The 58574-nt window shown below is 44.5% G+C and overlaps 1 protein-coding gene across 2 annotated transcripts; it reads left to right on the forward strand.

The window, feature by feature from the left end:
• Nucleotides 1-18161: 18161 nt before the first annotated feature.
• On the forward strand, nt 18162-53435 carry LOC124137314 (neurogenic locus notch homolog protein 1-like). 2 transcript variants are annotated; one of them, XM_048402511.1, is made up of 23 exons: nt 18168-18416; nt 27583-27651; nt 31375-31462; nt 31931-32089; nt 34183-34356; nt 35096-35145; nt 36567-36648; nt 36864-37040; nt 37796-37830; nt 38093-38183; nt 38486-38535; nt 40297-40378; nt 40595-40771; nt 41226-41257; nt 44688-44781; nt 45145-45350; nt 45680-45764; nt 46216-46379; nt 46803-46884; nt 48464-48627; nt 48759-48840; nt 50082-50225; nt 52734-53435. In XM_048402511.1, the coding sequence occupies exons 1-23, from the start codon at nt 18387-18389 to the stop codon at nt 52934-52936; spliced, it is 2520 nt and encodes an 839-aa protein (XP_048258468.1). In that variant the 5' UTR covers nt 18168-18386; the 3' UTR covers nt 52937-53435. The 2 variants fall into 2 exon arrangements, with proteins under 2 accessions (XP_048258469.1, XP_048258468.1); XM_048402512.1 differs by lacking the exon at nt 50082-50225 and having other exon boundaries at nt 18162-18416.
• Nucleotides 53436-58574: the final 5139 nt, after the last annotated feature.

Below are 58574 nucleotides of genomic sequence, written 5' to 3' on the forward strand. Positions count from 1 at the left end.
ACGAACCGGATTTCGATTTCGGTGCGCGATATTGAATGGACTTTGCATAGACTGGTTGGTCCAGCCAAAATGTAACTCTATAAAACCTGCCTAGTTCGGCAAGGGTGGCCCATGGGAACTGGACTTTTATAGTCAGTTAACTCACTTGCCTCGGGAAGATGTGTACAGCGTGGCTACATACATCTATGTCTTCTACAGCGTTTACATCTGTGTCTTGTACAGCGTGGCTACATACATCTATGTCTTCTACAGCGTTTACATCTGTGTCTTGTACAGCGTGGCTACATACATCTATGTCTTCTACAGCGTGGCTACATACATCTATGTCTTCTACAGCGTTTACATCTATGTCTTCTACAGCGTTTACATCTATGTCTTCTACAGCGTTTACATCTATGTCTTCTACAGCGTTTACATCTGTGTCTTCTACAGCGTTTACATCTGTGTCTTCTACAGTGTTTACATCTGTGTCTTGTACAGCGTGGCTACATACATCTATGTCTTCTACAGCGTTTACATCTGTGTCTTGTACAGCGTGGCTACATACATCTATGTCTTCTACAGCGTGGCTACATACATCTATGTCTTCTACAGCGTTTACATCTATGTCTTCTACAGCGTTTACATCTATGTCTTCTACAGCGTTTACATCTATGTCTTCTACAGCGTTTACATCTGTGTCTTCTACAGCGTTTACATCTGTGTCTTCTACAGCGTTTACATCTGTGTCTTATACAGCATGCCTTCCTCGATAACGAGAAAGGCTGCGATCGTGTTTGGCTTGAAGGCCTCTTCTACAAATATTACATAAATTTGGTATCAATGGTAAATTATGGAGAATTCTACGTCTATCGTACAATTCTATGTACACATGTGTTAGCTTTGCCGGCTACAAATCTGAAGTTTTCCCTGTTAAACAGGGTGTAGGTGGGGGTCGTGTCATATCAGCGTGGCTCTTTACTCTTTATATCAACGATTTCTTTCATGAACTAAGCAATTCCGGTTGTGGACTATGTCGCCAATGGGGACGATGCCCAGGAATACTGTTAGCAGACGACACGACCTTGATCAGCTGTAACACAACAGGTCTTCAAATGCTCCTAAACGTTGCAGAAAATTATGTTAACAAGTGGCAGTTAAAATACAATGTGTTCAAAAGTGCTGTCCTAACTTTTGGATGTAGTAAAATAACAGTATCGCCTGAACATCTTTACATTGGTAAGATAAAATTACCTGTTCAAAAGGCAATTTTCTGTACAGAAGTACTGCTAAAACTTCGGTTGAAAGAACGAGGTTAGTATGTGAAAAACTGAGAAAATTGATAAATGTAAACCATGATTCTGGTTTTTACTTTGGTGGACTTAATGCTATAGCCGCCGTGCGCATCTGGCAACGAGTGATATTATCCTGTGGCTTATATGGATGTAATGTTAAAGAGTAGGGAAAACTTTCCTCAAAGGGATATAAAATGCTAGAAATCACTCAACGCTGTTTCTTTAAGAAAATCCAGGTTTTAATAAGCGTATGCCCAAAGAAATAGAGAGAGACACAATTGGTGTTATATCAGTACAAGGATACATTGATCAACAAAAGCTTTTGCTCCTTGGTAAGCCATGTAATTCAAACCCGACTTGGACAGTTTAGATATACAACAACACTAGTTAATAAGAATAAGTGGGACACCAAATATATTTTATCTGACTAGGTTAATGATTATATAATGTGTTCAAATTTCATCAAGAAACAATAATGTCAAAACTGGTGAAAGAAAAGATTCACCTACACGAAAAACAATTACTAAACAATGCGCTTCTGGGCAGATTATCTCTGTCAAGATATCTAACAATACGATCTGGATGAGAACATAGGTTATGGAAACTACGGACCAGCATATTTTACTTTCTCAGCTAGACTAGTTCGCTTAGGTTCAATGCCAAGATAATCAAAGGAATGTATTTGTGGAATAGTTGCGAATGATATTATGAAACACGTTTTCATGTTATGTCAAAATAATTTAGAAGAAAGAAATATTATATTTGATAAAATCATTGATATGCTTGATGTTAAGATATTTGTGAGAATCTGGACAGACGATGATATCTTACTGTCATTTCTGCTTGGCGGTTTACCTGGACAAGTTGAAGTTGAATTAGACTACAATGCATGGGCAGAGAGCATGGTCAATATTGGTGGTGCAGTTAAAAAGTGGGATGAAGTCATCCGAAGCCGCTTATACTAAACGATATATGTATTGTAAACAAGTGTACATTTGTAAATAGCACATGCTAATTGTCCATCTAATAACACAAATAATCAATATGATACATATGTATATGAACTACTTCTGCCATATGTAATATACATATGTATGTGTGTGTGCACATTTATACTATAGATGTTGTCCTTTCACTGTATACCTTGTACTCTTCATGAAATGGAGGAAATAAAGATCTATCTATCTATCTCTATCATCTGTGTCTTATACAGCGTGTACATCTAGATCTGTGCCGTGTGAAGAACATTATGATTACAGCCACATACAATGTTTACATTTTACATACTACTTTGTTTGAAGCAAAAACATAATATTGAAATAAAATATTAGACAGTATGTTTTGTTGTTTCAAATAGCTCTACTTATTACTTATATTGATGCGGTGACGAGGCGACATCTCGACACGACACCACCAACTTCCCACGTCTGTGTATTTGTTGCCATGGAGACGCCCGCCTGTCCTCACCTGTTGCCCTGTGTGTGAAGAGTGCTAGTGACGTATCGTTGCAGCATTGTGATTGGTCCATGTTGCTGTGACGCATTCATCCAATGGCTAGCAGAGCTTACTCATGCGTGACCACTTGACATCCTGAGGTGACTGATGGGGCAATTACACTGTGCAACCCCTGACCTTCAACGTGTTATCAGTGCGCGATCAGGCTCTCATTGTACGTCTTGCGTTGTTCAAACAGAAACCTGAAGTAGTGGGCGGCAGTTTCACCTCATCCGCTATTTAACAATGAAGTGTCTGAATGAACTGCAACTGTATATATTTATATATAAATACTTAAAAATAATGACCTTTACACATCTTCAAGGCTGCCCTGTATATAAACAAAAGTACTGAAGCTTCCGGAACGGGTCTGTCGGTGTATTGGCTGAAACAGCCAGGAAAGTATTGATACAACCAACGTGGAAACTGGAATTTATCTTTATAATTCACGGCTGACGAAACTACCTAACATATTATGTAAACGTTTGCTCTCCAGAAGATATCCTTCATTTCTTTATAACACCCACGCGTGTAAGCTTCCATGATCCAATCAGCCCCACTGGAAAGGCAGGAATATCAGTGGTTGACGTTTCTGTGATGGACGGCCACCGGGGTTGTTAGAAGTCACGTTGACCGTGTTATTACAGCTGTGATGGACGGTCACCGGGCTTGTTAGAAGTCACGTTGACCGTGTTATTACAGCTGTGATGGACGGTCACCGGGGTTGTTAGAAGTCACGTTGACCGTGTTATTACAGCTGTGATGGACGGTCACCGGGATTGTTAGAAGTCACGTTGACCGTGTTATTACAGCTGTGATGGACGGTCACCGGGCTTGTTAGAAGTCACGTTGACCGTGTTATTACAGCTGTGATGGACGGTCACCGGGATTGTTAGGAGTCACGTTGACCGTGTTATTACAGCTGTGATGGACGGTCACCGGGCTTGTTAGAAGTCACGTTGACCGTGTTATTACAGCTGTGATGGAAGGTTATGCAACATTCAGTTTATATCGACATGCTAGACATATTAACACACCCTGTCTGCACACATCGCAACCATGCAATAACAGTAAACAGACGGGCAAAGTACAGACCCATGTTTGATGGTGGCTAAAAATGAAACAAACAAGAAATTGTTATTAGAAGGTGATGCATTTGATACGGGTACGGGTTGTGCTTTGGACCTGAAGTTTGCAGTGTGTCGGCGACAGTTTCCCAACGTTTGTAATTCTGGGACTTAAACCTATTCTCAAGTGTGGAATCGTTTGTAATTCTGGGACTTAAACCTATTCTCAAGTGTAGAATCGTTTGTAATTCTGGGACTTAAACCTATTCTCAAGTGTAGAATTGTTTGTAATTCTGGGACTTAAACCTATTCTCAAGTGTAGAATCGTTTGTAATTCTGGGACTTAAACCTATTCTCAAGTGTAGAATGTTTGTAATTCTGGGACTTAAACCTATTCTCAAGAGTAGAATGTTTGGAATTCTGGGACTTAAACCTATTCTCAAGTGTAGAATCGTTTGTAATTCTGGGACTTAAACCTATTCTCAAGTGTAGAATTGTTTGTAATTCTGGGACTTAAACCTATTCTCAAGTGTAGAATTGTTTGTGCCCGGCAGTTTGCGTTACTTGTCGGTACATTTAACCCGGGCTGTTTCCATGCGGCGGTGCTGGTGTTAAGCTGTATATATTACCACACATCCCCACATACCGGGTCTAGAATCTCCCCCAGACGTTGACCCCGTGACATTGTTCCCCTTCCTTCTCTGTGTTGGTCGAAACGGTCAACCGCCGACACAAAAACATACCTTATGGCTTTGACATCCGACTTCACAAGAACGACGCGCTGGCACTTACTAAAGTTGGTCAGTATACAACGTTTGGTGGCATGGAATGTATTGATCTGACAAAACGATGGATGTTTACCCTATATCCTACATTGGACAAAGAAACGGCCATTGACCTAACTTCACTCTCGACTGGTGTTTCTATGTGCTCTGGAATCGTTGTGGACAAACGCTGATGTAGCAATATACCTGGGAATACATACGCCATGGCAACTCTTGCACAATGGAATATGCCAATCAGTAGCTCGACGTTGATAATAATTGCAAAGTGGTTTTACTGGGGCAGATTTATGGCGTGTACGTGTAAAGCCAGGGGAATAAAGTCAGGTCATTTGGTAATTTTACAAACAGTGAATGCTTGATACACAGCAGGCATTTAGAACACTGGAGTTAAAACAGATAACTGAAAATAGGAAAAGGGGTTAAAACACAAGAGTCACTATAGTTCAGTAACTGTTCGACATGATTTACAGGCTGACGAGAGGTCCGACATGACACATGCCTAACGCTTCTAGAAAACACAAACGGGATAACGTCTCAAAGCCAACTCCCATTGACAGGTAGCTGTGAGACGCCGCTCTGTCAACTCACATTCACAAGTAGCTGTGAGACGCCGCTCTATCAACTCACATTCACAAGTAGCTGTGAAACGACGCTCTGTCAACTCACATTCACAAGTAGCTGGAATCTATGAGACGCCGCTCTGTCAACTCACATTCACAAGTAGCTGTGAGACGCTGCACTGTCAACTCACATTCACAAGTAGCTGTGAGACGCTGCACTGTCAACTAACATTCGCAAGTAGCTGGAAGCTGTGAGACGCCGCTCTGTCAATTCACATTCACAAGTAGCTGTGGGATGCCGCTCTGTCAACTCCCATTCACAAGTAGCTGTGAGACGCCGCTCTGTCAACTCACATTCACAAGTAGCTGTGAGACGCCGCTCTGTCAACTCACATTCACAAGTAGCTGTGGGATGCCGCTCTGTCAAATCACATTCACAAGTAGCTGTGAGGCGCCTCCCTGTCAACTCACATTCACAAGTAGCTGTGAGACGCCTCCCTGTCAACTCACATTCACAAGTAGCTGGAAGCTGTGAGATGCCGCTCTGTCAATTCCCATTCACAAGTAGCTGTGGGATGCCGCTCTGTCAACTCACATTCACAAGTAGCTGTGAGATGCAGCACTGTCAACTCACATTCACAAGTAGCTGTGAGACGCCGCTCTGTCAACTCACATTCACAAGTAGCTGTGAGATGCCTCCCTGTCAACTAACATTCACAAGTAGCTGTGGGATGCCGCTCTGTCAACTCCCATTCACAAGTAGCTGTGAGACGCAGCACTGTCTACTCACATTCACAAGTAGCTGTGAGGCGCCGCTCTGTCAACTCACATTCACAAGTAGACGTGAGGCGCCGCTCTGTCAACTCACATTCACAAGTAGCTGTGAAACGACGCTCTGTCAACTCACATTCACAAGTAGCTGTGAGGCGCCGCTCTGTCAACTCAGATTCACAAGTAGCTGTGAGACGCCTCCCTGTCAACTCACATTCACAAGTAGCTGGAAGCTGTGAGATGCCGCTCTGTCAATTCCCATTCACAAGTAGCTGTGAGACGCAGCACTGTCAACTCACATTCACAAGTAGCTGGAAGCTGTGAGATGCCGCTCTGTCAACTCACATTCACAAGTAGCTTTGAGACGCCTCCCTGTCAACTCACATTCACAAGTAGCTGTGAGGCGCCGCTCTGTCAACTCACATTCACAAGTAGCTGTGAAGAGCCGCTCTGTCAACTCACATTCACAAGTAGCTGTGAGACGCCGCTCTGTCAATTCACATTCACAAGTAGCTGTGAGACGCCGCTCTGTCAACTCACATTCACAAGTAGCTGTGGGATGCCGCTCTGTCAACTCACATTCACAAGTAGCTTTGAGACGCCTCCCTGTCAACTCACATTTACAAGTAGCTGTGAGATGCCTCCCTGTCAACTAACATTCACAAGTAGCTGTGGGATGCCGCTCTGTCAATTCCCATTCACAAGTAGCTGTGAGACGCAGCACTGTCAACTCACATTCACAAGTAGCTGGAAGCTGTGAGATGCCGCTCTGTCAACTCACATTCACAAGTAGCTTTGAGACGCCTCCCTGTCAACTCACATTCACAAGTAGCTGTGAGGCGCCGCTCTGTCAACTCACATTCACAAGTAGCTGTGAAGAGCCGCTCTGTCAACTCACATTCACAAGTAGCTGTGAGACGCCGCTCTGTCAATTCACATTCACAAGTAGCTGTGAGACGCCGCTCTGTCAACTCACATTCACAAGTAGCTGTGGGATGCCGCTCTGTCAACTCACATTCACAAGTAGCTTTGAGACGCCTCCCTGTCAACCCACATTTACAAGTAGCTGTGAGATGCCTCCCTGTCAACTAACATTCACAAGTAGCTGTGGGATGCCGCTCTGTCAATTCACATTCACAAGTAGCTGTGAGATGCCTCCCTGTCAACTAACATTCACAAGTAGCTGTGGGATGCCGCTCTGTCAACTCCCATTCACAAGTAGCTGTAAGACGCCTCCCTGTCAACTCACATTCACAAGTAGCTGTGAGACGCCTCCCTGTCAACTCACATTCACAAGTAGCTGGAAGCTGTGAGATGCCGCTCTGTCAACTCACATTCACAAGTAGCTGTGGGATGCCGCTCTGTCAACTCACATTCACAAGTAGCTGTGAGACGCCTCCCTGTCAACTCACATTCACAAGTAGCTGGAAGCTGTGAGGCGCCGCTCTGTCAACTCACATTCACAAGTAGCTGTGGGATGCCGCTCTGTCAACTCACATTCACAAGTAGCTGTGAGACGCCGCTCTGTCAACTAACATTCACAAGTAGCTGTGAGACGCCTCCCTGTCAACTCACATTCACAAGTAGCTGGAAGCTGTGAGACGCCGCTCTGTCAACTCCCATTCACAAGTAGCTGTGGGATGCCTCCCTGTCAACTCACATTCACAAGTAGCTGTGAGACGCCTCCCTGTCAACTCACATTCACAAGTAGCTGTGAGACGCAGCACTGTCAACTCACATTCACAAGTAGCTGGAAGCTGTGGGATGCCGCTCTGTCAATTCACATTCACAAGTAGCTGTGAAACGCCTCCCTGTCTACTCACATTCACAAGTAGCTGTGAAACGCCTCCCTGTCAACTCACATTCACAAGTAGCTGTGAGACGCAGCACTGTCAACTCACATTCACAAGTAGCTGGAAGCTGTGAGACGCCTCCCTGTCAACTCACATTCACAAGTAGCTGGAAGCTGTGAGACGCCGCTCTGTCAACTCACATTCACAAGTAGCTGTGAGGCGCCGCTCTGTCAATTCCCATTCACAAGTAGCTGGAAGCTGTGAGATGCCGCTCTGTCAATTCCCATTCACAAGTAGCTGTGGGATGCCGCTCTGTCAACTCACATTCACAAGTAGCTGTGAGATGCAGCACTGTCAACTCACATTCACAAGTAGCTGTGAGACGCCGCTCTGTCAACTCACATTCACAAGTAGCTGTGAGATGCCTCCCTGTCAACTAACATTCACAAGTAGCTGTGGGATGCCGCTCTGTCAACTCCCATTCACAAGTAGCTGTGAGACGCAGCACTGTCTACTCACATTCACAAGTAGCTGTGAGGCGCCGCTCTGTCAACTCACATTCACAAGTAGACGTGAGGCGCCGCTCTGTCAACTCACATTCACAAGTAGCTGTGAAACGACGCTCTGTCAACTCACATTCACAAGTAGCTGTGAGGCGCCGCTCTGTCAACTCAGATTCACAAGTAGCTGTGAGACGCCTCCCTGTCAACTCACATTCACAAGTAGCTGGAAGCTGTGAGATGCCGCTCTGTCAATTCCCATTCACAAGTAGCTGTGAGACGCAGCACTGTCAACTCACATTCACAAGTAGCTGGAAGCTGTGAGATGCCGCTCTGTCAACTCACATTCACAAGTAGCTTTGAGACGCCTCCCTGTCAACTCACATTCACAAGTAGCTGTGAGGCGCCGCTCTGTCAACTCACATTCACAAGTAGCTGTGAAGAGCCGCTCTGTCAACTCACATTCACAAGTAGCTGTGAGACGCCGCTCTGTCAATTCACATTCACAAGTAGCTGTGAGACGCCGCTCTGTCAACTCACATTCACAAGTAGCTGTGGGATGCCGCTCTGTCAACTCACATTCACAAGTAGCTTTGAGACGCCTCCCTGTCAACTCACATTTACAAGTAGCTGTGAGATGCCTCCCTGTCAACTAACATTCACAAGTAGCTGTGGGATGCCGCTCTGTCAATTCCCATTCACAAGTAGCTGTGAGACGCAGCACTGTCAACTCACATTCACAAGTAGCTGGAAGCTGTGAGATGCCGCTCTGTCAACTCACATTCACAAGTAGCTTTGAGACGCCTCCCTGTCAACTCACATTCACAAGTAGCTGTGAGGCGCCGCTCTGTCAACTCACATTCACAAGTAGCTGTGAAGAGCCGCTCTGTCAACTCACATTCACAAGTAGCTGTGAGACGCCGCTCTGTCAATTCACATTCACAAGTAGCTGTGAGACGCCGCTCTGTCAACTCACATTCACAAGTAGCTGTGGGATGCCGCTCTGTCAACTCACATTCACAAGTAGCTTTGAGACGCCTCCCTGTCAACCCACATTTACAAGTAGCTGTGAGATGCCTCCCTGTCAACTAACATTCACAAGTAGCTGTGGGATGCCGCTCTGTCAATTCACATTCACAAGTAGCTGTGAGATGCCTCCCTGTCAACTAACATTCACAAGTAGCTGTGGGATGCCGCTCTGTCAACTCCCATTCACAAGTAGCTGTAAGACGCCTCCCTGTCAACTCACATTCACAAGTAGCTGGAAGCTGTGAGACGCCGCTCTGTCAACTCACATTCACAAGTAGCTGTGAGGCGCCGCTCTGTCAATTCCCATTCACAAGTAGCTGGAAGCTGTGAGATGCCGCTCTGTCAATTCCCATTCACAAGTAGCTGTGGGATGCCGCTCTGTCAACTCACATTCACAAGTAGCTGTGAGATGCAGCACTGTCAACTCACATTCACAAGTAGCTGTGAGACGCCGCTCTGTCAACTCACATTCACAAGTAGCTGTGAGATGCCTCCCTGTCAACTAACATTCACAAGTAGCTGTGGGATGCCGCTCTGTCAACTCCCATTCACAAGTAGCTGTGAGACGCAGCACTGTCTACTCACATTCACAAGTAGCTGTGAGGCGCCGCTCTGTCAACTCACATTCACAAGTAGACGTGAGGCGCCGCTCTGTCAACTCACATTCACAAGTAGCTGTGAAACGACGCTCTGTCAACTCACATTCACAAGTAGCTGTGAGGCGCCGCTCTGTCAACTCAGATTCACAAGTAGCTGTGAGACGCCTCCCTGTCAACTCACATTCACAAGTAGCTGGAAGCTGTGAGATGCCGCTCTGTCAATTCCCATTCACAAGTAGCTGTGAGACGCAGCACTGTCAACTCACATTCACAAGTAGCTGGAAGCTGTGAGATGCCGCTCTGTCAACTCACATTCACAAGTAGCTTTGAGACGCCTCCCTGTCAACTCACATTCACAAGTAGCTGTGAGGCGCCGCTCTGTCAACTCACATTCACAAGTAGCTGTGAAGAGCCGCTCTGTCAACTCACATTCACAAGTAGCTGTGGGATGCCGCTCTGTCAACTCACATTCACAAGTAGCTGTGAGACGCCTCCCTGTCAACTCACATTCACAAGTAGCTGGAAGCTGTGAGGCGCCGCTCTGTCAACTCACATTCACAAGTAGCTGTGGGATGCCGCTCTGTCAACTCACATTCACAAGTAGCTGTGAGACGCCGCTCTGTCAACTAACATTCACAAGTAGCTGTGAGACGCCTCCCTGTCAACTCACATTCACAAGTAGCTGGAAGCTGTGAGACGCCGCTCTGTCAACTCCCATTCACAAGTAGCTGTGGGATGCCTCCCTGTCAACTCACATTCACAAGTAGCTGTGAGACGCCTCCCTGTCAACTCACATTCACAAGTAGCTGTGAGACGCAGCACTGTCAACTCACATTCACAAGTAGCTGGAAGCTGTGGGATGCCGCTCTGTCAATTCACATTCACAAGTAGCTGTGAAACGCCTCCCTGTCTACTCACATTCACAAGTAGCTGTGAAACGCCTCCCTGTCAACTCACATTCACAAGTAGCTGTGAGACGCAGCACTGTCAACTCACATTCACAAGTAGCTGGAAGCTGTGAGACGCCTCCCTGTCAACTCACATTCACAAGTAGCTGGAAGCTGTGAGACGCCGTTCTGTCAACTCCCATTCACAAGTAGCTGTGAGGCGCCGCTCTGTCAATTCCCATTCACAAGTAGCTGGAAGCTGTGAGACGCCGCTCTGTCAATTCCCATTCACAAGTAGCTGTGAGACGCCGCTCTGTCAATTCCCATTCACAAGTAGCTGTGAGGCGCCGCTCTGTCAACTCACATTCGCTGAAAGCTGGAAGCTGTGAGACGCCGCTCTGCCAACTCTGTATATATTGTAAGAACTAAAAGCTCTTTTGAATTACAAACTCTCATTTATTTTGTGCGTGCGAGTGTGCGTGCGTGCGTGCGTGCGTACGTGTGTAAATAACTTCGATAATCCAGACGCTTTCTTTGTAGGTAACCTCGTTAAGCTGTAAGATTGAGAACTTTTGTAGGTGCAGTAAAAGTAGCCATGTCTTTCAGCACATATGCTGTGTCATGATGATGAATAATCAAGGAAGAGGTTGTCTTTATCATTAAGATTTATAGGTGGTAATGCAATCAACGAATTGTTTTTTGTAGGCCTGGTAACCAGGCAAGAAGAATGTGAATTCCCTGAGAGACACTTTAGTTTAGGGAACACACCGCGTTGAGTAATAATCCCATGTGCATTCAACATGTCAACTGTGGGCTTACAATCGACTCTGCTTTTGGAGATTTCGTCTGAATGTTGAAAGGATTGTATCGCTTTTATTTGATGTTTTAAAATATTGAAAAGTATCAGTATTATTCATTACATTTGCACGTACTTTACAAACTGTTCATATGAGACATCTGACAGATGAGTACCCTCATTTTGGGCTGATGGCGGGAATGAAAGTTCCATTAAGAACCTCAGAGACAAAAATGTAATAAAATGCCACCAAAGGAAATACACGTAGATGTGAAAAACACTTTTGGATGACTGTCCTTTATTTTCGACCGTTAAGAAATGTGCTGCTTGCTCAATGTACAAGACCAACGGAAGATAGCCCCATGTCTGGGCGTCCTGAAGTTACTTAAGACTTAAATGGTTTTGACTGACAGACAATTCAGAATCTCGCTGACACTGTTGGCATCAATCCATCTTAACTGACACACTCCACATAGACAAGTTTACTCCCAGTAATAAATCAGTCGATTTGACGTCTAGAGACTGGCTGTGTTACATCCACTATTCCTGAGACTGTTTTTGTCAATACGTCCCAAGATGGGACTAGGCATGAAGAAAGTGAACGTGGAAGTAAAGATACGGGCTGTCAGCTGATTCATCCTATTGTTATCATTGCAAGAAGTAATGGGCAATGTGGAACCGCGAGTCTCGGACACTGATGAGTCACAGACACTGACGGGTGATGCTGGCCTGCGTCAAGGACGCCACGTGTTGTTCCTCATCTACACGAGGGCGTGGCATGACGCACCGTCATTCTTCAGCATGCTTTTAAAATGTACAGGCGGGTTGGGAGAAAACAACACTGTATGCTGTGTGGTTTATCGTAAAAATATGAATATAAAACTTAAACGCCAGAGAATAAGCGGTTTCAAATATCTGCCAAAACAGATTCCAGTTGGCGTTAAAGGTAACCTACTAAGTAGTGTAGTAGGGAAGGATCGCTCAATATCTGTGATGACACCAGGTGTTCATGAAAAGGGAAAGCATGTACTGCCCCACCGGTAGCGTCCGCCACTCCCACCAAGTCTTTGTTGTCTGCCGCCTTACTGCGGTACTCCTGCCCCACCGGTAGCGTCCCGCGCTCCCACCAAGTCTTTGTTGTCTGCCGCCTCACTGCGGTACTCCTGCCCCACCGGTAGCGTCCGCCACTCCCACCAAGTCTTTGTTGTCTGCCGCCTCACTGCGGTACTCCTGCCCCACCGGTAGCGTCCGCCGCTCCCACCAAGTCTTTGTTGTCTGCCGCCTCACTGCGGTACTCCTGCCCCACCGGTAGCGTCCGCCACTCCCACCAAGTCTTTGTTGTCTGCCGCCTCACTGCGGTACTCCTGCCCCACCGGTAGCGTCCGCCACTCCCACCAAGTCTTTGTTGTCTGCCGCCTCACTGCGGTACTCCTGCCCCACCGGTAGCGTCCGCCACTCCCACCAAGTCTTTGTTGTCTGCCGCCTCACTGCGGTACTCCTGCCCCACCGGTAGCGTCCGCCACTCCCACCAAGTCTTTGTTGTCTGCCGCCTCACTGCGGTACTCCTGCCCCACCGGTAGCGTCCGCCACTCCCACCAAGTCTTTGTTGTCTGCCGCCTCACTGCGGTACTCCTGCCCCACCGGTAGCGTCCGCCACTCCCACCAAGTCTATGTTGTCTGCCGCCTCACTGCGGTACTCCTGCCCCACCGGTAGCGTCCGCCGCTCCCACCAAGTCTTTGTTGTCTGCCGCCTCACTGCGGTACTCCTGCCCCACCGGTAGCGTCCGCCGCTCCCACCAAGTCTTTGTTGTCTGCCGCCTCACTGCGGTACTCCTGTCCCACCGGTAGCGTCCGCCGCTCCCACCAAGTCTGTGTTGTCTGCCGCCTCACTGCGGTACTCCTGCCACGCTACATCGGCCTGTAAACAATCGATTCGTGACCAGACAATCTTGTGATGGACCAAACAATCCAATGTCACGATAGCGCGTTTGCTTATATTTTGAATGAAGTGTAGATGTTGTGCGTACACGTACAGAGAAACACGTAAGAAACACGTAAAGATGTGTTGGGGGGGTTCCGGACATTTCCCCACATGGTCAACCGCCGAGAGGACAATTACCCACACTACCCTCCAGGACTATTACCCACACTACCCTCCAGGACAATTACCCACACTACCCTCCAGGACAATTACCCACACTACCCTCCAGGACTATTACCCACATTACCCTCTAGGACAATTACCCACACTACCCTCCAGGACAATTACCCACATTACCCTCTAGGACAATTACCCACACTACCCTCCATGACAATTACCCACACTACCCTCTAGGACAATTACCCACACTACCCTCCAGGACTATTACTCACATTACCCTCTAGGACAATTACCCACACTACCCTCCAGGACAATTACCCACATTACCCTCCAGGACTATTACCCACATTACCCTCTAGGACAATTACTCACACTACCCTCAAGGACTATTACCCACATTACCCTCTAGGACAATTACTCACACTACCCTCAAGGACAATTACCCAAATTACCCTCTAGGACAATTACTCACACTACCCTCCAGGACTATTACCCACATTACCCTCTAGGACAATTACTCACACTACCCTCAAGGACAATTACCCACTCTACCCTCCAGGACTATTACCCACATTACCCTACAGGACAATTACCCACACTACCCTACAGGACTATTACCCACATTACCCTACAGGACTATTACCCACACTACCCTACAGGACAATTACCCACACTACCCTACAGGACAATTACCCACACTACCCTACAGGACTATTGCCCACATTACCCTACAGGACTATTACCCACATTACCCTACAGGACTATTACCCACATTACCCTACAGGACAATTACCCACATTACCCTACAGGACAATTACCCACATTACCCTACAGGACTATTACCCACATTACCCTACAGGACTATTACCCACATTACCCTACAGGACTATTACCCACATTACCCTACAGGACAATTACCCACATTACCCTACAGGACAATTACCCACATTACCCTACAGGACTATTACCCACACTACCCTACAGGACAATTACCCACTCGAAGGAAGACATTTCCCCACACCCAACTTTTTTTGTAAGAATTAATAAAAGGAAGGTTGTTTTGTTTTTGTGAATGTTGGGTGGGCGTGTAGGGTGGGCATGTAGGGTGGGCGTGTAGCGTGGGCGTGTACGGTGGGCGTGTATGGTGAGTGGGTGGAGCATTTTACATTTCTTTAGTGGTTGACTTCTCTTGTTCAGCATCGTAAACCTGGTCACACGAGAGTTGTTTGAAAAGACCTTGTTCACAAGAAGCTGGAAATAGCAATGTGTTTGTAAACCTTCTCAGGCAAGGGGTAATAGATTCCAAGTTTGGTACACTTTTACAGCCAGCAAAAAACCCTTGTATTTTACTCTTCATACAAGACACTTTTGTCAGAGATCGATAGCTCGATATATAGAAAATACGTCTTAATTCCAAAGGGGATATAAAGATAAAACTTCCAATACCTTGATAAATACCAAGTGTAACATTTGGGATAACACTTTCATTATATATTCAATACATATTCTCGTACATTTTTGGGGTTGAGACCCGTTCGGGATTCGAACCCACACTGTGAGTGAGGCACCTAATCACCAGCACGCCAAGTCAGCGATCTAACCCACACAGCCACCGAGACCTCCACAAAATGAAAATCCGACAACTTGTAGTCTAGAACTACTTTCTAAATGGCATTCTGTATTCATAGCTTTCGGCCATGGGAGCCGTGGCAATTTACACTTGTCAGAAGGGTACACAGAGTACGAGAATATGTACTTTACTGAGAAAGTGTTATCCCAAATAAAACATTTGTTTCATTTGACCACTTTCTTAATGGCATTCTGTGTTCACTGATAAATACCATGTACATTTTTTCACTTTTTCTATTTCGTTGACTTATTATATGTTACCTTTATACATTTACTCAGCCTTCACCTGACGAGGAAGCAAGAAGTCGCTCTGAAACGTCGTGACAAAGAATAAAAGAAGCTGCTATCCACAAGATGTGTCATGTATTTAAAGGACTAATTAGCACGACGATATCTCTATGGTTGAGCGCGGGGTGTTTTGTGAGTGTTAATAGCAACAGGGAGACAAATGTGACACTTACGCCGATTACACAGTTGAATTAAAAAAGGGGCTTTCGGAAATGCTAGAAAACTGCTTTTTGCCTGTTAAAAAAGGATATATATTTTCACAGACTATTGTTATTGAAATATCGAGTAACTACCGATCGCCCTACCTGTGATTTGAAGTATTTCAGTCACAAGGAGTCCTATCGACAAGTTTACAGGAGACAATTTCGAACGAAAACAGGAAGATTACATTTATTTTAAGTCAGATGATGGTAGTCTGAAACTGACTATAGAAATATGCGCACGTGTCTCCGTTATAAGGATAATTATGTAGTCTTCATAAAACGTCTAATCCACACACAAAAATCATTTTGAGAAAATTCTAGATGTGCATCTTCTTAAATGACAAAATGACCCTGCGTCTGTTTTAACATTGCTCCCATGATGCATGTTACATTACACTTGCATAGCAATAACCATGGTACACGATATAGAGTCTGTACTGGGGAATGTATACAAGTTCTTTACAATTTAGAGAGGTAGAGGGAAAACATTTATTTATTTAGATAGGGTGAATTACCCAAGGTATATGGTTTTCAATTCATACCATCAAGTCTACGGTATGATAGGAAAACAAAACTGGTATAGGGAGGTCTCAAAAACAGAACTGGGACGTTAAAAAGATATTAGACAGCTTTGATACAGGGCGATTAGGCGTATAGTGTACAAGCTTTATGAGAAGAAGGTAACCCTGATTTGTAGTAGAATTTGGGAGGAATTAAAGATATAATTAATGTTAACTGCACTAACTATTGCCCATTGCCTCCAAAAGGTGGGATTTCGATACATTGTGTGTGGCGATGACCGAGCACTTATCAGGGGAAAATATTCAATCCTGTCTATGAGGTCACATTAACTCCGAACCTTTCATAACTATCACAGTCAGGGCGTCCAGATAATTTACCTTGATCATTCCACTGACTACACGTGGCTATCGCCAAAAAGCACCCATACACCATCAGGTAAAGGTAATCGTGTCATTGTTTTGCACGCTGCAATGGGGCTTATTGATGGATGTGTGCTCGTTTTCGAGGCGAAAAAGAAAACTGGTGATTTTCATAAGGACATTATAGGAGGTGATGTGTTCATAGACTGGTTCGAACTTTAGCTATTGCCCATTTTAAACAACGTCAGTGTCATTGTAATAGATACCGCCAGTAAATATAACGTCCGGGAATCAGATACTGTCGCCCAAACCATGAGTAGTCTGAAGGCGACCATACAGGAATATATGACATTGTCGACTTCAGACCATATATGAAACGAAAGTTCAACTCATGGAGAAAAGTCTACTGAATAAGAACCCTGTAAAGTACAAGACATATGTGCTGGCGACACAACACGGTCACGTTGTCTTACGTACGCCAGTCAGACATTGTGAGCTCAACCCTGTTGTACCTATCTTGGCTAAGTGTAAAGGGTTCATTCAAAATTCAAAAGTACAGATTCATATACGTCATCAGCGGGGATAAATGCTACCTCAAGAATTAATTTGTAGAACAACAAATACTTCTGGATTCCAAAACCACAACCTTCCAATATTTCATAGCACTTAACTAGTCCATCATGTTTCCAAGCAAATATAATGTAGTACATATCCTTAATTTCTTCCCTATCAACGCACATGTCCAATAAGTACAATAACAGCAATATTTTGAGACCATCCCCAACTCGATGACATTTGCACCTGTGAGAATGCATGGGACGGTGTGAGGTAATCACCTCGGGACAGGTGTTGGGCAATTACCTCGGGTTATAAGCATTTTCATACATGCATGACAACACACGAATATTTTCTAAGTCATTTTACCTGTAAAAGTACATTTGAAGGGTAATCACAGTGTCAGTTAGGATAGGCCAGATTAGGGCAATTTGCGTTATTTTGATATATGCTCTTTTTATAGTCCTGAGACTCGTATTTATTAAATGAAGCCAGAAAAGCAATTTTCTAGGATTTCCGAATGTACTGTAGGTGTTTCATTCTGCAGTGTTCCATGATAGTTTCCACATATCCCAGTAGAAGCACTCTGACCTCACAGTGTAGATTTCTAATGAAAACAATATCCTTCCACTAAAGGGAGCTACGTAGCACTATTTGGAGTTATGAGTTACACTATTGAACAAGGGCATGACATGTCTTTTTGTCTTCATCAAACTTGTATATTTGCCACTGAGACACCCCCCCCCCCCCGCGCGCCATAAACACACACACCCCATCTCCTCCAATAGACAGATACATCCTTTCACCACATTGTGAGTGCAATGGGCTTGAACTGTATCGTGAGTCATATTATCAATGGTGTTAGATCCCAATTTGCACGAATATGGCAACGTAGACCAGGGTTCGCCGTCAACACCATGTTGCTCCGGCTAGTCGACTAGCAGGACAACAACTCTATTCAAGAGGATCCGGACCCAAAGTTGAGAAATGCCCCTTGACCTACGGCAACATGAACGTCAGAGCTCGTCATTGGTCGTGACAGGGAGCTGTAGGGCCGGCCTATAAATACACGTCATGAGTACAGCAGTCAAAGTAAACAGAGGTACTTGGTGTACTGAACGGACTCCCTGTAGCGAAGTGTCCGTAGAAAACAGTGAATAGATCCGCCTTCAACATGGGCTTTATAACAGTCGTCACTTTCACGGTGAGTACATACACTGTCTTGTTTAATATCACAGTGAGATATGTAATGAGTCGGCTTAGAGTATACTATATATCCACGAGACTCTTGCTGTATCATCTGGGACTATTGTATCGGTCAATCTTAACTTGCAACCAGCATGACTGTATGTCTGTGTGGTGTATAACGCTGTTATTGTATGTGTATCGTCCTGTCAACTGCTGCAAGGAGTGGGTAGATGACGCATTACACCACAGTTTCCTGTTCAGTGATGTATCATGATATGACATTTATACTTAGTTTTAATATAATAATTAGATCCACAGCAAGTGCTTTTATGAGTTATCATGGTGTAACATTTATACAAAATTACATATAATTATAGAACAGCAAGTAATTCATATTTATCAAAGTAAAATGCATATACAAAATATCAGTTGTTTCAGTTATAGTTTTCTAGATAGATGCTAGCCTGAGGTAACGAGAACACATCTGCCAGACAAACCATTCAATAAGACAAAAGTTATGTCTACATAGCTTAATAGTTTTAAAGCTTTTAGATAAATACTAGCCTAGGGTAACAAGATCCCACCTCCCAGACATAATATTCAAAACGACAAAAGATATGTCTACACAGTTTTATAGATTGCACCCAGTAAATATGTCAACAAGATTAGTGCCAGTCCAACAGAAACAACAGGACTAAGTATTCCCCTCTGTCTAGACATTCATCAACCACAGGGCACACAAACAATCATATTCCTTTTTATTGTTCTAAATTTTAGTTAAATAGATAGAGAAGCAAGATGTTAAGCAAAAGAGGTCTGCTTGGGATCTTGTTACCCTAGGCTAGTATTTATCTAAAAGCTTTAAAACTATTAAATAGGTGTATTACCTGCATCTATTATCTGACGACCGTTATCTACATTCATACTTGTTAACAAAGGCGACAGTCAGCTGTTATAAGTAAGGTTAATTTATAAAGAGAAAGCCGGATTATGTTAAACACTCCCTTTGGAATTAGACACCTTTGTGTTTGTGACACTCCCGTGTACTGATGTGTAGGCTTGTCCCCGACTTCCGTGACAGTGTCGCCCCAAGCCGGCCGCGGGACACAGGACTCATCGGCGGATCACATTGTCCGTCTGGTGTCGCCTCCACGTGTGTCCGACGCCATGGGCTGCGACAACAACAATATTTGCATTTATAACAAAGTTATATTTGGGATAACTCTTTCTTAGTGAAGTACAGATTCTAGTACTTTTTGGGGTTGAGTCCCGTCCGGGATTCGAACCCACACTTGCCACAGTGAGGCACCTAATCTGACTTTGTGTGCTGGCGATTGGCATTGTGTATTAATATTTGCATTGAGTCACATCCCAGCCTACTGGTTGCCACAGCCATAGCAACAACGTACGTCTTTTTCCATAATGACGCTTACCAACATCACTGGTAGCCACAACAACAACGTCCCTCCATTGCCACATTTACGCGAACCACACCACTCGTAGCCACAGTAACAACGCCCTTCCTTTGCCTCATTTACGCGAACCACACCACTCGTAGCCACAGCAACAACGTCCCTCCATTGCCACATTTACGCGAACCACACCACTCGTAGCCACAGCAACAACGCCCTTCCTTTGCCACATTTACGCGAACCACACCACTCGTTGCCACAGTAACAACGCCCTTCCTTTGCCACATTTACGCGAACCACACCACTCGTAGCCACAGTAACAACGCCCTTCCTTTGCCACATTTACGCGAACCACACCACTCGTTGCCACAGTAACAACGCCCTTCCTTTGCCACATTTACGCGAACCACACCACTCGTTGCCACAGTAACAACGCCCTTCCTTTGCCACGTTTACGCGAACCACACAACTCGTTGCCACAGTAACAACGCCCTTGCTTTGCCACATTTACGCGAACCACACCACTCGTAGCCACAGTAACAACGCCCTTCCTTTGCCTCATTTAAGCGAACCACACCACTCGTTGCCACAGTAACAACGCCCTTCCTTTGCCACATTTACGCGAACCACACCACTCGTAGCCACAGTAACAACGCCCTTCCTTTGCCACATTTACGCGAACCACACAAATCGTAGCCACAGTAACAACGTCGCTCCATTGCCACATTTTGTACCTACCCCAGTCGTAGCCATAGCAACAACATCTGTCAGTTTGCCACATTTACGCGTACCCACCAGACTCGTAGCAACTGTAGGGGGCACGGGTGGCCCAGTCGTCTGAGGCGCTGCGGTTCGCTGTGCAGAGTTGCGTCCCTTGGGCACGCCAGAAACCTATGATTGTGGGTTCGAATCCCGGTTCGCCCCGATTATGTTTCTAGGTTTGTCAGCACCATACCCGTGCTCGTGGGTTTCACCGAAGTGGTAAATGTCTGAGACCTGCATCACTTCGTGCTTTCCTCCCACATTAAGCTGACACGCCGCGATATAACTGGATAATGTTAAAAGCGGCGTCAAGCCCAACTCACTCACTCACTCACTCGTAGCAACAGTAACAACGTTCTTCCTTTGCCACATTTACGCGAAACAGTAACAATGTCCTTATTGTGTCACATCCATGGCCGTGGTCAGACAGTAGCAAATTGACACTTCTCCCACGGCGTCACGTGACCTCGTTACGTTTCTTGGTGGGACTGCCTAAAAGTCGGGCCAAGAAAAGTCGAACCGGGCCGGGCCAGCGGATAACACTAAAAATGGATTGCAGAATAATAAAACGAAACGTCCATATCTAGGCAGATCTCAAATGTCCACAAAAGTATAGTTTTGCTCATTCAATTGAGTTTGAATCAAAATGCATCTTCAACAAGGTAATAAACTGATAATTATGACTACATACCGCGAGTCCTCGTAGAAAAGTCAGTGTCTTGACTGTGTGTTGGGCATCCCTAATCAACTTTTACTAATTCATGTTAATCCAACACAGGATGTTTTCTGGAAGTGGGTATTCGCGAATGACTAGGGATGTACAGATGTAAACACACTTGAAGATACATCTTTGTGTTTAAGGTTGATTTTGACAGCCCGGGCCAAGTCGGACCCAACACAAGCCAAATACTTCTGATTATGTTGAGAATGTAGAGGGAAAAGGGCTTCACTTTGAGCACCTTGTTTATTTTAATACGATGTACTGTGACGGGAACATAAACATAATAATGATAATGATGATAGTTGCTTATGGTGATGATGATGACCATATGTTAACGTGTTTTGGTATGACGAGGACGGGGACCATGGTGTGATTAACAAGGAGGCATTTCATGATTGAAATTAATTGTGCACTATTGCACATATTTATATATCTGAAGATCCTCTTGTGAAGCATGTCAAGACTGAAAACAGTGGATTTTCCTAAACGACCCATTGATGTAGTACTGAATATCAATGTTAATGTTTATTTTGTGGATGGTGCTGGACGGTTTTTGTCTCCGAGACCATCAATGGTACGACCCAGAATATGCAGAGGGCGTCGTGGGAAATGATATTTACATATAAAATTCTTTGGAATACGCCCACATACAGAGTCAGACGTATCCAAGCGAACAAACCTGATATGGTCCTTTTTGATAAATCCAATGAAATCATTGTATGACCGATATATCTGTTTCTTGAGGAACTAATGAGATTCAGGAGAAACAAGACAAAGACAGTATGAGGACCGTACAAACGAAATGTCAAGTTAGCTTCCCAAGTTTATATACTCGCCATTCATGAAAAATCCCGTGTTTCCTGACGCTTAAAATAGTGTTTGTATTAATTAAAATGCACACATTTCCAAATATTCGAAATATTCAAGTGTCCATACCGTCCACTATCCTTCAAGGATAATGATGACGTAGACGACAAAAACGACGACGACAACGATGATGTGCTGGATTGACTTTCAGAAAGCATATGATTCTGTCTGTTTGGGAATGTTTGGACATGTTGTAGAAATTTACGTCAGTGTCCACATCGTCCACTATCCTGGAAGGTGTATCTTGCCACATATGTTAGCGGGTAGAGACACAAAACCAAATAAAGACATGACACATGTGTATGTATACAATTTGGAATAATATGGACAGTTTACAATCCAAGACACATTCCACAGTAAGCCATGTTAGATCATGTTTTCACTGCTGTTTTATGTATGAGAACACAAGAAAGTACGTATTTGTCAGACATTCAAACCTCGGGTTCAGCAAAAGTTTTCGTATCTATTTTTAGTATAAATCGTTGGGAGTTTTGCGATCAGGGTGTTAGTTGTCAATTTTAGGTGCTTAAAATGCACTTTAATGAATTCTTGGAGTCAGTAACCTTGAGAAACGTTGTAATCTTATTAATACAAAAATCAGTAAAAAGTAAAAAGCAGTAAAGCATATATTTTGTGACCGGAACTAGCATGTTTGAGGTAAAGCTTACGTTTTGTGTATCATCAAAAGCATGACAGTGATGACATTTCTTCAAAACATGACAAAATCCCTATCAGTCACTACATGAGAGATATTTACCACGAATGTGTGTACCGAACTCTAGAACCTATTCTCCGATCACGACCGCCATCTCGGTCCCAATCTGACTTTACAATAGAACTGTGTACCATGATATCGAAGTTTGAATTTGCCACCGTGACAGCTTTAAGAAATCTTAATTAAAATTTTACTTAACTGTAAACAATTCTCCTCGATACAGGTTGAGGAATCCGTAATGAAGTCAAAGAAAGTGATCATTTGCAACATTGTCAAACTTAGTTTCATCCACAGAAACCACGGACCTTTTTCGCAAAACCAAAATTCAACTCAATCCTTCACTTGTTGTTCTGTCAAAATGTTTATTAATTATTACCTGCGAAATACATTTCAATTAGTCATCGAGATACATTTCAATTAGTCACACCTTACACCTGTTGTATTCTGAATTGATCGTCTATGCAATCGTATTTCCATGGATCTATAATACACAGTCTGTTACTCAGGTTTTTTTTCGCTTATTGACTTTCTACATAGGTGAACAGGGACATTTATTTTACATGCAAACAACATGTTATTCAGGAAAATATAATTACATGATAGGGGTTTGTGAACACACAAATAATTATCTATACAAACACCTCTTCTTTAAAAAACCCATATATATTAACACACACAAATGGTTTTTACAAACAATAGTTGATTTTATACTTCCAAACAAACCACACGCAAGCTATTGTTGAATTTTTAAATATAGCCAAGGTAAATGTATCCAATAAAATCGTATTTAATCACAAATATCGTTCTGTTCCATATAAATATAACAAGTGCACTAACCATTTCAGTGGATCTCAACATGGACAAAACTGTTGGAGATGTTCAATGAGTGAATGTTTATTTAATGAAGTAAAAACGTTTTGGTAAATACATGTAATTGTACATCTTATAGATGTTCCAAGAGAAAATAATATAATATCTAATAGAGGGAAAAGGGCTTCACTTTGAGCACCTTGTTTTCCTTAAGTACCGCGATCTGAGACACTATAAAGTGGTATATAGGTAGATGTGAATCCATTTCATGATATATATGTGAGGTTTGATTCGATTTTGACAGCCCGGGCCAAGTCGGACCGAACACTTGTGAGACTGTTGAGAGTATAGGGAGAAAAGGTCTACTTTCACCAACGTGTCTGCTTTAAATACGATGAACAGTGACATTATAAAGAGGTATTTACTTAGATATAGTACTATCCTATAAATATAAACGCTATGCCGACAGATGGAAATTGGTATCACGATAGCTAGAAGTATTTGATACGTTTCAAATATTATTTCGTTTAACGATTGCTCTTTTACATGTTACCAAGATCAGCGACGCTTACACACTGCTCCACTTTCTGGTTTTCAAGCGATTTACTCCGAATTACTTAATTATGGTCAAGTTTTTTGTTGGTGATTGTTCACAAATGTCATGTGTGTATGTTGCATCAGTAATATGTAGGTGTGGTCGCCGATAATGATGTAATTAGCCAATAACACTTTGGCCCGTCCCGACTTTTAGGCAATGCCTTTCTGGATGAAAGCGGGACACGTCCAACCACGGATGTAGATAGGCGAATGATCCTGACAAATGTTCAGCATGTCACGGCTACGTGTTCTAACTAAATACCAGTTTCCCAAGTAAACCAATATCGTTTGAAAGTAGTTATATAATAATAGTGTTACTGTCAAGCGGCATCTGAACAATGATTCATGGGACATTCAGGCAGTTGGTACGTGAACCCATCGAGGCTTAAAGTGTGAGAGTGAAATGTAGTAGCTTGCCTAGCACCTACACATAGAACAGAGTTCCCAGCACCCACATATAGAACAACGTGCCCTGCACCTACATATAGAACAGAGTTCCCAGCACCCACATATAGAACAGAGTTCCTAGCACCCACATATAGAACAACGTGCCTCGCACCTACACATAGAACAGAGTTACCAACACCCACATATAGAACAACGTGCCTCGCACCTACACATAGAACAGAGTTACCAACACCCACATATAGAACAACGTGCCTCGCACCTACATATAGAACAGAGTTCCCAGCACCCACATATATAACAGAGTTCCTAGCACCCACATATAGAACAACGTGCCTCGCACCTACACATAGAACAACGTGCCTAGCACCCACATATAGAACAACGTGCCTCGCACCTACACATAGAACAGAGTTCCCAGCACCCACATATAGAACAACGTGCCTCGCACCTACACATAGAACAGAGTTCCCAGCACCCACATATAGAACAACGTGCCTCGCACCTACACATAGAACAGAGTTCCCAGCACCCACATATAGAACAACGTGCCTAGCACCTACACATAGAACAGAGTTCCCAGCACCCACATATAGAACAACGTGCCTCGCACCTACACATAGAACATAGTTCCCAGCACCCACATATAGAACAACGTGCCTCGCACCTACACATAGAACAGAGTTCCCAGCACCCACATATAGAACAACGTGCCTCGCACCTACATATAGAACAGAGTTCCCAGCACCCACATATATAACAGAGTTCCCAGCACCCACATATAGAACAACGTGCCTCGCACCTACACATAGAACAACGTGCCTCGCACCTACACATAGAACAACGTGCCTCGCACCCACATATAGAACAACGTGCCTAGCACCTACACATAGAACAGAGTTCCCAGCACCCACATATAGAACAACGTGCCTCGCACCTACACATAGAACAGAGTTCCCAGCACCCACATATAGAACAACGTGCCTCGCACCTACACATAGAACAACGTGCCTAGCACCTACATATATAACAGAGTTACCAACACCCACATTTAGAACAACGTGCCTCGCACCTACACATAGAACAGAGTTACCAACACCCACATATAGAACAACGTGCCTCGCACCTACACATAGAACAACGTGCCTAGCACCTACATATATAACAGAGTTACCAACACCCACATTTAGAACAACGTGCCTCGCACCTACACATAGAACAACGTGCCTCGCACCTACATATATAACAGAGTTACCAACACCCACATTTAGAACAACGTGCCTCGCACCTACACATAGAACAACGTGCCTAGCACCCACATATAGAACAGCGTGCCTAGCACCTACACATAGAACAGAGTTCCTAGCACCTACACATAGAACAGAGTTCCTAGCACCTACACATAGAACAGGGTTCCCAGCACCCACATATAGAACAACGTGCCTAGCACCTACACATAGAACAGAGTTCCCAGCACCCACATATAGAACAACGTGCCCAGCACCTAGACATAGAACAACGTGCCTGGCACCTACATACAGAACAATGTGCCTAGCACCTACACATAGAACAACGTGCCTAGCACCCACATATAGAACAGCGTGCCTAGCACCTACATATAGAACAGAGTTCCCAGCACCCACATATAGAACAGCGTGCCTAGCACCTATATATAGAACAACGTGCCTTGCACTTACATATAGTGCAACGTGCCTAGTACCTACATATAGAACAGAGTTCCCAGCACCCACATATAGAACAGCGTGCCTAGCACCTACACATAGTGCAACGTGCCTAGCACCTACATATAGAACAACGTGCCTGGCACCTACATGTAGAGCATATCTATCTATCTATCTATCTATCTATCTATCTATCTATCTATCTATGCAGGGTACATGTGTACACACATTTGTTAATCTTCATGTGTTTAGAAGCTATGACAGGGCGATCCAGGACCAAAGTTGTTGCTGTGAGTAGATCGGTATGGTCCGTCTAGAACAAGTCACTCGTCAAGTGGTTATATAGCTGCCAACCCTGGCCAAACACATGTTACACAAATCAGATGGCGTACCTGCATGTGTGACAAAGCCTCTGATGTTTGTTTTGATCCCAGAAACACGCCTGTCTCAATGTCGGTAAGCCATGGATTACCAGCAGACGTACCTGAGGTATTATGGTACTATGTGTACACCTGATTCACTCAGTTATCATACATACTATGCAACGAAATTCATTTTATTTGTGTATGTCCGTCTTATTGTGTTTAAGAAACAAGTTTATACCAGAACGCTATCTGTCAAATTATCCTAAAACTGCTTTTATTTTATTGTATTTTATGATCCTGTCATTATATATATATATATATATATATATATATATATATATATATATATATATATATATATATATTATGTAGCTAACTATTGTGGCACATTGCTGCGTTAATATGAGGAATAACACAGACTTTGATGTCAACCTAGATTCTTTATTAATGCAATCAACATGATACCGTCACATCGCCATTACAAGAGTGCAAAAATATACATTTATCAAGTATATACATGATAATTGATTACACATTTGATCTGTTACATACACTCCAGTACTTAAGATACCCGTGATGATCCGACTTAGAATTGATCTTCAGCAACCCATGCTTGTCGTAAGAGGCGACGAACGGGGTCGGGTGGTCAGGCTCGCTGACTTGGCCAATTGGTTGATGCACGTCAATCACTTAATTGTCAGGTCCAGACTCGATTATTTACAGACCGCCATATAGCAGGAATATTGTGAGTGAGGCGTTCAGCAAACAAACAAACAAACACGCAAACGTTACTTAGTATCGGCTGAGCTGTGTTCTATTACATTTGACATACTACTATCCTTCCAGCTGTGTCTCGCCCTGACAATCGTCGCCCAGCAACAATACAACGACCCCTGCAGGCAGAAAGAGGCGGAGGTATGTATAATAGCCAGCCAATCAGAAGTCAGTAGTAAACATTCAGTCAGTCAATCAGAAGCTAGGGGTCAACATCCAGCCAATCAGATGTCAACATGAAACATTCAGCCAATCAAACGTCAGTTATAAACCTCAAGCCAATCAATCAGAAGCAAGCAGTTAACATCCCGCCAATCAGAAGTCAGCAGTAAACATCCCTCCAATCAGAAGTCAGTAGTATCACAACACACACTAATCACAATGCTTCACTGTTTAAGGATGCATAATATAAATTTACATATTTCCGTTTCCGCTCTTCAATGCCCAAACAGAATTCTTGTTCGCGACACGTTGTGTGGTATGCGCAAACTAACAAGATGATTTTTTTTCTTGTGGCTTGGATACAATTTAATGACTTCTTTGATGAGACAATGACTTGATATTTGTACCAGGCAAACGTCGTGCAGATGATCTCTCTTATATACAGGATGAGTGATATGTTCAGATGTGAACATGTCTTCTCCGTTTCATAAACCGGAGTAGACATAATTTTATGACTTCTTTGATGAGACAATGACTTGATATTTGTGCGAGGCATGGAGGTTGAAATCATGGAGGTTGTTGGAGATGATTTCACTAAAAGAAAAAGGATGAACAGGATCGGGTTACTCTCTTCTGCCTGTGTGCTTATGTACCTGTGTTCGTCAGTTGTCTGTGTTACCTGTGTGCTGTGTTACCTGTGTGTTGTATTACCTGTGTACGCCTACTGTCTGTGTTAGCTGTGTGCTGTGTTACCTGTGTGCTGTTTCACCTGTGTACATATGCTGTCTGTGTTACCTGTGTGCTGTGTTACCTGTGCGCTGTGTTACCTGTGTGCTGTTTTACCTGTGTGCTGTGTTACCTGTGTGCTGTTTCACCTGTGTACATATACTGTCTGTGTTACCTGTGTGTTGTGTTACCTGTGTAGGTCTACTGTCTGTGTTTCCTTTGTGCTGAGTTACCTGTGTGCTGTGTTACCTGTGTGCTGAGTTACCTGTGTGCTGTGTTACCTGTGTGCTGTGTTACCTGTGTGCTGTGTTACCTGTGTGCTGAGTTACCTGTGTGCTGTGTTACCTGTGTGCTGTGTTACCTGTGCGCTGTGTTACCTGTGTGCTTTTTTACCTGTGCGCTGTGTTACCTGTGTGCTGTTTTACCTCTGCGCTGTGTTACCTGTGTGCTGTTTCACCTGTGTACATATGCTGTCTGTGTTACCTGTGTGTTGTGTTACCTGTGTACATATGCTGTCTGTGTTACCTGTGTGTTGTGTTACCTGTGTACATATGCTGTCTGTGTTACCTGTGTGCTGTGTTACCTGTGCGCTGTGTTACCTGTGTGCTGTTTTACCTGTGTGCTGTGTTACCTGTGTACATATGTTGTCTGTGTTACCTGTGTGTTGTGTTACCTGTGTACATAAACTGTCTGTGTTACCTGTGTGTTGTTTCACCTGTGTACGTCTAATGGCTGTGTTACCTGTGTGCTGTGTTACCTGTGTGCTGTGTTACCTGTGTGCTGAGTTACCTGTGTGTTGTTTTACCTGTGTACGTCTACTGTCTGTGTTACCTGTGTGCTGTGTTACCTGTGCGCTGTGTTACCTGTGTGCTGTTTTACCTGTGTACATATGCTGTCTGTGTTACCTGTGTGCTGTTTCACCTGTGTACATATACTGTCTTTGTTACCTGCGTGCTGTTTCACCTGTGTACATATACTGTCTGTGTTACCTGTGTGTTGTGTTACCTGTGTACGTCTACTGTCTGTGTTACCTGTGTGCTGTGTTACCTGTGTACGTCTACTGTCTGTGTTACCTGTGTGCTGTGTTACCTGTGTGCTGTTTTGCCTGTGTACGTCTACTCTCTGTGTTAACTATGTTTCCCAAACTCTGTAAGGCGTCTCTCGTCGCGCTGTTATTCATACTCATATGTCAACAGGCACGCTTTGAATTTTGTGCACTCAAATTCATGTACTGAAAGCTAAAAGGACATAACGCTTTTTGTGTCAAGATAATCGCCCTAAACAGTTGACATTTAGGGTCTAGCAAATAGGTGGGCTACAGCAAACTAGAATGCTTGTATAGCCTCGCTTTCTTGCATTTGGAGACGCGAAAGTATTCGGGGCAATTGAGGAGATCGTAATGCGGTCTACGTTTAGCCAAACGTCACCGTTTCTTCAAGCATAATTTAAACACAGGGCACTCGAACCCGTCGTCTTTAATGTGTCGAATACCCGGTTGTGTCGTGTTTACAATTTGATCCCCCAATCCCTTAATATATTTCTCATTAAGTTAACCTGCTGTGTCGAACTGGATGTTTCGAATTCCAGGTTGTCTCCACACTCAGTAAATAGTCCCACAGTTCACGTTTTCCCTGCACTGTCGCAGTATCACATTGTCTTAATGCGAGTGTACGCCACTCTCAATATACTGACTCTAAATGTACCTCGTATACACAGTGTCAATAAACTGACTCTAAATGTACCTTGTATACACAGTGTCAATATACTGACTCTAAATGTACCTTGTATACACACAGTGTCAATATACTGACTCTAAATGTACCTTGTATACACAGTGTCAATATACTGACTCTAAATGTACCTTGTATACACACAGTATCAATATACTGACTCTAAATGTACCTTGTATACACACAGTGTCAATATACTGACTCTAAATGTACCTTGTATACACAGTGTCAATATACTGACTCTAAATGTACCTTGTATACACAGTCTCAATGTACTGACTCTAAATGTACCTTGTATACAGACAGTGTCAATATACTGACTCTAAATGTACCTTGTATACACACAGTGTCAATGCTGACTCTAAATGTACCTTGTATACACACAGTGTCAATATACTGACTCTGAATGTACCTTGTATACACAGTGTCAACATACTGACTCTAAATGTACCTTGTACACACAGTGTCAATATACTGACTCTAAATGTACCTTGTATACACAGTGTCAGTATACTGACACTAAATGTACCTTGTAAACAGGGGGTCAATATACTGACTCTAAATGTACCTTGTACACACACAGTGTCAATATACTGACTCTAAATGTACCTTGTATACACAGTGTCAATATACTGACTCTAAATGTACCTTGTATACACAGTGTCAATATACTGACTCTAAATGTACCTTGTATACACAGTGTCAATATACTGACTCTTAATGTACCTTGTACACACAGTGTCAATGTACTGACTCTAAATGTACCTTGTATACCCAAAGCCAATATACTGACTCTAAATGTACCTTGTATACACACAGTCTCAATGTACTGACACTTAATTTACCTTGTATACACACATTGTCAATATACTGACTCTAAATGTCACTCTGTGACAGTATTCTGTCAATATCGGCACCTTGTTTTCCACACAGTGTCAGTATTCTGTCAACGTCTGCGGACCCGTGAAGATCCGGGTTGGAATAGATCTTCAGCAACCCATGCTTGCCGTAAAAGGCGACCATGCTTGTCGTAAGAGGCGACTAAGGGCATCGTGTGGTCAGGCTCGCTGACTTGATTGAAGCATGCCATCGATCCCAATTGCGTGGATCGATGCTCATAATGTCGATCACTGGATTGGCTGGTCCAGACTCGATTATTTACTGACCGCAGTCATATGCTGGAATATAGCTGAGTACGGCGTTAAACAACAAACACACAAAACAATATCTGCGCCTTGTCTTCTAGGGAAGAGGATGCGGTCCCGAGGAGGAGTGCCGTCTCGTGAAGGTCTCCTGTGAAGCGTTCCCATGTCCGCCGGAACCTCAGTGTTTACGTATGTACAGTGTTTACCCTCATCTCACTATGTGAACATTTCCTCTGTATGTCCCCCTCGTAGTGTACACACACGTTCCTGTAACGTGGATGTAGATGTAACCTGGTGTAACAGTAATAAGAATGTGACTGTAACATAGATGTTACTGTAACATGGACGTAATTGTATGATAGATGTAACTGCAATATGTATAACAGGTATATAATTGTAACAGGATGTAACTGTTACACAGACGTAAGTGTAACAGGCACGCCAGTGTTGCATGGGTGTCACTGTTACATTGATGTAACGGTAATATGGGTGTCACTGTTACATTGATGTAACGGTAATATGGGTGTCACTGTTACATTGATGTAACGGTAATATGGATGTAACGGTAATATGGATGTAACGGTAATATGGATGTAACGGTAATATGGATGTTACTGAAACAAGGATGTAATGGAACATAAATGTTTATTTTTTAAGAACCCAGGCTACCAGTGAGCAGCTGTCGCTATGGCGACCCAGTTCTTAGTATGAACTTCACCGCCCTCTCCTGCATCTCTGACAACGACTGCCCCGACCACACCACCTGCAACTTCGAGGTGATGGACACCCAAACCACGTGTTGCTGGATGCCGAGAGGTAGGTCACAACAGCTTAAACTAAATCATGATGCTTGACAGAGACAGGTGGGTACAACATGACCTGAAGCATGATGCTTGACAAAGACAGGTGGTTACAACATGACCTAAAGCATGAGGCTTGACAGAGACAGGTGGGTACAACATGACCTGAAGCATGATGCTTGACAGAGACAGGTGGGTACAACATGACCTGAAGCATGATGCTTGACAAAGACAGGTGGTTACAACATGACCTAAAGCATGAGGCCTGACAGAGACAGGTGGGTACAACATGACCTGAAGCATGATGCATGACAGAGACAGGTGGGTACAACATGACCTGAAGCATGATGCTTGACAAAGACAGGTGGTTACAACATGACCTAAAGCATGGGGCTTGACAGAGACAAGTGGGTACAACATGACCTGAAGCATGATGATTGACAAAGACATGTGGTTACAACATGACCTGAAGCATGATGCTTGACAGAGACAGGTGGGTACAACATGACCTGAAGCATGATGCTTGACAAAGACAGGTGGGTACAACATGGCCTGAAGCATGATGATTGACAGAGACGGGTGGTTACAACATGACCTGAAGCATGATGCTTGACAGAGACGGATGGGTACAACATGACCTGAAGCATGATGCTTGACAAAGACAGGTGGTTACAACATGACCTGAAGCATGATGCTTGACAGAGACAGGTGGTTACAACATGACCTGAAGCATGATGCTTGACAAAAACAGGTGGGTACAACATGACCTGAAGCATGATGCTTGACAGAGACAGGTGGGTACAACATGACCTGAAGCATGATGCTTGACAAAGACAGGTGGTTACAACATGACCTGAAGCATGATGCTTGACAGAGACAGGTGGGTACAACATGACCTGAAGCATGATGCTTGACAAAGACAGGTGGTTACAACATGACCTGAAGCATGATGCTTGACAGAGACGGGTGGGTACAACATGACCTGAAGCATGATGATTGACAAAGACAGGTGGTTACAACATGACCTGAAGCATGATGCTTGACAGAGACAGGTGGTTACAACATGACCTAAAGCATGATGCTTGACAGAGACAGGTGGGTACAACATGACCTGAAGCATGATGCTTGACAGAGACAGGTGGTTACAACATGACCTGAAGCATGATGCCTGACAGAGACAAGTGGGTACATCCTGACCTGAAGCGTAATGCTTGACAGAGACAGGTGGTTACAACATGACCTGAAGCATGATGCTTGATAAAGACAGGTGGTTACAACATGACCTAAAGCATGAGGCTTGACAGAGACAGGTGGTTACAACATAACCTGAAGCATGATGCTTGACAGAGACAGGTGGTTACAACATGACCTGAAGCATGATGCTTGACAGAGACAAGTGGGTACAACATGACCTGAAGCATGATGCTTGACAGAGACAAGTGGGTACAACATGACCTAAAGCATGATGCTTGACAGAGACAGGTGGGTACAACATGACCTGAAGCATGATGCTTGACAGAGACAGGTGGTTACAACATGACCTGAAGCATGATGCCTGACAGAGACAGGTGGGTACATCCTGACCTGAAGCGTTATGCTTGACAGAGACAGGTGGTTACAACATGACCTGAAGCATGATGCTTGATAAAGACAGGTGGTTACAACATGACCTAAAGCATGAGGCTTGACAGAGACAGGTGGTTACAACATAACCTGAAGCATGATGCTTGACAGAGACAGGTGGTTACAACATGACCTGAAGCATGATGCTTGACAGAGACAAGTGGGTACAACATGACCTGAAGCGTAATGCTTGACAGAGACAGGTGGTTACAACATGACCTGAAGCATGATGCTTGACAGAGACGGATGGGTACAACATGACCTGAAGCATGATGCTTGACAGAGACAGGTGGTTACAACATGACCTGAAGCATGATGCTTGACAAAGACAGGTGGTTACAACATGACCTAAATCATGAGGCTTGACAGAGACAGGTGGTTACAACATGACCTAAATCATGAGGCTTGACAGAGACAGGTGGTTACAACATGACCTGACCTGACCTTCATTGATGACATGCATGTAACATCATGTTCATGTTTCAGCGGCACCGATCACACCCATTCAATTCAAGCCGGGGACGTGTCCCAATCTCCTTGGAATTGGATCCTGTGAGAGTGAGTGCGTCAACGACGGCAGCTGCAGCGGCGACCTCAAGTGCTGCAAGAACGGCTGTGGCAAACGTTGTGTGTCACCCATCCCGGCCACGCCACCCGGCAGTAAGTACAGCAACTGACGTCCCACAGTACCCCGGCCACCCCAGCCGGCAGTAAGTACAACCGCTGACATCCCGCAGTATCCCGGCCACCCCAGCCGGCAGTAAGTACAGCCACTGACATCCCACACTACCCCGGCCACCCCAGCCGGCAGTAAGTACATCCGCTGACATCCCACAATACCTCGGCCACCCCAACCGGCAGTAAGTACATCCACTGACATCCCACAATACCTCGGCCACCCCAACCGGCAGTAAGTACATCCACTGATATCCACAACACACACACACACACACACACACACACACACACACACACACACACACACACACACACACACACACACACACACACACACACACACACACACACACACACACACACACACACACACACACACACACACACACACACACACACACACACACACACACACACACACACACACACACACACACGCACGCACACACACACACACACACACACGCACACATACCCACACATGCACACGCACGAACACATTTGTAAGCACACAAACAAGCAGGTTTTTGTGTCTGTAGATACCGTAGGACATGTTGATCCTAAGAGTCAAATGTTCAGTCAACATTGCAAACAGGGAGAACTCAGGGAAGCGTCACACGACGGGGATCGGGGCTGTGGTGGTGTGCTCTGAGATGCGACGCTCGGATTGAACTACATTGATGAAATGCCTGTAACACAATAAATGTTTGGATTGTTTCAGCTGTATCGACCACTCCCAGCCCACCCGTCAACTACCCTTGTCAGACAGTGGTACGTACAGCCTTACCTGTTCTGTGAACATAATCATATATACCTGTCACCCACACCCCACCCGTCAACTACCCGTGTCAGACAGTGGTACGTTAAACCTTACCTGTTCTGTGAACATAATCATACATACCCGTCACCCACACCCCACCCGTCAACTCCCCGTGTCAGACAGTGGTACGTACAGCCTTACCTGTTCTGTGAACATAATCATATATACCCGTCACCCCACCCCACCCGTCAACTACCCGTGTCAGACAGTGGTGCGTACAGCCTTACCTGTTCTGTGAACATAATCATATATACCCGTCACCCCACCCCACCCGTCAACTACCCGTGTCAGACAGTGGTGCGTACAGCCTTACCTGTTCTGTGAACATAATCATATATACCCGTCACCCCACCCCACCCGTCAACTACCCGTGTCAGACAGTGGTACGTACAGCCTTACCTGTTCTGTGAACATAATCATATATACCCGTCACCCCACCCCACCCGTCAACTACCCGTGTCAGACAGTGGTGCGTACAGCCTTACCTGTTCTGTGAACATAATCATATATACCCGTCACCCCACCCCACCCGTCAACTACCCGTGTCAGACAGTGGTACGTACAGCCTTACCTGTTCTGTGAACATAATCATATATACCCGTCACCCCACCCCACCCGTCAACTACCCGTGTCAGACAGTGGTGCGTACAGCCTTACCTGTTCTGTGAACATAATCATATATACCCGTCACCCCACCCCACCCGTCAACTACCCGTGTCAGACAGTGGTGCGTACAGCCTTACCTGTTCTGTGAACATAATCATACATACCCGTCACCCCACCCCACCCGTCAACTACCCGTGTCAGACAGTGGTACGTACAGCCTTACCTGTTCTGTGAACATAATCATATATACCCGTCACCCCACCCCACCCCACCCGTCAACTACCAATATTTCCCAGTCCACCCGCTACAGCGGTACTTATACTCTTTACCGTTCTGTCTGCAAACCATTAGTACTTTTTTGGAATCTTAGATGTGTTCTGTAATTCCAGTAAGGTTGTAATAGTTTGAATTGTAAAGCTACCAGGTCCTCCACTGGCAGGTGTAGTAGCAGTGACTATGTCAACAGGGGTCTACCCGGTAGACAGATACACGTTTAAATTGAAACCTGCCTGAGGACAACTACCACGTTACGTGATAAAAATAAAAAATATTCAGACAGCTAAAACAATATCAGTAATGCAGTGAAAATAATTAAATCTTCCAAAGACAAAGTCATGGCTACTTGATAACAAGACAAGAAATTTCGAGATTGTTCAGAAGCTGAAATGGAGGCCACTCACTCTTTATGTCCACAGTATGTCTCCGCCAAATACGTGAGTTAAATTCATGTAATTAATGTTTTTGATGTCTAATGTTCTCTTTGTAGAGATGTTCCCGAGGATTTGAGTGTCGACTGCAGGATGTACAGTGTTTCCAAGCCCCCTGTCCGCCTCAAGCAAGGTGTGTCCGTAGGTGTCTTAATCGTTCTCTACTGTCACAAACCAAACCTCTTGTCTGTTGCTTGCCCTACATCTGCAGTGGTACAACATGAGCCTGTGTGTCCTATATCTGTTGCTGGCTCGTGCCCTGCATCAATATTGATAAAACGAGGACCTGAGTGTCATGTGTCTGTTGCTGTCACGGTTTAACACATGAGTTTTGATCTTTATTTTCCAACCCACAGCCACGCTCCCACCCTCGACACTCAAGCAATGTGATATAGGACTCCCTGTTGTGGACAGCAGCAACAACGAATTGTTCTGTGGACGTGGCCCAAACAGACGCCCGTGCCCTAGCAGCACCTCCTGCAGCATTGACCCCGTTGATCGTTTTGCTGTTTGCTGCTTCAGTCCTGTCGGCAGTAAGTACATCCACTGACATCCCACAGTATTCGGGCCATCCAAGCCGGCAGTAAGTACATCCACTGACATCCCACAGTACCCCAGCCGGCAGTAAGTACATCCACTGTCATCCCTCAGTACCCCCGCCACCCCAGCCGGCAGTAAGTACATCCACTGACATCCCTCAGTACCCCGGCCACCCCAGCCCGCAGTAAGTACAACCAATCACATCCCACAGTACCCCGGCCAACCCAGCCAGCAGTAAGTATAGCCAATGACATCCCAAAGTACCCCGGCCACCCCAGCCGGCAGTAAGTACAACCAATGACATCCCTCAGTACCTGGGCCACCCCAGCCGGCAGTAAGTACATCCACTGACATCCCTCAGTACCCCGGCCACCCCAGCCGGCAGTAAGTACAGCCAATGACATCCCACAGTACCTGGGCCACCCCGGCCGGCAGTAAGTACAGCCAATGACATCCCTCAGTACCCCGGCCACCCCAGCCGGCAGTAAGTACAGCCAATGACATCCCACATTACAACCGTGGTCCATGTAGAGGTCTGACTCCAACAGTTATCGCTTATAATTGTGTAATTGTGTGTATGGCTTTGCTGCATACAGCCACAGAATATGAAATTTAAATGTAAATAGTTGGAATGAAAGAAAGAGGTCATGTAAACCAACAACGTTGTTTCAGAAAGAGGAGTTTGGTCATTACGTCAACCTTGAGTTGCTCTTGTGTGGACTAACCACTGTTTACTTTCCTGTTTCAGCCACCCTCTCGCCCGTGTTGACCAATCCCTGTGCGGTGAGTAGAAATAAAGCGTCAATGCCAGAGAATAACCAGTCTCGATTATCTGCCAAAACAGATTCTATTGGGCGTAACCGCAAAATAGTGGTGAATTATAGGAATTGATGAGTAAAAATACCATGCTTATATACGTACTGACGACCTTGCTTCGTTAAAACTAACTGAAGATATTCATGCAGAGTGACGTGTTGTGTTGATACGAGAGTTACCAAGACACCTCGGTGAGTGATGTTCATGAAGTGTGTTGTTCTGTGTGCAGGCGGCGCTATGTTTGAAAGGCCACTATTGTGAAAACCGACCGGACTTTTCATGCAGATTGCCCCCATGTCGACAAAAAGCTGTTTGTGTCCGTGAGTAGCTTTTCAACAACACACACACGCACACACACACATGCCCACACATGCACATACGCACACACACGCACACATTTGTAAGCACACAAACAAGCAGGTTTTTGTGTCTGTAGATACCGTAGGACATGTTGATCCTAAGAGTCAAATGTTCAGTCAGCCAACATTGCAAACAGGGAGAACTCAGGGAAGCGTCACACGACGGGGATCGGGGCTGTGGTGGTGTGCTCTGAGATGCGACGCTCGGATTGAACTACATTGATGAAATGCCAGTTACACAATAAATGTTTGGATTGTTTCAGCTGTATCGACCACCCCCAGCCCACCCGTCAACTACCCTTGTCAGACAGTGGTACGTACAGCCTTACCTGTTCTGTGAACATAATCATTTATACCCGTCACCCCACCCCACCCGTCAACTACCCGTGTCAGACAGTGGTACGTACAGCCTTACCTGTTCTGTGAACATAATCATATATACCCGTCACCCCACCCCACCCGTCAACTACCCGTGTCAGACAGTGGTGCGTACAGCCTTACCTGTTCTGTGAACATAATCATATATAACCGTCACCCCACACCACCCCACCCGTCAACTACCCGTGTCAGACAGTGGTGCGTACAGCCTTACCTGTTCTGTGAACATAATCATATATACCCGTCACCCCACCCCACCCGTCAACTACCCGTGTCAGACAGTGGTGCGTACAGCCTTACCTGTTCTGTGAACATAATCATACATACCCGTCACCCCACCCCACCCGTCAACTACCCGTGTCAGACAGTGGTGCGTACAGCCTTACCTGTTCTGTGAACATAATCATATATACCCGTCACCCCACCCCACCCGTCAACTACCCGTGTCAGATAGTGGTACGTACAGCCTTACCTGTTCTGTGAACATAATCATATATACCCGTCACCCCACCCCACCCGTCAACTACCCGTGTCAGATAGTGGTACGTACAGCCTTACCTGTTCTGTGAACATAATCATATATACCCGTCACCCCACCCCACCCGTCAACTACCCGTGTCAGATAGTGGTACGTACAGCCTTACCTGTTCTGTGAACATAATCATATATACCCGTCACCCCACCCCACCCGTCAACTACCCGTGTCAGACAGTGGTACGTACAGCCTTACCTGTTCTGTGAACATAATCATATATACCCGTCACCCCACCCCACCCGTCAACTACCCGTGTCAGATAGTGGTACGTACAGCCTTACCTGTTCTGTGAACATAATCATATATACCCGTCACCCCACCCCACCCGTCAACTACCCGTGTCAGACAGTGGTACGTACAGCCTTACCTGTTCTGTGAACATAATCATATATACCCGTCACCCCACCCCACCCGTCAACTACCCGTGTCAGACAGTGGTGCGTACAGCCTTACCTGTTCTGTGAACATAATCATATATACCCGTCACCCCACCCCACCCGTCAACTACCCGTGTCAGATAGTGGTACGTACAGCCTTACCTGTTCTGTGAACATAATCATATATACCCGTCACCCCACCCCACCCGTCAACTACCCGTGTCAGATAGTGGTACGTACAGCCTTACCTGTTCTGTGAACATAATCATATATACCCGTCACCCCACCCCACCCGTCAACTACCAATATTTCCCAGTCCATCCGCTACAGCGGTACTTATACTCTTTACCGTTCTGTCTGCAAACCATTAGTACTTTTTTGGAATCTTAGATGTTTTTCTGTAATTCCAGTAAGGTTGTAATAGTTTGAATTGTAAAGCTACCAGGTCCTCCACTGGCAGGTGTAGTAGCAGTGACTATGTCAACAGGGGTCTACCCGGTAGACAGATACACGTTTAAATTGAAACCTGCCTGAGGACAACTACCACGTCACGTGATAAAATTTAAAATATTCAGACAGCTAAAACAATATCAGTAATGCAGTGAAAATAATTAAATCTTCCAAAGACAAAGTCATGGCTACTTGATAACAAGACAAGAAATTTCGAGATTGTTCAGAAGCTGAAAGTGAGGCCACTCAATCTGTATGTCCACAGTATGTCTCCGCCAAATACGTGAGTTAAATTCATGTAATTAATGTTTCATGTCTAATGTTCTCTTTGTAGAGATGTTCCCGAGGATTTGAGTGTCGACTGCAGGATGTACAGTGTTTCCAAGCCCCCTGTCCGCCTCAAGCAACGTGTGTCCGTAGGTGTCTTAATCGTTCTCTACTGTCACAAACCAAACCTCTTGTCTGTTGCTTGCCCTACATCTGCAGTGGTACAACATGAGCCTGTGTGTCCTATATCTGTTGCTGGCTCGTGCCCTGCATCAATATTGATAAAACGAGGACCTGAGTGTCATGTGTCTGTTGCTGTCACGGTTTAACACATGAGTTTTGATGTTTACTTTTCCATCCCACAGCCACGCTCCCACCCTCGACACTCAAGCAATGTGATATAGGACTCCCTGTTGTGGACAGCAGCAACAACGAATTGTTCTGTGGACGTGGCCCAAACAGACGCCCGTGCCCTAGCAGCACCTCCTGCAGCATTGACCCCGTTGATCGTTTTGCTGTTTGCTGCTTCAGTCCTGTCGGCAGTAAGTACATCCACTGACATCCCACAGTATCCCGGCCACCCCAGCCGGCAGTAAGTACAGCCACTGACATCCCACAGTATCCCGGCCACCCCAGCCGGCAGTAAGTACATCCACTGACATCCCTCAGTATCCCGGCCACCCCAGCCGGCAGTAAGTACAGCCACTGACATCCCACAGTATCCCGGCCACCCCAGCCGGCAGTAAGTACATCCACTGACATCCCTCAGCACATCTGTGGTTTCATGTAGAACTGTAACTTCAATAAATGTCGCTTATAATTTTATCATTATGTCTTTGATATATACAATAACGGAAAATAAAAATAAATAATGTGATAGTTGATTTACCATTCTTGCTACGGTCACTAAAATGTATCGCATTACGACCCATTCAAACTGACTATGTCTGTGTGTCCTTTGTGTTCGTGTAACCGACCCCTTCCTCTACTCTGCAGCCGTCACCACACCGACCCCGAATCCCTGCGCAGTAAGTATAGTGAGGCAACTCACCACCAGACACATAGTCCACCCACACTTATAGTTGTGTAATGTATACACTGAGTAATGAACATGGTTATCGATGCAATGAACCATTTTGATAGACCTGGTGTCACGAATGAAATCAACTTGAGGGAAGTAATTCCAATAAGCTCCATATATCGTTGCTATGCCGACATGCCTGACGTTCCGTGAACGGTTTAGATAGTGGTTTTCCGAAGAGTGCTGCCAACAGGCACTATATGATACACGCGCAATCATTTCATTCATAACTGGTTCCGAAGGGAACACGGTAGCCCAGTCGTCTGAGGTACAGGTAATCGCTGTGCAGAGTTACGCCCCTTGGGCACACCGGAAACCTATAATGTTTGGTTGGAATCTCGGTTCGCCTCGATTTTGCATCTTGGTTTGTCAGCACCACACCCGTGCTCGTGGGTTTCACTAAAGTGTGGTAAACGTCTCGGTTCTGTATCACTTCGGGCTTTCCTCTCTAATTAAGCTGACCCGCGGTAATAGATCTGGATTAAAGTTCAAAGCGGAGGTAAACCCAACTCACTCACAAAATCAGTGACCACCTGTGGCACATGTTGATGTGGTGTCATCACTGTTTGGTGGGGATTCAGAAACAGATGTATACGTGACGAGACCACCTGGTGTCATTACTGTTTGGTGGGGATTCAGAAACATATGTATACGTGACGCGAACACCTGGTGTCATCACTGTTTGGTGGGGATTCAGATACAGATGTATACGTGACGCATCCACCCGCTGTCATCACTGTTTGGTGGGGATTCAGAAACAGATGTATACGTGACGCGAACACCTGGTGTCATCACTGTTTGGTGGGGATTCAGAAACAGATGTATACGTGACGCGAACACCTGTTGTCATCACTGTTTGGTGGGGATTCAGAAACAGATGTATACGTGACGCGACCACCTGGTGTCATTACTGTTTGGTGGGGATTCAGAAACAGATGTATACGTGACGCAACCACCCGCTGTCATCACTGTTTGGTCGGGATTCAGAAACACAGGTATACTTGACGCGAACACCCGCTGTCATCACGGTTTGGTGGGGATTCAGAAACACATGTATACTTGACGCAAACACCTGGTCTATTCACTGTTTCGTGGGGATTCAGAAACACACGTATATTTGACGCGAACACCTGGTCTTTTCACTGCTTCATAGCGATTCAGAAACACATGTACATGTGACACCTGCTGTCATCACTGTTTGGCGGGGATTCAGAAACACAGGTATACGTGACGCGAACACCCGCTGTCATCACTGTTTGGTGGGGATTCAGAAACAGATGTATACGTGACGCGGACACCTGGTGTCATCACTGTTTGGTGGGGATTCAGAAACAGATGTATACGTGACGCGACCACCTGTTGTCATCACTGTTTGGTGGGGATTCAGAAACAGATGTATACGTGACGCGAACACCTGGTGTCATCACTGTTTGGTGGGGATTCAGAAACAGATGTATACGTGACGCGAACACCTGGTGTCATCACTGTTTGGTGGGGATTCAGAAACACAGGTATACGTGACGCGACCACCTGGTGTCATCACTGTTTGGTGGGGATTCAGAAACAGATGTATACGTGACGCGACCACCTGGTGTCATTACTGTTTGGTGGGGATTCAGAAATAGATGTATATGTGTCGCGAACACCTGGTGTCATCACTGTTTGGTGGGGATTCAGAAACAGATGTATACGTGACGCGAACACCTGGTGTCATCACTGTTTGGTGGGGATTCAGAAACAGATGTATACGTGACGCAACCACCCGCTGTCATCACTGTTTGGTGGGGATTCAGAAACAGATGTATACGTGACGCGAACACCTGGTGTCATCACTGTTTGGTGGGGATTCAGAAACAGATGTATACGTGACGCGAACACCTGGTGTCATCACTGTTTGGTGGGGATTCAGAAACAGATGTATACGTGACGCGACCACCTGTTGTCATCACTGTTTGGTGGGGATTCAGAAACACAGGTATACGTGACGCGAACACCTGGTGTCATCACTGTTTGGTCGGGATTCAGAAACAGATGTATACGTGACGCGAACACCTGGTGTCATCACTGTTTGGTGGGGATTCAGAAACAGATGTATACGTGACGCGAACACCTGGTGTCATCACTGTTTGGTGGGGATTCAGAAACAGTTGTATACGTGACGCAACCAACCGCTGTCATCACTGTTTGGTGGGGATTCAGAAACATAGGTATACTTGACGCGAACACCCGCTGTCATCACTGTTTGGTGGGGATTCAGAAACACATGTATACTTGACACAAACACCTGGTCTATTCACTGTTTCGTGGGGATTCACAAACACACGTATATTTGACGCGAACACCTGGTCTTTTCACTGCTTCATAGCGATTCAGAAACACATGTACATGTGACACCTGCTGTCATCACTGTTTGGCGGGGATTCAGAAACAGAGGTATACGTGACGCAAACATCTGGTGTCATCATTGTTTGGTGGGGATTCAGAAACACGGGTATACGTGACGCGAACACCTGGTGTCATCACTGTTTGGTGGGGATTCAGAAACACAGCTATACGTGACGCGAACACCTGGTGTCATCACTGTTTGGTGGGGATTCAGAAACACACGTATATTTGACACCTGGTGTCATCACTGTTTGGTGGGGATTCAGAAACACAGGTATACGTGACGCGAACACCTGGTGTCATCACTGTTTGGTGGGGATTCAGAAACACAGGTATACGTGACGCGAACACCTGGTTTCATCACTGTTTGGTGGGGATTCAGAAACACAGCTATACGTCATCACTGTTTGGTGGGGATTCAGAAACACAGCTATACGTCATCACTGTTTGGTTGGGATTCAGAAACACAGGTATACGTGACGCGAACACCTGGTGTCATCACTGTTTGGTGGGGATTCAGAAACACAGGTATACGTGACGCAACCACCCGCTGTCATCACTGTTTGGTGGGGATTGAGAAACAGATGTATACGTGACGCAAACACCTGGTGTCATCACTGTTTGGTGGGGATTCAGAAACACAGGTATACGTGACGCGAACACCTGGTGTCATCACTGTTTGGTGGGGATCCAGAAACACAGGTATACGTGACGCGAACACCTGGTGTCATCACTGTTTGGTTGGGATTCAGAAACACAGGTATACGTGACACAACCACCCGCTGTCATCACTGTTTGGTGGGGATTCAGAAACACAGGTATACGTCATCACTGTTTGGTGGGGATTCAGAAACACAGGTATACGTCATCACTGTTTGGAAACACATGCATAGAGTATAGTCATCTAGATGTCTGATGATTATGGAACATATTGTTGTTTTTTATATTTCCGTTAAGGGACACAGGTTGAGTTCTCGCCTTCGTTGTTGTAGACGATCGACTGCAGGTCGGGCTTCCACTGCGTTGAGAGGGCCACCCCATGTGCGGGGCCACAGTTTAACTGTCCGATACAGGGAGTTTGTATTGGTACGTATTGTTCTTCACATATCAATAAATGCCACTTCTTGTCTGAAAGGTTTTTTTATTTACTCTGCTGAGGACGCCCAATTCACGTGACACATGGCGACCTGCACAGTACCTGGAACACGCCAAGATCAGCCAGCCCAGTTTGGAAGTTGGGGGCTTCAAACGTTTCTCTTCCACAAGTAGATCTGTTTTGATATTGAACGCGTCTGGAGCACATTCTTTGTAAATAATCTAATAATTATCCATATTTACCAATACAATGTCGGTGTTATTTCTGTAAGCATCATGGTGGAAACTGTGAAGACGACAGAGTGATGTTGACGAGTGATGTTGACGAGTGCATGTATTCACCTTGCGTTGCAGAGGACACGACGTATACTGGGACAGGCAAGCCGGGCACGTGCCCTCCCGCTGGTGTTGGAATCTGCATCACGGAATGTGAGACGGACTTCGACTGTGATGACAATAGGAAATGTTGCAGTAACGGCTGTGGCAGCGTCTGCACGATCCCAAGTGCTATCGTTGTTGCCACCACGCCGACTCCGCCCGCAGACCCCTGTGCAACTGTTGTAAGCGTGTTTTGTTTTTTGTTAATGTTGTGTTTTCTGGGCGTTTTTGTTTCTTTTATTTTATTGTTATGTGTATATATTGGGGTTTTTTATGCGTGTGTCATACTTTCGGTCGATACGTGGGATCATAGGAAACATCTTAGTTAATATAGTGTTGGACATTAACGATATCTGACCATGCCCTTTTGATCCACCGGTTCATACTCAGTAGTTTGGAATATGAATTATAATATAATTCAACATCCAGACAGTAGAGGATTAAAGTCGGTTTTTTAGCATCATTATGCTGTCATCATTGTTTACAAACTGTGCTATGTTGCCCGTTTCAGAGGTGCGAAAGTGGCCTCAAGTGCGAGGTGCAACAGGTGCGGTGTTTTCGCGCACCCTGTAAGAGCCCCATAGCCTCGTGTGTTGGTAGGTACACAGCTCCATTTCCTATATAGTTAATACTCAAGCTCTGTGACGACGGTCTGAGGATGATCGAATCTGGACCAGGCAATCTAGCGATTGATATAATGAACATCGATCCACGTCAGTGGGATACGATGACATGCATCATCCAAGTCAGAGAGCCTAAGCACCCGATTCCGTTAATTACCACTTACGACAATCGTTGTCAAACAGTATTACGGAATAGTCATACAATATGAAATAGATGCATGCATGACACGTAACGCGGTCTACTATTGTGTGGAGTGAGTGAGTGAGTGAGTGTAACATGATAAAAGCATGAACCCCTCAGTCCGGCCCTCTTTGTGTTTTAATTGTTATCATTTGCTATATAACCGGAAAGATAACCACTTTGGGTATAAATGTATAGCCACCTTAGACGTACATGAACCACGTGTCATTGTCTTGTTGGCAGCGGTTGAAAAGGAAGGGTCGTGCCCCAGCACTGACGGCGCGTTCGGCATCTGTGTGGAGAGTTGCAGCAACGACGGAAGTTGTCCCGGAAGTCAGAAGTGTTGCAGCAATGGATGTGGGCACACGTGCCAGAGCCCTGTGTCACGTGACCCGTGTAGAAATCATGTAGGTAGATAAATGTTGAGTGAGTGAGTTAAAGTTTTAAGTCACACATTTCAATAGTTCAGCCATATCGTGACTATCAAGGGTTAAACAGAATAAACAAAATGAGACATATATGAACCTTCCAACGACGGACAGTAAAATAACTAGACTAATCACAGAAAAGGATATAAAACAAGTATGGAATCATTAAAAGGATGGCAATATACATAACAATAACATGATAAGAACGGGCTTTAAATCGCCAGCCACTGAAGGGAGATCCTCATACCGGGGACCATGGGGACTTACAGTATCTTTGCTACCTGCACTGAGAGATTAATGTTCAAGTACAATCAGGTTAAATCAATTATTCATAATTTCGCTGATATGATACCAGTAGCCGGTATCTGGGTGATTGACTGGGAAGTGTTCACAATGTTTCAGAAATGCGGCTTCAACCAAGTGTGTAGGCTACAGGTGGTCAACTGCATCAGAGCGCCATGTCCGCCCATAGCAACTTGTGTCCGTAAGTTGAACAACACAAATCACACGTTTTAAAACCTAATGGCGTTATATTGTTTCGTGACATCATCTGATGGTTTAACCAATTGCTTCCCCGTTTTTTACACTACACTGCATAGTGGGGATATGAATGTATACACTACACATGTGTTCAACATAATAACCGTGGCTTCTGGTAAAAGACCGTGTTCTATATTGCGTGTGTTTCTCGTGTTCTGGGCGTGTATACGATATATACAGTAAACTACGTTTATAACGAACACCCTTATAACGAACTTACGTATATAACAAAGTGTTTTTGTCCCCGCCTATTTGTTTGTATATATGCTGTATATATATAACGAACTAGTGTTAAAACGAATTAAAATATATGGTCCCTTTGGGTTCGTTTTAACCGTAGTTTACTGTACATCTCTTCATCTAGAACGAGGCTGTGTTATTTGGTTGATGTGTGTCATGTATTCTTCACTATGTCTCTATGACGTGCCCATCTTGTCTCTAGAATGTCTCCACTGTGGCTCTATAATGTCTCCACTATGGCTCTATAATGTCTCCACAATGCCTCTATTATGTCTCTACTGTGTCTCTATAATGTCTCCACTATGTCTCTGAAATATCTTTACTGTGTCTCTATAATGTCTCAACAATGCCTCTATAATGTCTCCACCGTGTCTCTATGATGTCTCCACTATGCCTCTATAATGTCTCCACTATGTCTCTATAATGTTTCCACTTTGGCTCTATAATATCTCCACCATGTCTCTATAATGTCTCTACTGTGTCTGTGTAATGTCTTTACTGTGTCTCTATAATGTCTCTAAAATGTCTCCACTGTGTCTCTATAATGTCTCCACTATGTCTCTATAATGTCTCTACTGTGTCTCTATAATGTCTCTACTGTGTGTCTATAATGTCTTTACTGTGTCTCTATAATGTCTCCACTATGCCTCTATAATGTCTCTACTGTGTGTCTATACTGTCTCCACTGTGTCTCTATAATGTCTCCACTGTGTCTCTATAATGTCTCCACTGTGTCTCTATAATGTCTCCACTGTGTCTCTAGAATGTCTTTAAGGTGTCTCTATAATGTCTTTACTGTGTCTCTATAATGTCTCCACTTTGCCTCTAGAATGTCTCTACTGTGACTCTAGAACGTCTCCACTGTGTCTCTATAATGTCTCAAAGGTGCCACAATAATATCTCAACTGTGGCTCTATTATGTCTCCACTGTGTCTTTATAATGTCACTACTGTGTCTCCAGAATGTCTCTACTGTGACTCTAGAATGTCTCCACTGTGTCTCTATAATGTCTCAAAGGTGCCTCAATAATATATCAACTATGGCTCTATAATGTCTCCACCATGTCTCTAGAATGTCTCTACTGTGTCTCTAGAATGTCTCTACTGTGTCTATGTAATGTCTCCACTACGTCTCAATAATGTCTCAAAGGTGTCTCTATGATGTCTCCACTATGTCTCTAGAAAGTATCCACTGTGTCTCTATAATGGTAGATAACCACTTTGGGTACAAATGTTTTGCCACCTTAGACGTACATGAACCACGTGTCATTGTCTTGTTGGCAGCGGTTGAAAAGGAAGGGTCGTGCCCCAGCACTGACGGCGCGTTCGGCATCTGTGTGGAGAGTTGCAGCAACGACGGAAGTTGTCCCGGAAGTCAGAAGTGTTGCAGCAATGGATGTGGGCACACGTGCCAGAACCCTGTGTCACGTGACCCGTGTAGAAATCATGTAGGTAGATAAATGATGAGGTAGTGTGCAATCAGGTTAAATCAATTAATCATAATTCGAGATAAATCGCTTCATGATATTCATGTACCAGTAGCCGGGTGACTGACTGGGAAGTGTTCACAATGTTTCAGAAATGCGGCTTCAACCAAGTGTGCAGGCTACAGGTGGTCAACTGCATCAGAGCGCCATGTCCGCCCATAGCAACTTGTGTCTGTAAGTTGAACAACACAAATCACACGTTTTAAAACCTAATGGCGTTATATTGTTTCGTGACATCATCTGATGGTTTAACCAACCCTTCTCTGTCTGAACACTACACTGCATAGTAGAGATATGAATGTGTACACTGACACATGTGTTCAACATAATAACCGTGGCTTATAAAACTACGCCAATTTGGTAAAAGACCGTGTGCTATATCGCGTACATTCCTCGTGTTCTGGACGTGTATACGATATGTACAGTAAACTACGTTATAAAGAACACCCTTGTAACGAACTGACGGATATGAGGAACTGTCTTGGGACCCCGCCTATTTGGCTGTATATATGCTGTATGTATACTTATGACGAACTACGGTCAAAACGAATTAAACTAAATGGTCTCTTTGAATTCATTATAGCCGTAGTTTACTGTACTTCTCTTCATCTAGAACGAGGCTGTGTTATTTGGTTGATGTGTGTCATATATTCTCCACTATGTCTCTAGAATGTCTCCACTGTGTCTCTGTGACGTGCCCATCTTGTCTCTAGAATGTCTCCACTGTGTCTCTATGACGTGCCCATCTTGTCAAGAATGTCTCCACTGTGTCTCTGTGACGTGCCCATCTTGTCTCTAGAATGTCTCCACTGTGTCTCTATGACGTGCCCATCTTGTCTCTAGAATGTCTCCACTGTGTCTCTATGACGTGCCCATCTTGTCAAGAATGTCTCCACTGTGTCTCTGTGACGTGCCCATCTTGACTCTAGAATGTCTCCACTGTGTCTCTATGACGTGCCCATGTTGTCTCTAGAATGTCTCCACTGTGTCTCTATGACGTGCCCATCTTGTCTCTAGAATGTCTCCAATGTGTCACTATGACGTGCCCATCTTGTCTCTAGAATGTCTCCACTGTGTCTCTTTGACGTGCCCACGTTGTCTCTCGAATGTCTCCACTGTGTCTCTATGACGTGCCCATGTTGTCTCTAGAATGTCTCCACTGTGTCTCTATGACGTGCCCATGTTGTCTCTAGAATGTCTCCACTGTGTCTCTATGACGTGCCCATCTTGTCTCTAGAATGTCTCCACTGTGTCTCTGTGACGTGCCCATCTTGTCTCTAGAATGTCTCCACTGTGTCTCTATGACGTGCCCATCTTGTCTCTAGAATGTCTCCACTGTGTCTCTATGACGTGCCCACGTTGTCTCTAGAATGTCTCCACTGTGTCTCTATGACGTGCCCATGTTGTCTCCCCAGCACGGAGTACTGTCACCGTCCCCAGCCCGTGCTTCAGAAGTTTCCCCGTCACAGACATGAATGGTGCGGACATTACATGCAGCAGTTTCCTAGCCTGCCCAGACTTGACGAACTGTGTTAATGGCGCCTGTTGCTTGAAAACCAGTGAGTGACAACTTGATGACAACGATGTTGCTTTTAACACAATTGAGAATTTCAGGAAGAATGATTGTTAAGAGGAAATTACAAATTAAAATCTGCATCACGAAACAAAAATGTAAAGAAACGCCAGTGTAATTACATATTATGCCTTGTATCGCGGGAATCCGGAACTTATTGAATCAGATGGCCCGGCATTGATTCTGGCTCCTAATAGTAACCACTTGATTGTCTGGTCCCCCGTTATGTGAAGTGCAGATACTATTACATCACTATCTCAACTGGAGGAAATATTCACTCTACACCAGCATCATGAGAAAGAACTCACATTCAATGTAGTAAAACATTGAAAACTTCCCCAAATGACCAAGTCGACGTACCACTCCTTCTGTACCATTTTACCATGTCGACGTACCACTCCTCCTGTACCATAGTAACAGGTCGACATACTACATGCCCCATACCATATTACCTAGTCGACATACTACATCCCTTGTGCCGTAATACCAAATCAACATACCACTCCCCCTGTACAGTAATAGCAAGTCAAAATGCTACATCCCCTGTACCGTAATACCAAATCAACATACCACTCCCCCTGTACAGTAATAGCAAGTCAAAATGCTACATCCCCTGTACCGTAATACCAAATCAACATACCACTCCCCCTGTACCGTAATACCAAGTTGACATACTACATCCCCTGTTTTGTAAAATCAAGTCGACATACTATATCTTCCATACCGTAATTTCAAGTCGACAAACTACATCCCCTGTACCATAATACCAATCAACATACTACATCCCCTGTGTCGTAATCCAAAGTCGACATACTACATCCCCGGTACCGTAAACAAACAAGTTGACATACTACATCCTCTGTACCATAAAAACACATCCCCTTTATCATAATGCCAAGTCGACATACTACATCCCCAGTACAATAACACCAAATCGACATACTACATCCCCTGTACCGTAATGCTAAGTCAACATACTACATCCTCTGTACTGTAAAAAGCAAGTTGACATACAACATCTTCTATACTATAACACCAAGTCAACATACCACATCCTCTGTACCATAACACCAAGTCAACATACCACATCCTCTGTACCGTAAAAAACAAATTGACATACTACATCTTCTATATTGTAACACCAAGTCCGCATACCACATCCCCTGTACCGTATTGCCAAGTCAACATACCACATCCCCTGTACCGTAAAAAACAAGTTTACATACCACATCTTCTATACCGTAACACCAAGTCAACTTACCACATCCTCTGTACCGTAAAAAACAAGTTGACATACCACATCGTCTATACCGTAACACAAACTCGACATACCACATCCCCTGTACCGTAATGCCAAGTCAACATACCACATCCTCTGTACCGTAAAAAAACAAGTCGACATACTACATCCTCTGTAATGTAATACCAATTGACATACCACATCCCCCGTACCGTAATGCTAAGTCAATATACTACATCCTCTATACCGTAATATCAAGTCGACGTACCACATCCCCCGTACTGTTATACCAAGCTGACATACTACATATCCTGTACAGTAAAATACAAGTCGATATACTACATCCTCTGTACAGTAATAAACAAGTCGACATACTATATCCCCTGTACCGTAATATCAAGTCGACATACCACATCCCCCGTACTGTAATAAACAAGTCGACATACTATATCCCCTGTACCGTAATGCTAAGTCGACATACTACATCCTCTGTACTGTAATAAACAAGTCGACATACTATATCCCCTGTACCGTTATACCAAGTCGACATACTACATCCTCTGTACTGTAATAAACAAGTCGACATACTATATCCCCTTTACCGTTATACCAAGTCGACATACTACATCCTCTGTTCTGTAATAAACAAGTCGACATACTATATCCCCTTTACCGTTATACCAAGTCGACATACTACATCCTCTGTACTGTAATAAACAAGTCGACATACTATATCCCCTTTACCGTTATACCAAGTAGACATACTACATCCTCTGTACTGTAATAAACAAGTCGACATGCTATATCCCCTGTACCGTTATACCAAGTCAACATACTACATCCTCTTTACTGTAATAAACAAGTCGACATACTATATCCCCTGTACCGTTATACCAAGTAGACATACTACATCACCTGTACCGTAATAGTCGAGGTACACCTTCCACTAGTCCGTGGTATTAGATCGAGATCCAAGTTCTCTTGTACCGTAGAGTAAGCAAGGAAAATGGAGATTGCTTTTCACGTGTAAAGTTCAATATTGAGTATGTTACCATGGCGTAGTTTCAGGTGGGCGTCGTACCCTGATTGTCGCGTGGGTTTCGCTCTGTAATCTGATGATCGGTATCCGTTTCATGAACTGTTGCTTTTTTCTCTCAAACTTCAAGTTAGGATAAAATGTACTATGAATATGTCCCATTGTGATCAAGAATGGCATGTTCAGTTGAAGACCGACCACTTTCTTCTGTTCCCTAGACTCTGGTGGCGTCCCCACAACTCGTGCCCCTGCTGTGTCCACGAGGAGGCCGGGCAGGTGCCCCCGGAGATTCCCCATGCTGTGGTTCCTCTGTGACTTCTTCCTACGGCGTTGTGACACCGACAACGACTGCGCGACAGGTGCCAAGTGCTGCTTCGCCAGTGGTTGCAACAGACGGGCGTGTCTCCGAGCTCGGATCTAGACACGTGGTGGTGGACGGTGTTCTAGGCACGTATTGGTGGACGGTGTTCAGAGGACATTTACTAATGGAGATGTTCGTGGAGAGAAAACTTTAGTGTACACCAAAAAGACGATCATATGTCTATCAGGCGTTGTCGTGTCGTATACGTACATATAGTAAGGTGTCAGAATTCACATTCACAAATATCGAACCCTGTTGACGACGTGTTTATGTATTCAAAACAAACCCTAGGGTAATGTCAGTTTGAAAGTGGTTCTATTTTCGAGGACCAAATAATTCCAGTCTTCTGACAAGATGCAACGGAGCAGCCCTGTACTGCCTCACTGCACGAATATGTCTCTGACAGTCCTGAACTCGACATGGCCTCTACACTCCTATTTGTTGTTTGTTAAATAATGTGGATGTACTCCAATGGTGAAGCATATTTCAAATTTATTTTTATACATCTTGTTTTATTTTTATTTTTCCATTAGCGATTAAATTGGCTCTATCGACAAAGCACGACTTGTTTTACAGATTCTGTTGCAGAGCAGCTTCAGAGCAACGCTTTCATCAGACCGTTCGACCGTCTTACCTCCATGTCAGAATGTTGAGACCCGATTGGTCCATGTTATCTTGATATAATAATGTGTGTAGGAAGGGGTATCAATTTCTGAGCGGGACCATAAATCTCTTGCACCTACCACGAAGCAAAAGCTGCACGGTGTTCAAGAGTCAATGAAAGTAGCACAGGACATGACACAGCAACAATTAATCTCAGCTCAATCGAACAGCTGGTTTCTATCAATGGTCTTAAATGTTTTACATTAGTAGACTGTAAAATATGCATGTCGGCTAGATAAATTTGTTGTGGCAGTATCTATCGGGGATGCATATGCGTGTTTTGTGTGGCCCTCGTTTGGGGTCTCCGGTTCATGGTATAAAACCTAACGCGGGACGCCTAAAACCATCTATACCCCGAGAGAGACTGCAACAGCTTCCATAACTTACACCGAGTCTATCAAGCTACAAACTCGTGATTCATCCACCTGAAGGGATATTGAACTGACAGTGTACTGCAGCTAGCCAGCTCCTATATCATAACATTCACATGAACATGTTCCTCGATGAAAATTTAAAAATGCAAACTGCTCTGACCTTTCTCCTCTTCGTGAGCACATGCATATTACTTTAAAACCAATATACGAGTGAGTGAGTTGGGTTTAACGCATTTTAACAGCTTCAAGCGGTAGGAAAGCCCGAAGTGATGCATGTCTCAGACGTTTACCACTTCGGTCAAACCCACGAGCACGGGTATGGTGCTAAAAAACCTAGAAACAAAATCCGGGCGAACCGGGATTCGAGCCCATAATCATAGGTTGCTGGCGTGCCCAAGGTACGCAACTCTGCACAGCGAATTGCGGCGCCTTAGACAACAGGGCCACCCTTGTCCCCTCATAAACGAAGATGTTGGTGTTTCAAATGATAACATTACTACATATAAACAATATTCAAATATACCGAGCTACTAGACATCAAGCGAGCAATCCACTTTCATTTACATAGTGTCGTGGAACGATGAGTGAGTGAGTGATCGCGTTAATATTTAACGTCACATCGGCAATATTTCAGCCATATCGTAACGAGAAGTTCTACATTAATAATACATATAATTAGACTGAATAATACTTGACATCGAGGGGCAGTAAAATAAATAGAATATCACAGATTCGATTGAAAACTAGTTGAAGAACATTTAAAAGCAGAATGAATGAGTTAACAACACAATATAAACAATGGGCTAGAGATCAGTAACTAAAGGGAGATAACCATACTGGGCACCATGTGGACCAGTGCCTTTGCTTCCTGCATGGACTGGTGGAACGATGAACGTGACTAGGCAATCAAAACATATACTCTTATCCGGATGTTAGGCAAAGGAGGTAGTACAGTGACCACATTTCAGAAGGCTGATCTACTAGTTAAACAATTTAAAACATCTAGTAGCTCAGATGTATTCCTGGAGGTTTTCAGAGAACTCAAGGGATCTTATGAAATCGCAGTTTGTCCTGACATTTCTGCTGCCATGTTGGTCTAAAGCTCTGACATAAACACCCCAGTCTCATACGCTGAACTTAAGGATGATATATTTATCTTATGAACATCCAGTTTATGAAACATTTTGGGAAGAATAGTCACAAATTGATTGAAGTATTTTCTTGAGAAGAATACGTCTCTCTTAAGAGTACAATCGGGTTTTAGTAAAGGATCTTCATGTACAACTCCAGACAGAAGCACAAACAAGTTGAAAACAATCAAGACTACATGTTGTGTGTCCTCCTCGATATTGAAAAAGCATATGATATGATCTACAGAAAAGGTCTTCTCTTCAAACTACAGAATTTTGGGACAAAAGGTAACATGTTGAGATAAATTTGCTCTTTTCTTTCTAAAACGTTCACATAGGGCAGGATCTTTCTGGTATGCATTTGATTGAAATGGCACCCACAAGGTAGTGTTGTTAGGTAAGTGCTTTTCAATATTAGTAATGAGTTTTGCACCGATATACTATTAAATATAGATGCAGCACAGTTTGCTGCTGGTGGATATTGTTGGACACTGGTAATTTCAAGTTTGTCACTGAATCAATTCAGAAATGCTTGGACTTAATTACTGCATGGTTTCTAATTCTTTACCTGATAGCCCAAAGTAAAATGCCTTGGAATATAAATGTTTAAAAATCTTGGTGACCATAAAATAGAAATACATTTCTCGGTATTTTTTTTACCAGAGACTAACATGTGCTTCTCACATACATCACATGTTATGAACAAATATTATAGGTTATAAATGTGTTGATGTGCATTCCCAAAACGACAAATCCTAAACTTTGTGCATGTTTGCTGAAACTCGAGTGACATTCAAGTCTACAATCTTCTCAAAGAGCAAGGTCTCTTGAGCCCACCCTGACTAAATCAACTAAATCAACACAAACACAGCTCATCCCGTAAGCTGTAGACACTCTTACTGACCTTCTACAGTTAAATTTAAATCTCGCAGGTTTTCAACAAACTAGTGGACGTCTCATTGCGAAAATGATGTTCCCGAAAGCTGGGATCTGGATAAGTATCTGATTTGTTTGTTTGTTTGTTTATTTGTTGTTTTACACCGCACCCAGCAATATTCCATTATATGACGGTGGTCTGCAAATAATCGAGTCTGGACCAGACAATCCAGTGATCGACATCGTGAGCATCGATCGGCCCCTTTTTACAGCAAGCATGGGTTGCTGAAGGTCTATTCTAACCCGGATATTCAAGGACGTGTTGTGTGTGCATGGTACTGTTGGAAGGAGTCTGCCATTGATAAGGACGTGTTGTGTGTGCATGGTACTGTTGGAAGGAGTCTGACATTGATAAGGACGTGTTGTGTGTGCATGGTACTGTTGGAAGGAGTCTGCCATTGATAAGGACCTGTTGTGAGTGCATGGTACTGTTGGAAGGAGTATGACATTGATAAGGACGTGTTGTGTGTGCATGGTACTGTTGGAAGGAGTCTGCCATTGATAAGGACGTGTTGTGTGTGTATGGTACTATTGGAAGGAGTCTTACATTGATAAGGACGTGTTGTGTGTGCATGGTACTGTTGGAAGGAGTCTGCCATTGATAAGGACGTGTTGTGTGTGCATGGTACTGTTGGAAGGAGTCTGACATTGATAAGGACGTGCTGTGTGTGCATGGTACTGTTGGAAGGAGTCTGCCATTGATAAGGACGTGTTGTGTGTGCATGGTACTGTTGGAAGGAGTATGACATTGATAAGGACGTGTTGTGTGGACATGGTACTGTTGGAAGGAGTCTTACATTGATAAGGACGTGTTGTGTGTGCATGGTACTGTTGGAAGGAGTCTGACATTGATAAGGACGTGTTGTGAGTGCATGGTACTGTTGGTAGGAGTCTGCCATTGATAAGGACGTGTTGTGTGTGCATGGTACTGTTGGAAGGAGTCTGCCATTGATAAGGACGTGTTGTGTGTGCATGGTACTGTTGGAAGGAGTATGACATTGATAAGGACGTGTTGTGTGTGCATGGTACTGTTGGAAGGAGTCTGCCATTGATAAGGACGTGTTGTGTGTGCATGGTACTGTTGGAAGGAGTCTGCCATTGATAAGGGCGTGTTGTGTGTGCATGGTACTGTTGGAAGGAGTATGACATTGATAATGACGTGTTGTGTGGACATGGTACTGTTGGAAGGAGTCTTACATTGATAAGGACGTGTTGTGTGTGCATGGTACTGTTGGAAGGAGTCTGACATTGATAAGGACGTGTTGTGAGTGCATGGTACTGTTGGTAGGAGTCTGCCATTGATAAGGACGTGTTGTGTGTGCATGGTACTGTTGGAAGGAGTCTGCCATTGATAAGGACGTGTTGTGTGTGCATGGTACTGTTGGAAGGAGTATGACATTGATAAGGACGTGTTGTGTGGACATGGTACTGTTGGAAGGAGTCTTACATTGATAAGGACGTGTTGTGTGTGCATGGTACTGTTGGAAGGAGTCTGACATTGATAAGGACGAGTTCTGTGTGCATGGTGCTGTTGGAAGGAGTCTGCCATTGATAAGGGCGTGTTGTGAGTGCATGGTAATGTTGGAAGGAGTCTGACATTGATAAGGACGTGCTGTGTGTGCATGGTTCTGTTGGTTGGAGTCTGCCATTGATAAGGGCGTGTTGTGTGTACATGGTAGTGTTGGAAGGAGTCTGACATTGATAAGGGCGTGTTGTGTGTGCATTGTACTGTTGGAAGGAGTCTGACATTGATAAGGACGTGTTGTGTGTGCATGGTACTGTTGGAAGGAGTCTGACATTGATAAGGACGTGTTGTGTGTGCATGGTACTGTTGGAAGGAGTATGACATTGATAAGGACGTGTTGTGTGTGCATGGTACTGTTGGTAGGAGTCTGCCATTGATAAGGACGTGTTGTGTGTGCATGGTACTGTTGGAAGGAGTCTGCCATTGATAAGGACGTGTTGTGTGTGCATGGTACTGTTGGAAGGAGTATGACATTGATAAGGACGTGTTGTGTGTGCATGGTACTGTTGGAAGGAGTCTGACATTGATAAGGACGTGTTGTGTGTGCATGGTACTGTTGGAAGGAGTCTGCCATTGATAAGGGCGTGTTGTGTGTGCATGGTACTGTTGGAAGGAGTATGACATTGATAAGGACGTGTTGTGTGGACATGGTACTGTTGGAAGGAGTCTTACATTGATAAGGACGTGTTGTGTGTGCATGGTACTGTTGGAAGGAGTCTGACATTGATAAGGACGTGTTGTGAGTGCATGGTACTGTTGGTAGGAGTCTGCCATTGATAAGGACGTGTTGTGTGTGCATGGTACTGTTGGAAGGAGTCTGCCATTGATAAGGACGTGTTGTGTGTGCATGGTACTGTTGGAAGGAGTATGACATTGATAAGGACGTGTTGTGTGGACATGGTACTGTTGGAAGGAGTCTCACATTGATAAGGACGTGTTGTGTGTGCATGGTACTGTTGGAAGGAGTCTGACATTGATAAGGACGAGTTCTGTGTGCATGGTGCTGTTGGAAGGAGTCTGCCATTGATAAGGGCGTGTTGTGAGTGCATGGTACTGTTGGAAGGAGTCTG

Source organism: Haliotis rufescens, unplaced genomic scaffold, assembly GCF_023055435.1.
Source record: "Haliotis rufescens isolate VD_foot unplaced genomic scaffold, xgHalRufe1.0.p SCAF_26, whole genome shotgun sequence".
NCBI lineage: Eukaryota > Metazoa > Mollusca > Gastropoda > Lepetellida > Haliotidae > Haliotis > Haliotis rufescens.

Bases quoted from the DNA above. Each gene is read 5' to 3' on its own strand.
- LOC124137314 (XM_048402511.1), top strand. From the start codon at position 18,387: ATGGGCTTTATAACAGTCGTCACTTTCACG. The intron at 34,357-35,095 runs GTAAGTACAGCA...GGATTGTTTCAG, and splicing joins CCCGGCCACGCCACCCGGCA to CTGTATCGACCACTCCCAGC. The intron at 48,841-50,081 runs GTAAGTTGAACA...TTGTCTCCCCAG, and splicing joins GCCCATAGCAACTTGTGTCT to CACGGAGTACTGTCACCGTC.